At 34.6% G+C, this 72,089-nt stretch overlaps 3 protein-coding genes across 3 annotated transcripts; 1 reads left to right on the top strand and 2 right to left on the bottom strand.

Annotated features, from left to right (window-relative positions):
* The first annotated feature begins 33,385 nt into the window (after positions 1-33,385).
* Positions 33,386-34,633, top strand: LOC126972676 (zinc finger protein 239-like). Its single transcript, XM_050819565.1, has one exon. It carries the CDS (start codon positions 33,391-33,393, stop codon positions 34,534-34,536), a length of 1,146 nt encoding a protein of 381 aa, XP_050675522.1. The 5' UTR covers positions 33,386-33,390; the 3' UTR covers positions 34,537-34,633.
* A 15,314-nt stretch (positions 34,634-49,947) lies between these two features.
* LOC126974967 (zinc finger protein 239-like) lies at positions 49,948-52,065 on the bottom strand. The gene has a single exon (XM_050822738.1). It carries the CDS (start codon positions 51,859-51,861, stop codon positions 50,932-50,934), a length of 930 nt encoding a protein of 309 aa, XP_050678695.1. The 5' UTR covers positions 51,862-52,065; the 3' UTR covers positions 49,948-50,931.
* A 9,411-nt stretch (positions 52,066-61,476) lies between these two features.
* Positions 61,477-68,623, bottom strand: LOC126975244 (zinc finger protein 567-like). The gene has a single exon (XM_050823052.1). It carries the CDS (start codon positions 68,577-68,579, stop codon positions 67,182-67,184), a length of 1,398 nt encoding a protein of 465 aa, XP_050679009.1. The 5' UTR covers positions 68,580-68,623; the 3' UTR covers positions 61,477-67,181.
* Positions 68,624-72,089: the final 3,466 nt, after the last annotated feature.

Genomic DNA, 72,089 nt, shown 5'->3' with positions numbered 1-72,089 from the left:
TACAGTCTCCAATATATATACTTACCATTTTTACAGTACCCTATACCATTCATAACATTTCATTGCTAGTTCTCTACCAATTTTGTATGTAATAATTCCACATTTTTAAAAATAAACAGCACAAAACCTTATCACAAAAATTATGCATTTTTGTAATATTTTAGCTGTGCTGTTACCAAGTTATGGTTACTTTTATGTGTTTTAAATTATTTATATATTAATAATATTAAATTTCTTAGTATTAGTTCTTCTGCAGCACAATTAGAATTATAAATGCATGTGGCCTTTTCGTCTAAATTTGAATTAACATTTAGATTTACTTAAGAATAATATTAATTGTAATTAGTGTAAGAATAAGTGATAATTTTGATGGCTATGCTAATAAATAAAACAAATCATAAGTCTGTGACATGTGCCTGTTAGAAAAAGGTTTACGGGAAAAAACTGCACAAGGAAGCTGAAGTTCATTCTACAACTTTTTTGTATGTGGAAGAAAGTTTCTTGAAAACCGCACTGTGGAGGAATGCCACACATCCATCTCGTAAATACCAGTGGGAGTTACCACGATGGCTCCTATTTCTGCTGTGGAGCAGTAATGTGTGAACATTATTGTGTTTCGGTATGAATGGTGCCATAGCTAGTGAAATTACTGGGCAAATGAGACTTAACATCTTATGTCACAAGGAGATAAGTTCAATTATAGTGCCACTAAGAATCTTTGGGTTTTTCAAGAATCATGAGCTGCAGTGTAATGGGCAGGGCGTATCAATTACCATCAGTTGAATGTCCTGTTTGTCTCATCCCTTATTGTCATTTAAAACAATTATATTCTAATGTATAGTGTTTATATTACTATAAATTTAAAATTGGGAAAACTAGGATATTACTCAATTTTTTTTATTATAATAACTAGCTAGATCTTGATTGAGTTAAACAAATAAAAAACCTAGTAGAATGTTTAGAAATGTTATTAGTGCTGCCAAAATTATCTAAATTGTCACTGGACATATAATTATTATATCTGATCAGTTACAGATAATTAAAAGAAATGAATTGTAAATCATATCATTTGTGCCTTATTATTATGTATTTTATTAAATTACAGAGTTGAATAATATTTCAATACATACTGATGATGATGTGAGCTCCAACAAAGACCAAACTGAGCAGAACATCGAGCAGGAGTTTGTGGTGAAGATAGAAATTGAAGAAAATGAATTATCTGGTAATTTATTGTTTTAAATGGCTAATAGAAAATAAACTGAATACTTATAAGGTATTTCATGGAGTAAAATCTTGGAAGAGTGTAGGTATGGGGCCCCAAAATCCCTTAAACTATGTCACATGATATGTACGTGGTATTGGGAAAAAAAGGACCTACAGTCAGATTTGGAAAGCTTCTGTAGTGGAGTGTGTCACTATAATCATTTTGTCCATGAATGACTTTTGCCCCAGTTTGGCGGTCCTCCACAGTGCGGTTTTCAAGGAGCATTCTTCCACATACTACAAAACTGTGGAATGAGCTTTTTTGTGTGATGTTTCCGGGATAACACGGCTACACCTTGACCTTCCTTGAAGGATGGCAATGCTCCTATGATTCCTCTGGTGTTGGAAGAGAATGTGGGTGGCGGTGATCACTTAACACCAGGTGACCGTACACTTGATTGTCCTCCTTTTCCGTTAAAAAAAAGAAAGAAAAAAAATCGTAACTACAATTAGATTAATTACTTAGATTTTATTTTATACTTTTTAGTGTATCATATCTATTGTTTTTAAATAGTGTTTTTGAAGTCGGTTATTTTTTTGTTAATTTTATAATTTTTTGTGAATTTGAAGTAAACTAACTAACAATTCAATCATGGATTCCGTAATCAGAACCTAACCAAACTCTCACCAAACTATCTTTGAAGTATATTCTTTCCAATAAAAAAAGAATCATCGAAATCGGTTGGCGCAATATTGAGTTATTCGTAAATTTATCGTATTTATAGCAAAAAAAAAATTACGTATGTATAGCAAATTTAAGACTTTTATGGTTTTCTCATGGATGCCACAGTCAGATCTGGACCAAATTACTATGGGACCACACGGGAAGCACCAGCTTTCAAATAAGAAAAGAATTATCAACATCGGACCACTAAGTCGAAAGTTTTGAGCTAACAAACATACTGACGAATTGAGAATCACCTCTTTTTTTGAAGTAGGTTAAAAATCCATGCGTATCGATAGGGTTGTACCTTATTGTAAACAATGTCGATGTTAAGTAGGTGTACTTACCCTTTTGTAAATGGTTATAGATACACGAAATAGGTAAAAAAGGCAGGAAAAGCTTTACAGTCGCGCTGTCACTATAATAAAACAATCATACTTAAACCGTTTCATACCTTCATCGCTTGTTTTTTTTTTCTGTGGTTCATGTTTAGTGTGCGCCAGAAACGTAGCTACGATGAACAGTGTTATAATGCCGTTTTGTGCTATTATTACTTGTTAGACAAAAATTCAGACTTCGAGAATCGATCGAGGAGGTATATCTTTTCATCAGTAAGGCAAAAATATTAATTAATATTTCTTTTGTTTCAAAATACCAACGACAACGAAATTTTAAATACTTGTCAACTTTAAAAACATTAGATGGCATAACCTTTGATAGAGAAAACTGGAATGGTTTTAATGGATTTGCCGTAGATGTTGAACATATTCTGTAAAACATTAATGCCTTCTGAAGTTCTTATATTTATCCCATTTTACAAAGTAAATCAAGACACATGGCTTTGAATAGACGAGATTATAAGTTTAATGTCGCTATAGACAGATACAGACAGAGAATGGGGTACAATTATTGACAAGTATTCACATCCCTTTCTCTCCCGCTTATAAGAATGAGACAGATAAAAGGAAGCGCCAAGCATACAGCGAGAAATGAAAACTATAGAGTCGCTCTTTTTTTAAAAGCCCTGTGTACAATGATTAGCAATATTGTATTTTGTCTACGGAAAGTCATTGCCGATAGAGTCACTTTTTTTAAAGGCCCTTAGAACAATATTGTATTTTGTGCACAGAAAGTCATTGCCAGTGAATATGAACGGCTTACAAGAACGTGAACAATTGCAAACTAGTGCTATTTACATGGTATCACAGACGTATCAAAGAGAGTTGTCAAACTTGAAGGCATTGATAATAACGACAGCTCCGTCAGCAATACTCGTAACTCGTAGCGGACAAGTGTTTACTTCAGACGCTGTAGACCCGGGTTCGATACACCTTTTCATTAAAAATTCCATACACTGGTGTTTGGAATTTTTTGGGTTTTGTAAAGTTAATGGAAATTTATAGTAAGTTCAGGATCAAATCGCACAGCGAAATATGATGGAAAATGTATATGCACGATAAAAATTGTTAAAAGAAAATTTTAGCTCAATTTAAATTTAAAGATGGAATGGGAGAATAATTTTGAAAATAGAACAGATCCGATGTAAGCCGTACAAACTCGAAAGTGTAAAGTAAAAGGAAGGAAGAAAAGAAGTGAAAAGTGGAAAGTGATCAAGGAAAAGAAGAGGAAGATAGAAGAGAACTATTGTTCAGTGATGTTGAGGGTACAAATATACCGGACCGGTGAAGAGCAAGTTCAGAAAAGTGGACGCAAATAAAGACTCGTTCCTATAAGCATAGTATTAATTTCCAATCCCTGACCAGTGGGTCAGGGATTGGACTCTCGTGTCAATATGGTGGTGTCCGCTTACACTACAAATGTCAAAAAGATAACCTGCAAAAACCTAACCAAGGCTAACCAGAGCAGTCAGCTGTTAAAGTGTTAAACAAGTGTATAGTTCAGCTCATGTTAAGTGATCACCACCACTCACATTCTCTTGCAGCACCAGTTAATTAATTTTAGAAGTATTGTGAGCCTTTAAAAAGGTTTATGGGCAAAAACTGCACAAGGAAGCTGAAGTTCATTCTACAACTTTGTTGTATGTGGAAGAAAGTTTCTTGAAAACCGCACTGTGGAGAAATGCCACACATCCATCTGGTAAATACCAGTGGGAGTTACCACGATGGCTCCTATTTCTGCTGTGAAGCAGCAATGTGTGAGCATTATTGTGTTTCGGTATGAATGGTGCCATAGCTAGTGAAATTACTGGGCAAATGAGACTTAACATCTTATGTCACAAGGAGATAAGTGCAATTGTAGTGCCACTAAGAATCTTTGGGTTTTTCAAGAATCATGAGCTGCATTTTAATGGGCAGGGCATATCAATTACCATCAGTTGAATGTCCTGTTTGTCTCATCCCTTATTGTCATTTAAAACAATTATATTCTAATGTATAGTGTTTATATTACTATAAATTTAAAATTGGGAAAACTAGGATATTTCTCAATTTTTTTTATTATAATAACTAGCTAGATCTTGATTGAGTTAAACAAATAAAAAACCTAGTAGAATGTTTAGAAATGTTATTAGTGCTGCCGAAATTATCTAAATTGTCACTGGACATATAATTATTATATCTGGTCAGTTACAGATAATTAAAAGAAATGAATTGTAAATCATATCATTTGTGCCTTATTATAATGTATTTTATTAAATTACAGAGTTGAATAATATTTCAATACATACTGATGATGATGTGAGCTCCAACAAAGACCAAACTGAGCAGAACATCGAGCAGGAGTTTGTGGTGAAGATAGAAATTGAAGAAAATGAATTATCTGGTAATTTATTGTTTTAAATGGCTAATAGAAAATAAACTGAATACTTATAAGGTATTTCATGGAGTAAAATCTTGGAAGAGTGTAGGTATGGGGCCCAAAAATCCCTTAAACTATGTCACATGATATGTACGTGGTATTGGGAAAAAAAGGACCTACAGTCAGATTTGGAAAGCTTCTGTAGTGGAGTGTGTCACTATAATCATTTTGTCCATGAATGACTTTTGCCCCAGTTTGGCGGTCCTCCACAGTGCGGTTTTCAAGGAGCATTCTTCCACATACTACAAAACTGTGGAATGAGCTTTATTGTGTGGTGTTTCCGGGATAACACGGCTACACCTTGACCTTCCTTGAAGGCCGGCAACGCTCCTATGATTCCTCTGGTGTTGGAAGAGAATGTGGGTGGCGGTGATCACTTAACACCAGGTGACCCGTACACTCGATTGTCCTCCTTTTCCGTAAAAAAAAAGAAATGAATAAAAATCGTAACTACAATTAGATTAATTACTTAGATTTTATTTTATACTTTTTAGTGTATCTTATATCTATTGTTTAGAAATATTGTTTTTGAAGTCGGTTGCTTTTTTGTTAATTTTATAATTTTTAGTGAATTTGAAGTAAACTAACTAACAATTCAATCACGGATTCCGTAATCAGAACCTAACCAAACTCTCACCAAACTATCTTTGAAGTATATTCTTTCCAATAAAAAAAGAATCATCGAAATCGGTTGGCGCAATATTGAGTTATTCGTAAATTTATCGTATTTATAGCAAAAAAAAATTACCTATGTATAGCAAATTTAAGACTTTTATGGTTTTCTCATGGATGCCACAGTCAGATCTAGACCAAATTACAATGGGACCACACGGGAAGCACCAGCTTTCAAATAAGAAAAGAATTATCAACATCGGACCACTAAGTCGAAAGTTTTGAGGTAACAAACATACTGACGAATTGAGAATCACCTCCTTTTTTGAAGTCGGTTAAAAATCCATGCGTATCGATAGGGTTGTACCTTATTGTAAACAATGTCGATGTTAAGTAGGTGTACTTACCCTTTTGTAAATGGTTATAGATACACGAAATAGGTAAAAAAGGCAGGAAAAGCTTTACAGTCGCGCTGTCACTATAATAAAACAATCATACTTAAACTGTTTCATACCTTCATCGCTTGTAGTTTTTTTTTTCTGTGGTTCATGTTTAGTGTGCGCCAGGAACGTAGCTACGATGAATAGTGTTATAATGCCGTGTTGTGCTATTATTACTTGTTAGACAAAAATTCAGACTTCGAGAATCGAACGAGGAGGTATATCTTTTCATCAGTAAGGCAAAAATATTAATTGATATTTCTTTTGTTTCAAAATACCAACGACAACGAAATTTTTAAATACTTGTCAACTTTAAAAACATTAGATGGCATTACCTTTGATAGACAAAACTGGAATTATTGGTTTTAATGAATATGCCGTAGGTGTTGAACATATTCTGTAAAACATTAATGCCTTCTGAAGTTCTTATATTTATCCCATTTTACAAAGTAAATCAAGACACATGGCTTTGAATAGACGAGATTATAAGTTTAATGTCGCTATAGACAGATACAGACAGAGAATGAGGTACAATTATTGACAAGTATTCACATCCCTTTCTCTCCCGCTTATCAAAATGAGACAGATAAAAGGAAGCGCCAAGCATACAACGAGAAATGAAAACTATAGAGTCGCTCTTTTTTTAAAAGCCCTGTGAACAATAAGCAATATTGTATTTTGTCTACGGAAAGTCATTGCCGATAGAGTCACATTTTTTAAAGGCCCTTTTAACAATATTGTATTTTGTGCACAGAAAGTCATTGCCAGTGAATATGAACGGCTTACAAGAACGTGAACAATTGCAAACTAGTGCTATTTACATGGTATCACAGACGTATCAAAGAGAGTTGTCAAACTTGAAGGCATTGATAATAACGACAGCTCCGTCAGCAATACTCGTAACTCGTAGCGGACAAGTGTTTACTTCAGACGCTGTAGACCCGGGTTCGATACACCTTTTCATTAAAAATTCCATACACTGGTGTTTGGAATTTTTTGGGTTTTGTAAAGTTAATGGAAATTTATAGTAAGTTCAGGATCAAATCGCACAGCGAAATAGGATGGAAAATGTATATGCACGATAAAAATTGTTAAAAGAAAATTTTAGCTCAATTTAAATTTAAAGATGGAATGGGAGAATAATTTTGAAAATAGAACAGATCCGATGTAAGCCGTACAAACTCGAAAGTGTAAAGTAAAAGGAAGGAAGAAAAGAAGTGAAAAGTGGAAAGTGATCAAGGAAAAGAAGAGGAAGATAGAAGAGAACTATTGTTCAGTGAAGTTGAGGGTACAAATATACCGGACCGGTGAAGAGCAAGTTCAGAAAAGTGGACGCAAATAAAGACTCGTTCCTATAAGCATAGTATTAATTTCCAATCCCTGACCAGTGGGTCAGGGATTGGACTCTCGTGTCAATATGGTGGTGTCCGCTTACACTACAAATGTCAAAAAGATAACCTGCAAAAACCTAACCAAGGCTAACCAGAGCAGTCAGCTGTTAAAGTGTTAAACAAGTGTATAGTTCAGCTCATGTTAAGTGATCACCACCACTCACATTCTCTTGCAGCACCAGTTAATTAATTTTAGAAGTATTGTGAGCCTTTAAAAAGGTTTATGGGCAAAAACTGCACAAGGAAGCTGAAGTTCATTCTACAACTTTGTTGTATGTGGAAGAAAGTTTCTTGAAAACCGCACTGTGGAGGAATGCCACACATCCATCTGGTAAATACCAGTGGGAGTTACCACGATGGCTCCTATTTCTGCTGTGAAGCAGTAATGTGTGAGCATTATTGTGTTTCGGTATGAATGGTGCCATAGCTAGTGAAATTACTGGGCAAATGAGACTTAACATCTTATGTCACAAGGAGATAAGTTCAATTATAGTGCCACTAAGAATCTTTGGGTTTTTCAAGAATCATGAGCTGCATTGTAATGGGCAGGGCGTATCAATTACCATCAGTTGAATGTCCTGTTTGTCTCATCCCTTATTGTCATTTAAAACAATTATATTCTAATGTATAGTGTTTATATTACTATAAATTTAAAATTGGGAAAACTAGGATATTTCTCAATTTTTTTATTATAATAACTAGCTAGATCTTGATTGAGTTAAACAAATAGAAAACCTAGTAGAATGTTTAGAAATGTTATTAGTGCTGCCAAAATTATCTAAATTGTCACTGGACATATAATTATTATATCTGCTCAGTTACAGATAATTAAAAGAAATGAATTGTAAATCATTTGTGCCTTATTATTATGTATTTTATTAAATTACAGAGTTGAATAATATTTCAATACATACTGATGATGATGTGAGCTCCAACAAAGACCAAACTGAGCAGAACATCGAGCAGGAGTTTGTGGTGAATCTGATAGAAATTGAAGAAAATGAATTATCTGGTAATTTTTTGTTTTAAATGGCTACTAGAAAATAAACTGAATACTTATAAGGTATTTCATGGAGTAAAATCTTGGAAGAGTGTAGGTATGGGGCTCCAAAATCCCTTAAAATATGTCACATGATATGTATGTGGTATACACACATTGAGAAAAACAGTACCTACAGTCAGATTTGGAAAGCTTCTGTAGTGGAGTGTGTCACTATAATCATTTTGTCCATGAATGACTTTTGCCCCAGTTTGGCGGTCCTCCACAGTGCGGTTTTCAAGGAGCATTCTTCCACATACTACAAAACTGTGGAATGAGCTTTTTTATGTGGTGTTTCCGGGATAACACGGCTACACCTTGACCTTCCTTGAAGGCCGGCAACGCTCCTATGATTCCTCTGGTGTTGGAAGAGAATGTGGGTGGCGGTGATCACTTAACACCAGGTGACCCGTACACTCGATTGTCCTCCTTTTCCGTAAAAAAAAAGAAATGAATAAAAATCGTAACTACAATTAGATTAATTACTTAGATTTTATTTTATACTTTTTAGTGTATCTTATATCTATTGTTTAGAAATATTGTTTTTGAAGTCGGTTGCTTTTTTGTTAATTTTATAATTTTTAGTGAATTTGAAGTAAACTAACTAACAATTCAATCACGGATTCCGTAATCAGAACCTAACCAAACTCTCACCAAACTATCTTTGAAGTATATTCTTTCCAATAAAAAAAGAATCATCGAAATCGGTTGGCGCAATATTGAGTTATTCGTAAATTTATCGTATTTATAGCAAAAAAAAAATTACCTATGTATAGCAAATTTAAGACTTTTATGGTTTTCTCATGGATGCCACAGTCAGATCTAGACCAAATTACAATGGGACCACACGGGAAGCACCAGCTTTCAAATAAGAAAAGAATTAGCAACATCGGACCACTAAGTCGAAAGTTTTGAGGTAACAAACATACTGACGAATTGAGAATCACCTCCTTTTTTGAAGTCGGTTAAAAATCCATGCGTATCGATAGGGTTGTACCTTATTGTAAACAATGTCGATGTTAAGTAGGTGTACTTACCCTTTTGTAAATGGTTATAGATACACGAAATAGGTAAAAAAGGCAGGAAAAGCTTTACAGTCGCGCTGTCACTATAATAAAACAATCATACTTAAACCGTTTCATACCTTCATCGCTTGTAGTTTTTTTTTTCTGTGGTTCATGTTTAGTGTGCGCCAGGAACGTAGCTACGATGAATAGTGTTATAATGCCGTGTTGTGCTATTATTACTTGTTAGACAAAAATTCAGACTTCGAGAATCGAACGAGGAGGTATATCTTTTCATCAGTAAGGCAAAAATATTAATTGATATTTCTTTTGTTTCAAAATACCAACGACAACGAAATTTTTAAATACTTGTCAACTTTAAAAACATTAGATGGCATTACCTTTGATAGACAAAACTGGAATTATTGGTTTTAATGGATATGCCGAGGTGTTGAACATATTCTGTAAAACATTAATGCCTTCTGAAGTTCTTATATTTATCCCATTTTACAAAGTAAATCAAGACACATGGCTTTGAATAGACGAGATTATAAGTTTAATGTCGCTATAGACAGATACAGACAGAGAATGAGGTACAATTATTGACAAGTATTCACATCCCTTTCTCTCCCGCTTATCAAAATGAGACAGATAAAAGGAAGCGCCAAGCATACAACGAGAAATGAAAACTATAGAGTCGCTCTTTTTTTAAAAGCCCTGTGAACAATAAGCAATATTGTATTTTGTCTACGGAAAGTCATTGCCGATAGAGTCACTTTTTTTAAAGGCCCTTAGAACAATATTGTATTTTGTGCACAGAAAGTCATTGCCAGTGAATATGAACGGCTTACAAGAACGTGAACAATTACAAACTAGTGCTATTTACATGGTATCACAGACGTATCAAAGAGAAATGTCAAACTTGAAGGCATTGATAATAACGACAGCTCCTTCAGCAATACCCGTAACTCGTAGCGGACAAGTGTTTACTTCAGACGCTGTAGACCCGGGTTCGATACACGTTTTCGTTCAAAATTCCATACACTGGTGTTTAGAATTATTTGGGTTTTGTAAAGTTAATGGAAATTTCTAGTAAGTTCAGGATCAAATCGCACAGAGAAATAGGATGGAAAATGTATAAGCACGATATAAATTGTTAAAAGAAAATTTTAGCACAATTTAAATTTAAAGATGGAATGGGAGAATAATTTTGAAAATAGAACAGATCCGATGTAAGCCGTACAAACTCGAAAGTGTAAAGGAAAAGGAAGGAAGAAAAGAAGTGAAAAGTGGAAAGTGATCAAGGAAAAGAAGAGGAAGATAGAAGAGAACTATTGTTCAGTGAAGTTGAGGGTACAAATATACCGGACCGGCGAAGAGCAAGTTCAGAAAAGTGGACGCAAATAAAGACTCGTTCCTATAAGCATAGTATTAATTTCCAATCCCTGACCAGTGGGTCAGGGATTGGACTCTCGTGTCAATATGGTGGTGTCCGCTTACACTACAAATGTCAAAAAGATAACCTGCAAAAACCTAACCAAGGCTAACCAGAGCAGTCAGCTGTTAAAGTGTTAAACAAGTGTATAGTTCAGCTCATGTTAAGTGATCACCACCACTCACATTCTCTTGCAGCACCAGTTAATTAATTTTAGAAGTATTGTGAGCCTTTAAAAAGGTTTACGGGCAAAAACTGCACAAGGAAGCTGAAGTTCATTCTACAACTTTGTTGTATGTGGAAGAAAGTTTCATGAAAACCGCACTGTGGAGGAATGCCACACATCCATCTGGTAAATACCAGTGGGAGTTACCACGATGGCTCCTATTTCTGCTGTGAAGCAGTAATGTGTGAGCATTATTGTGTTTCGGTATGAATGGTGCCATAGCTAGTGAAATTACTGGGCAAATGAGACTTAACATCTTATGTCACAAGGAGATAAGTTCAATTATAGTGCCACTAAGAATCTTTGGGTTTTTCAAGAATCATGAGCTGCATTGTAATGGGCAGGGCGTATCAATTACCATCAGTTGAATGTCCTGTTTGTCTCATCCCTTATTGTCATTTAAAACAATTATATTCTAATGTATAGTGTTTATATTACTATAAATTTAAAATTGGGAAAACTAGGATATTTCTCAATTTTTTTATTATAATAACTAGCTAGATCTTGATTGAGTTAAACAAATAGAAAACCTAGTAGAATGTTTAGAAATGTTATTAGTGCTGCCAAAATTATCTAAATTGTCACTGGACATATAATTATTATATCTGCTCAGTTACAGATAATTAAAAGAAATGAATTGTAAATCATATCATTTGTGCCTTATTATTATGTATTTTATTAAATTACAGAGTTGAATAATATTTCAATACATACTGATGATGATGTGAGCTCCAACAAAGACCAAACTGAGCAGAACATCGAGCAGGAGTTTGTGGTGAATCTGATAGAAATTGAAGAAAATGAATTATCTGGTAATTTTTTGTTTTAAATGGCTACTAGAAAATAAACTGAATACTTATAAGGTATTTCATGGAGTAAAATCTTGGAAGAGTGTAGGTATGGGGCTCCAAAATCCCTTAAAATATGTCACATGATATGTATGTGGTATACACACATTGAGAAAAACAGTACCTACAGTCAGATTTGGAAAGCTTCTGTAGTGGAGTGTGTCACTATAATCATTTTGTCCATGAATGACTTTTGCCCCAGTTTGGCGGTCCTCCACAGTGCGGTTTTCAAGGAGCATTCTTCCACATACTACAAAACTGTGGAATGAGCTTTTTTGTGTGGTGTTTCCGGGATAACACGGCTACACCTTGACCTTCCTTGAAGGCCGGCAACGCTCCTATGATTCCTCTGGTGTTGGAAGAGAATGTGGGTGGCGGTGATCACTTAACACCAGGTGACCCGTACACTCGATTGTCCTCCTTTTCCGTAAAAAAAAAGAAATGAATAAAAATCGTAACTACAATTAGATTAATTACTTAGATTTTATTTTATACTTTTTAGTGTATCTTATATCTATTGTTTAGAAATATTGTTTTTGAAGTCGGTTGCTTTTTTGTTAATTTTATAATTTTTAGTGAATTTGAAGTAAACTAACTAACAATTCAATCACGGATTCCGTAATCAGAACCTAACCAAACTCTCACCAAACTATCTTTGAAGTATATTCTTTCCAATAAAAAAAGAATCATCGAAATCGGTTGGCGTAATATTGAGTTATTCGTAAATTTATCGTATTTATAGCAAAAAAAAAATTACCTATGTATAGCAAATTTAAGACTTTTATGGTTTTCTCATGGATGCCACAGTCAGATCTAGACCAAATTACAATGGGACCACACGGGAAGCACCAGCTTTCAAATAAGAAAAGAATTAGCAACATCGGACCACTAAGTCGAAAGTTTTGAGGTAACAAACATACTGACGAATTGAGAATCACCTCCTTTTTTGAAGTCGGTTAAAAATCCATGCGTATCGATAGGGTTGTACCTTATTGTAAACAATGTCGATGTTAAGTAGGTGTACTTACCCTTTTGTAAATGGTTATAGATACACGAAATAGGTAAAAAAGGCAGGAAAAGCTTTACAGTCGCGCTGTCACTATAATAAAACAATCATACTTAAACCGTTTCATACCTTCATCGCTTGTAGTTTTTTTTTTCTGTGGTTCATGTTTAGTGTGCGCCAGGAACGTAGCTACGATGAATAGTGTTATAATGCCGTGTTGTGCTATTATTACTTGTTAGACAAAAATTCAGACTTCGAGAATCGAACGAGGAGGTATATCTTTTCATCAGTAAGGCAAAAATATTAATTGATATTTCTTTTGTTTCAAAATACCAACGACAACGAAATTTTTAAATACTTGTCAACTTTAAAAACATTAGATGGCATTACCTTTGATAGACAAAACTGGAATTATTGGTTTTAATGGATATGCCGAGGTGTTGAACATATTCTGTAAAACATTAATGCCTTCTGAAGTTCTTATATTTATCCCATTTTACAAAGTAAATCAAGACACATGGCTTTGAATAGACGAGATTATAAGTTTAATGTCGCTATAGACAGATACAGACAGAGAATGAGGTACAATTATTGACAAGTATTCACATCCCTTTCTCTCCCGCTTATCAAAATGAGACAGATAAAAGGAAGCGCCAAGCATACAACGAGAAATGAAAACTATAGAGTCGCTCTTTTTTTAAAAGCCCTGTGAACAATAAGCAATATTGTATTTTGTCTACGGAAAGTCATTGCCGATAGAGTCACATTTTTTAAAGGCCCTTATAACAATATTGTATTTTGTGCACAGAAAGTCATTGCCAGTGAATATGAACGGCTTACAAGAACGTGAACAATTACAAACTAGTGCTATTTACATGGTATCACAGACGTATCAAAGAGAAATGTCAAACTTGAAGGCATTGATAATAACGACAGCTCCTTCAGCAATACCCGTAACTCGTAGCGGACAAGTGTTTACTTCAGACGCTGTAGACCCGGGTTCGATACACGTTTTCGTTCAAAATTCCATACACTGGTGTTTAGAATTATTTGGGTTTTGTAAAGTTAATGGAAATTTCTAGTAAGTTCAGGATCAAATCGCACAGAGAAATAGGATGGAAAATGTATAAGCACGATATAAATTGTTAAAAGAAAATTTTAGCACAATTTAAATTTAAAGATGGAATGGGAGAATAATTTTGAAAATAGAACAGATCCGATGTAAGCCGTACAAACTCGAAAGTGTAAAGGAAAAGGAAGGAAGAAAAGAAGTGAAAAGTGGAAAGTGATCAAGGAAAAGAAGAGGAAGATAGAAGAGAACTATTGTTCAGTGAAGTTGAGGGTACAAATATACCGGACCGGCGAAGAGCAAGTTCAGAAAAGTGGACGCAAATAAAGACTCGTTCCTATAAGCATAGTATTAATTTCCAATCCCTGACCAGTGGGTCAGGGATTGGACTCTCGTGTCAATATGGTGGTGTCCGCTTACACTACAAATGTCAAAAAGATAACCTGCAAAAACCTAACCAAGGCTAACCAGAGCAGTCAGCTGTTAAAGTGTTAAACAAGTGTATAGTTCAGCTCATGTTAAGTGATCACCACCACTCACATTCTCTTGCAGCACCAGTTAATTAATTTTAGAAGTATTGTGAGCCTTTAAAAAGGTTTATGGGCAAAAACTGCACAAGGAAGCTGAAGTTCATTCTACAACTTTGTTGTATGTGGAAGAAAGTTTCATGAAAACCGCACTGTGGAGGAATGCCACACATCCATCTGGTAAATACCAGTGGGAGTTACCACGATGGCTCCTATTTCTGCTGTGAAGCAGTAATGTGTGAGCATTATTGTGTTTCGGTATGAATGGTGCCATAGCTAGTGAAATTACTGGGCAAATGAGACTTAACATCTTATGTCACAAGGAGATAAGTTCAATTATAGTGCCACTAAGAATCTTTGGGTTTTTCAAGAATCATGAGCTGCATTGTAATGGGCAGGGCGTATCAATTACCATCAGTTGAATGTCCTGTTTGTCTCATCCCTTATTGTCATTTAAAACAATTATATTCTAATGTATAGTGTTTATATTACTATAAATTTAAAATTGGGAAAACTAGGATATTTCTCAATTTTTTTATTATAATAACTAGCTAGATCTTGATTGAGTTAAACAAATAGAAAACCTAGTAGAATGTTTAGAAATGTTATTAGTGCTGCCAAAATTATCTAAATTGTCACTGGACATATAATTATTATATCTGCTCAGTTACAGATAATTAAAAGAAATGAATTGTAAATCATATCATTTGTGCCTTATTATTATGTATTTTATTAAATTACAGAGTTGAATAATATTTCAATACATACTGATGATGATGTGAGCTCCAACAAAGACCAAACTGAGCAGAACATCGAGCAGGAGTTTGTGGTGAATCTGATAGAAATTGAAGAAAATGAATTATCTGGTAATTTTTTGTTTTAAATGGCTACTAGAAAATAAACTGAATACTTATAAGGTATTTCATGGAGTAAAATCTTGGAAGAGTGTAGGTATGGGGCTCCAAAATCCCTTAAAATATGTCACATGATATGTATGTGGTATACACACATTGAGAAAAACAGTACCTACAGTCAGATTTGGAAAGCTTCTGTAGTGGAGTGTGTCACTATAATCATTTTGTCCATGAATGACTTTTGCCCCAGTTTGGCGGTCCTCCACAGTGCGGTTTTCAAGGAGCATTCTTCCACATACTACAAAACTGTGGAATGAGCTTTTTTATGTGGTGTTTCCGGGATAACACGGCTACACCTTGACCTTCCTTGAAGGCCGGCAACGCTCCTATGATTCCTCTGGTGTTGGAAGAGAATGTGGGTGGCGGTGATCACTTAACACCAGGTGACCCGTACACTCGATTGTCCTCCTTTTCCGTAAAAAAAAAGAAATGAATAAAAATCGTAACTACAATTAGATTAATTACTTAGATTTTATTTTATACTTTTTAGTGTATCTTATATCTATTGTTTAGAAATATTGTTTTTGAAGTCGGTTGCTTTTTTGTTAATTTTATAATTTTTAGTGAATTTGAAGTAAACTAACTAACAATTCAATCACGGATTCCGTAATCAGAACCTAACCAAACTCTCACCAAACTATCTTTGAAGTATATTCTTTCCAATAAAAAAAGAATCATCGAAATCGGTTGGCGCAATATTGAGTTATTCGTAAATTTATCGTATTTATAGCAAAAAAAAAATTACCTATGTATAGCAAATTTAAGACTTTTATGGTTTTCTCATGGATGCCACAGTCAGATCTAGACCAAATTACAATGGGACCACACGGGAAGCACCAGCTTTCAAATAAGAAAAGAATTAGCAACATCGGACCACTAAGTCGAAAGTTTTGAGGTAACAAACATACTGACGAATTGAGAATCACCTCCTTTTTTGAAGTCGGTTAAAAATCCATGCGTATCGATAGGGTTGTACCTTATTGTAAACAATGTCGATGTTAAGTAGGTGTACTTACCCTTTTGTAAATGGTTATAGATACACGAAATAGGTAAAAAAGGCAGGAAAAGCTTTACAGTCGCGCTGTCACTATAATAAAACAATCATACTTAAACCGTTTCATACCTTCATCGCTTGTAGTTTTTTTTTTCTGTGGTTCATGTTTAGTGTGCGCCAGGAACGTAGCTACGATGAATAGTGTTATAATGCCGTGTTGTGCTATTATTACTTGTTAGACAAAAATTCAGACTTCGAGAATCGAACGAGGAGGTATATCTTTTCATCAGTAAGGCAAAAATATTAATTGATATTTCTTTTGTTTCAAAATACCAACGACAACGAAATTTTTAAATACTTGTCAACTTTAAAAACATTAGATGGCATTACCTTTGATAGACAAAACTGGAATTATTGGTTTTAATGGATATGCCGAGGTGTTGAACATATTCTGTAAAACATTAATGCCTTCTGAAGTTCTTATATTTATCCCATTTTACAAAGTAAATCAAGACACATGGCTTTGAATAGACGAGATTATAAGTTTAATGTCGCTATAGACAGATACAGACAGAGAATGAGGTACAATTATTGACAAGTATTCACATCCCTTTCTCTCCCGCTTATCAAAATGAGACAGATAAAAGGAAGCGCCAAGCATACAACGAGAAATGAAAACTATAGAGTCGCTCTTTTTTTAAAAGCCCTGTGAACAATAAGCAATATTGTATTTTGTCTACGGAAAGTCATTGCCGATAGAGTCACATTTTTTAAAGGCCCTTATAACAATATTGTATTTTGTGCACAGAAAGTCATTGCCAGTGAATATGAACGGCTTACAAGAACGTGAACAATTACAAACTAGTGCTATTTACATGGTATCACAGACGTATCAAAGAGAAATGTCAAACTTGAAGGCATTGATAATAACGACAGCTCCTTCAGCAATACTCGTAACTCGTAGCGGACAAGTGTTTACTTCAGACGCTGTAGACCCGGGTTCGATACACATTTTCGTTCAAAATTCCATACACTGGTGTTTAGAATTTTTTGGGTTTTGTAAAGTTAATGGAAATTTCTAGTAAGTTCAGGATCAAATCGCACAGAGAAATAGGATGGAAAATGTATAAGCATGATATAAATTGTTAAAAGAAAATTTTAGCACAATTTAAATTTAAAGATGGAATGGGAGAATAATTTTGAAAATAGAACAGATCCGATGTAAGCCGTACAAACTCGAAAGTGTAAAGGAAAAGGAAGGAAGAAAAGAAGTGAAAAGTGGAAAGTGATCAAGGAAAAGAAGAGGAAGATAGAAGAGAACTATTGTTCAGTGAAGTTGAGGGTACAAATATACCGGACCGGCGAAGAGCAAGTTCAGAAAAGTGGACGCAAATAAAGACTCGTTCCTATAAGCATAGTATTAATTTCCAATCCCTGACCAGTGGGTCAGGGATTGGACTCTCGTGTCAATATGGTGGTGTCCGCTTACACTACAAATGTCAAAAAGATAACCTGCAAAAACCTAACCAAGGCTAACCAGAGCAGTCAGCTGTTAAAGTGTTAAACAAGTGTATAGTTCAGCTCATGTTAAGTGATCACCACCACTCACATTCTCTTGCAGCACCAGTTAATTAATTTTAGAAGTATTGTGAGCCTTTAAAAAGGTTTACGGGCAAAAACTGCACCAGGAAGCTGAAGTTCATTCTACAACTTTGTTGTATGTGGAAGAAAGTTTCTTGAAAACCGCACTGTGGAGGAATGCCACACATCCATCTGGTAAATACCAGTGGGAGTTACCACGATGGCTCCTATTTCTGCTGTGAAGCAGTAATGTGTGAGCATTATTGTGTTTCGGTATGAATGGTGCCATAGCTAGTGAAATTACTGGGCAAATGAGACTTAACATCTTATGTCACAAGGAGATAAGTTCAATTATAGTGCCACTAAGAATCTTTGGGTTTTTCAAGAATCATGAGCTGCATTGTAATGGGCAGGGCGTATCAATTACCATCAGTTGAATGTCCTGTTTGTCTCATCCCTTATTGTCATTTAAAACAATTATATTCTAATGTATAGTGTTTATATTACTATAAATTTAAAATTGGGAAAACTAGGATATTTCTCAATTTTTTTATTATAATAACTAGCTAGATCTTGATTGAGTTAAACAAATAGAAAACCTAGTAGAATGTTTAGAAATGTTATTAGTGCTGCCAAAATTATCTAAATTGTCACTGGACATATAATTATTATATCTGCTCAGTTACAGATAATTAAAAGAAATGAATTGTAAATCATTTGTGCCTTATTATTATGTATTTTATTAAATTACAGAGTTGAATAATATTTCAATACATACTGATGATGATGTGAGCTCCAACAAAGACCAAACTGAGCAGAACATCGAGCAGGAGTTTGTGGTGAATCTGATAGAAATTGAAGAAAATGAATTATCTGGTAATTTTTTGTTTTAAATGGCTACTAGAAAATAAACTGAATACTTATAAGGTATTTCATGGAGTAAAATCTTGGAAGAGTGTAGGTATGGGGCTCCAAAATCCCTTAAAATATGTCACATGATATGTATGTGGTATACACACATTGAGAAAAACAGTACCTACAGTCAGATTTGGAAAGCTTCTGTAGTGGAGTGTGTCACTATAATCATTTTGTCCATGAATGACTTTTGCCCCAGTTTGGCGGTCCTCCACAGTGCGGTTTTCAAGGAGCATTCTTCCACATACTACAAAACTGTGGAATGAGCTTTTTTGTGTGGTGTTTCCAGGATAACACGGCTACACCTTGACCTTCCTTGAAGGCCGGCAACGCTCCTATGATTCCTCTGGTGTTGGAAGAGAATGTGGGTGGCGGTGATCACTTAACACCAGGTGACCCGTACACTCGATTGTCCTCCTTTTCCGTAAAAAAAAAGAAATGAATAAAAATCGTAACTACAATTAGATTAATTACTTAGATTTTATTTTATACTTTTTAGTGTATCTTATATCTATTGTTTAGAAATATTGTTTTTGAAGTCGGTTGCTTTTTTGTTAATTTTATAATTTTTAGTGAATTTGAAGTAAACTAACTAACAATTCAATCACGGATTCCGTAATCAGAACCTAACCAAACTCTCACCAAACTATCTTTGAAGTATATTCTTTCCAATAAAAAAAGAATCATCGAAATCGGTTGGCGCAATATTGAGTTATTCGTAAATTTATCGTATTTATAGCAAAAAAAAAATTACCTATGTATAGCAAATTTAAGACTTTTATGGTTTTCTCATGGATGCCACAGTCAGATCTAGACCAAATTACAATGGGACCACACGGGAAGCACCAGCTTTCAAATAAGAAAAGAATTAGCAACATCGGACCACTAAGTCGAAAGTTTTGAGGTAACAAACATACTGACGAATTGAGAATCACCTCCTTTTTTGAAGTCGGTTAAAAATCCATGCGTATCGATAGGGTTGTACCTTATTGTAAACAATGTCGATGTTAAGTAGGTGTACTTACCCTTTTGTAAATGGTTATAGATACACGAAATAGGTAAAAAAGGCAGGAAAAGCTTTACAGTCGCGCTGTCACTATAATAAAACAATCATACTTAAACCGTTTCATACCTTCATCGCTTGTAGTTTTTTTTTTCTGTGGTTCATGTTTAGTGTGCGCCAGGAACGTAGCTACGATGAATAGTGTTATAATGCCGTGTTGTGCTATTATTACTTGTTAGACAAAAATTCAGACTTCGAGAATCGAACGAGGAGGTATATCTTTTCATCAGTAAGGCAAAAATATTAATTGATATTTCTTTTGTTTCAAAATACCAACGACAACGAAATTTTTAAATACTTGTCAACTTTAAAAACATTAGATGGCATTACCTTTGATAGACAAAACTGGAATTATTGGTTTTAATGGATATGCCGAGGTGTTGAACATATTCTGTAAAACATTAATGCCTTCTGAAGTTCTTATATTTATCCCATTTTACAAAGTAAATCAAGACACATGGCTTTGAATAGACGAGATTATAAGTTTAATGTCGCTATAGACAGATACAGACAGAGAATGAGGTACAATTATTGACAAGTATTCACATCCCTTTCTCTCCCGCTTATCAAAATGAGACAGATAAAAGGAAGCGCCAAGCATACAACGAGAAATGAAAACTATAGAGTCGCTCTTTTTTTAAAAGCCCTGTGAACAATAAGCAATATTGTATTTTGTCTACGGAAAGTCATTGCCGATAGAGTCACATTTTTTAAAGGCCCTTATAACAATATTGTATTTTGTGCACAGAAAGTCATTGCCAGTGAATATGAACGGCTTACAAGAACGTGAACAATTACAAACTAGTGCTATTTACATGGTATCACAGACGTATCAAAGAGAAATGTCAAACTTGAAGGCATTGATAATAACGACAGCTCCTTCAGCAATACTCGTAACTCGTAGCGGACAAGTGTTTACTTCAGACGCTGTAGACCCGGGTTCGATACACATTTTCGTTCAAAATTCCATACACTGGTGTTTAGAATTTTTTGGGTTTTGTAAAGTTAATGGAAATTTCTAGTAAGTTCAGGATCAAATCGCACAGAGAAATAGGATGGAAAATGTATAAGCACGATATAAATTGTTAAAAGAAAATTTTAGCACAATTTAAATTTAAAGATGGAATGGGAGAATAATTTTGAAAATAGAACAGATCCGATGTAAGCCGTACAAACTCGAAAGTGTAAAGGAAAAGGAAGGAAGAAAAGAAGTGAAAAGTGGAAAGTGATCAAGGAAAAGAAGAGGAAGATAGAAGAGAACTATTGTTCAGTGAAGTTGAGGGTACAAATATACCGGACCGGCGAAGAGCAAGTTCAGAAAAGTGGACGCAAATAAAGACTCGTTCCTATAAGCATAGTATTAATTTCCAATCCCTGACCAGTGGGTCAGGGATTGGACTCTCGTGTCAATATGGTGGTGTCCGCTTACACTACAAATGTCAAAAAGATAACCTGCAAAAACCTAACCAAGGCTAACCAGAGCAGTCAGCTGTTAAAGTGTTAAACAAGTGTATAGTTCAGCTCATGTTAAGTGATCACCACCACTCACATTCTCTTGCAGCACCAGTTAATTAATTTTAGAAGTATTGTGAGCCTTTAAAAAGGTTTACGGGCAAAAACTGCACCAGGAAGCTGAAGTTCATTCTACAACTTTGTTGTATGTGGAAGAAAGTTTCTTGAAAACCGCACTGTGGAGGAATGCCACACATCCATCTGGTAAATACCAGTGGGAGTTACCACGATGGCTCCTATTTCTGCTGTGAAGCAGTAATGTGTGAGCATTATTGTGTTTCGGTATGAATGGTGCCATAGCTAGTGAAATTACTGGGCAAATGAGACTTAACATCTTATGTCACAAGGAGATAAGTTCAATTATAGTGCCACTAAGAATCTTTGGGTTTTTCAAGAATCATGAGCTGCATTGTAATGGGCAGGGCGTATCAATTACCATCAGTTGAATGTCCTGTTTGTCTCATCCCTTATTGTCATTTAAAACAATTATATTCTAATGTATAGTGTTTATATTACTATAAATTTAAAATTGGGAAAACTAGGATATTTCTCAATTTTTTTATTATAATAACTAGCTAGATCTTGATTGAGTTAAACAAATAGAAAACCTAGTAGAATGTTTAGAAATGTTATTAGTGCTGCCAAAATTATCTAAATTGTCACTGGACATATAATTATTATATCTGCTCAGTTACAGATAATTAAAAGAAATGAATTGTAAATCATATCATTTGTGCCTTATTATTATGTATTTTATTAAATTACAGAGTTGAATAATATTTCAATACATACTGATGATGATGTGAGCTCCAACAAAGACCAAACTGAGCAGAACATCGAGCAGGAGTTTGTGGTGAATCTGATAGAAATTGAAGAAAATGAATTATCTGGTAATTTTTTGTTTTAAATGGCTACTAGAAAATAAACTGAATACTTATAAGGTATTTCATGGAGTAAAATCTTGGAAGAGTGTAGGTATGGGGCTCCAAAATCCCTTAAAATATGTCACATGATATGTATGTGGTATACACACATTGAGAAAAACAGTACCTACAGTCAGATTTGGAAAGCTTCTGTAGTGGAGTGTGTCACTATAATCATTTTGTCCATGAATGACTTTTGCCCCAGTTTGGCGGTCCTCCACAGTGCGGTTTTCAAGGAGCATTCTTCCACATACTACAAAACTGTGGAATGAGCTTTTTTGTGTGGTGTTTCCGGGATAACACGGCTACACCTTGACCTTCCTTGAAGGCCGGCAACGCTCCTATGATTCCTCTGGTGTTGGAAGAGAATGTGGGTGGCGGTGATCACTTAACACCAGGTGACCCGTACACTCGATTGTCCTCCTTTTCCGTAAAAAAAAAGAAATGAATAAAAATCGTAACTACAATTAGATTAATTACTTAGATTTTATTTTATACTTTTTAGTGTATCTTATATCTATTGTTTAGAAATATTGTTTTTGAAGTCGGTTGCTTTTTTGTTAATTTTATAATTTTTAGTGAATTTGAAGTAAACTAACTAACAATTCAATCACGGATTCCGTAATCAGAACCTAACCAAACTCTCACCAAACTATCTTTGAAGTATATTCTTTCCAATAAAAAAAGAATCATCGAAATCGGTTGGCGCAATATTGAGTTATTCGTAAATTTATCGTATTTATAGCAAAAAAAAATTACCTATGTATAGCAAATTTAAGACTTTTATGGTTTTCTCATGGATGCCACAGTCAGATCTAGACCAAATTACAATGGGACCACACGGGAAGCACCAGCTTTCAAATAAGAAAAGAATTAGCAACATCGGACCACTAAGTCGAAAGTTTTGAGGTAACAAACATACTGACGAATTGAGAATCACCTCCTTTTTTGAAGTCGGTTAAAAATCCATGCGTATCGATAGGGTTGTACCTTATTGTAAACAATGTCGATGTTAAGTAGGTGTACTTACCCTTTTGTAAATGGTTATAGATACACGAAATAGGTAAAAAAGGCAGGAAAAGCTTTACAGTCGCGCTGTCACTATAATAAAACAATCATACTTAAACCGTTTCATACCTTCATCGCTTGTAGTTTTTTTTTTCTGTGGTTCATGTTTAGTGTGCGCCAGGAACGTAGCTATGATGAATAGTGTTATAATGCCGTGTTGTGCTATTATTACTTGTTAGACAAAAATTCAGACTTCGAGAATCGAACGAGGAGGTATATCTTTTCATCAGTAAGGCAAAAATATTAATTGATATTTCTTTTGTTTCAAAATACCAACGACAACGAAATTTTTAAATACTTGTCAACTTTAAAAACATTAGATGGCATTACCTTTGATAGACAAAACTGGAATTATTGGTTTTAATGGATATGCCGAGGTGTTGAACATATTCTGTAAAACATTAATGCCTTCTGAAGTTCTTATATTTATCCCATTTTACAAAGTAAATCAAGACACATGGCTTTGAATAGACGAGATTATAAGTTTAATGTCGCTATAGACAGATACAGACAGAGAATGAGGTACAATTATTGACAAGTATTCACATCCCTTTCTCTCCCGCTTATCAAAATGAGACAGATAAAAGGAAGCGCCAAGCATACAACGAGAAATGAAAACTATAGAGTCGCTCTTTTTTTAAAAGCCCTGTGAACAATAAGCAATATTGTATTTTGTCTACGGAAAGTCATTGCCGATAGAGTCACATTTTTTAAAGGCCCTTATAACAATATTGTATTTTGTGCACAGAAAGTCATTGCCAGTGAATATGAACGGCTTACAAGAACGTGAACAATTACAAACTAGTGCTATTTACATGGTATCACAGACGTATCAAAGAGAAATGTCAAACTTGAAGGCATTGATAATAACGACAGCTCCTTCAGCAATACCCGTAACTCGTAGCGGACAAGTGTTTACTTCAGACGCTGTAGACCCGGGTTCGATACACATTTTCGTTCAAAATTCCATACACTGGTGTTTAGAATTTTTTGGGTTTTGTAAAGTTAATGGAAATTTCTAGTAAGTTCAGGATCAAATCGCACAGAGAAATAGGATGGAAAATGTATAAGCATGATATAAATTGTTAAAAGAAAATTTTAGCACAATTTAAATTTAAAGATGGAATGGGAGAATAATTTTGAAAATAGAACAGATCCGATGTAAGCCGTACAAACTCGAATAGGATGGAAAATGTATAAGCATGATATAAATTGTTAAAAGAAAATTTTAGCACAATTTAAATTTAAAGATGGAATGGGAGAATAATTTTGAAAATAGAACAGATCCGATGTAAGCCGTACAAACTCGAAAGTGTAAAGGAAAAGGAAGGAAGAAAAGAAGTGAAAAGTGGAAAGTGATCAAGGAAAAGAAGAGGAAGATAGAAGAGAACTATTGTTCAGTGAAGTTGAGGGTACAAATATACCGGACCGGCGAAGAGCAAGTTCAGAAAAGTGGACGCAAATAAAGACTCGTTCCTATAAGCATAGTATTAATTTCCAATCCCTGACCAGTGGGTCAGGGATTGGACTCTCGTGTCAATATGGTGGTGTCCGCTTACACTACAAATGTCAAAAAGATAACCTGCAAAAACCTAACCAAGGCTAACCAGAGCAGTCAGCTGTTAAAGTGTTAAACAAGTGTATAGTTCAGCTCATGTTAAGTGATCACCACCACTCACATTCTCTTGCAGCACCAGTTAATTAATTTTAGAAGTATTGTGAGCCTTTAAAAAGGTTTACGGGCAAAAACTGCACCAGGAAGCTGAAGTTCATTCTACAACTTTGTTGTATGTGGAAGAAAGTTTCTTGAAAACCGCACTGTGGAGGAATGCCACACATCCATCTGGTAAATACCAGTGGGAGTTACCACGATGGCTCCTATTTCTGCTGTGAAGCAGTAATGTGTGAGCATTATTGTGTTTCGGTATGAATGGTGCCATAGCTAGTGAAATTACTGGGCAAATGAGACTTAACATCTTATGTCACAAGGAGATAAGTTCAATTATAGTGCCACTAAGAATCTTTGGGTTTTTCAAGAATCATGAGCTGCATTGTAATGGGCAGGGCGTATCAATTACCATCAGTTGAATGTCCTGTTTGTCTCATCCCTTATTGTCATTTAAAACAATTATATTCTAATGTATAGTGTTTATATTACTATAAATTTAAAATTGGGAAAACTAGGATATTTCTCAATTTTTTTATTATAATAACTAGCTAGATCTTGATTGAGTTAAACAAATAGAAAACCTAGTAGAATGTTTAGAAATGTTATTAGTGCTGCCAAAATTATCTAAATTGTCACTGGACATATAATTATTATATCTGCTCAGTTACAGATAATTAAAAGAAATGAATTGTAAATCATATCATTTGTGCCTTATTATTATGTATTTTATTAAATTACAGAGTTGAATAATATTTCAATACATACTGATGATGATGTGAGCTCCAACAAAGACCAAACTGAGCAGAACATCGAGCAGGAGTTTGTGGTGAATCTGATAGAAATTGAAGAAAATGAATTATCTGGTAATTTTTTGTTTTAAATGGCTACTAGAAAATAAACTGAATACTTATAAGGTATTTCATGGAGTAAAATCTTGGAAGAGTGTAGGTATGGGGCCCCAAAATCCCTTAAACTATGTCACATGGTATGTACAAGGTATACACACATTGAGAAAAACAGTACCTACAGTCAGATTTGGAAAGCTTCTGTAGTGGAGTGTGTCACTATAATCATTTTGTCCATGAATGACTTTTGCCCCAGTTTGGCGGTCCTCCACAGTGCGGTTTTCAAGGAGCATTCTTCCACATACTACAAAACTGTGGAATGAGCTTTTTTGTGTGGTGTTTCCGGGATAACACGGCTACACCTTGACCTTCCTTGAAGGCCGGCAACGCTCCTATGATTCCTCTGGTGTTGGAAGAGAATGTGGGTGGCGGTGATCACTTAACACCAGGTGACCCGTACACTCGATTGTCCTCCTTTTCCGTAAAAAAAAAGAAATGAATAAAAATCGTAACTACAATTACATTAATTACTTAGATTTTATTTTATACTTTTTAGTGTATCTTATATCTATTGTTTAGAAATAGTGTTTTTGAAGTCGGTTGTATTTTTGTTAATTTTATAATTTTTAGTGAATTTGAAGTAAACTAACTAACAATTCAATCATGGATTCCGTAATTAGAACCTAACCAAACTCTCACCAAACTATCTTTGAAGTATATTCTTTCCAATAAAAAAAGAATCATCGAAATCGGTTGGCGCAATATTGAGTTATTCGTAAATTTATCGTATTTATAGCAAAAAAAAATTACCTGTGTATAGCAAATTTAAGACTTTTATGGTTTTCTCATGGATGCCACAGTCAGATGTGGACCAAATTACAATGGGACCACACGGGAAGCACCAGCTTTCAAATAAGAAAAGAATTATCAACATCGGATCACTAAGTCGAAAGTTATGAGGTTACAAACATACTGACGAATTGAGAACCCTCTCCTTTTTTGAAGTCGGTTAAAAATCCATGCGTATCGATAGGGTTGTACCTTATTGTAAACAATGTCGATGTTAAGTAGGTGTACTTACCCTTTTGTAAATGGTTATAGATACACGAAATAGGTAAAAAAGGCAGGAAAAGCTTTACAGTCGCGCTGTCACTATAATAAAACAATCATACTTAAACCGTTTCATACCTTCATCGCTTGTAGTTTTTTTTTTCTGTGGTTCATGTTTAGTGTGCGCCAGGAACGTAGCTACGATGAATAGTGTTATAATGCCGTGTTGTGCTATTATTACTTGTTAGACAAAAATTCAGACTTCGAGAATCGAACGAGGAGGTATATCTTTTCATCAGTAAGGCAAAAATATTAATTGATATTTCTTTTGTTTCAAAATACCAACGACAACGAAATTTTTAAATACTTGTCAACTTTAAAAACATTAGATGGCGTTACCTTTGATAGACAAAACTGGAATTATTGGTTTTAATGGATATGCGGAGGTGTTGAACATATCCTGTAAAACATTAATGCCTTCTGAAGTTCTTATATTTATCCCATTTTACAAAGTAAATCAAGACACATGGCTTTGAATAGACGAGATTATAAGTTTAATGTCGCTATAGACAGATACAGACAGAGAATGAGGTACAATTATTGACAAGTATTCACATCCCTTTCTCTCCCGCTTATCAAAATGAGACAGATAAAAGGAAGCGCCAAGCATACAACGAGAAATGAAAACTATAGAGTCGCTCTTTTTTTAAAAGCCCTGTGAACAATAAGCAATATTGTATTTTGTCTACGGAAAGTCATTGCCGATAGAGTCACTTTTTTTAAAGGCCCTTAGAACAATATTGTATTTTGTGCACAGAAAGTCATTGCCAGTGAATATGAACGGCTTACAAGAACGTGAACAATTACAAACTAGTGCTATTTACATGGTATCACAGACGTATCAAAGAGAAATGTCAAACTTGAAGGCATTGATAATAACGACAGCTCCTTCAGCAATACTCGTAACTCGTAGCGGACAAGTGTTTACTTCAGACGCTGTAGACCCGGGTTCGATACACATTTTCGTTCAAAATTCCATACACTGGTGTTTAGAATTTTTTGGGTTTTGTAAAGTTAATGGAAATTTCTAGTAAGTTCAGGATCAAATCGCACAGAGAAATAGGATGGAAAATGTATAAGCACGATATAAATTGTTAAAAGAAAATTTTAGCACAATTTAAATTTAAAGATGGAATGGGAGAATAATTTTGAAAATAGAACAGATCCGATGTAAGCCGTACAAACTCGAAAGTGTAAAGGAAAAGGAAGGAAGAAAAGAAGTGAAAAGTGGAAAGTGATCAAGGAAAAGAAGAGGAAGATAGAAGAGAACTATTGTTCAGTGAAGTTGAGGGTACAAATATACCGGACCGGCGAAGAGCAAGTTCAGAAAAGTGGACGCAAATAAAGACTCGTTCCTATAAGCATAGTATTAATTTCCAATCCCTGACCAGTGGGTCAGGGATTGGACTCTCGTGTCAATATGGTGGTGTCCGCTTACACTACAAATGTCAAAAAGATGACCTGCAAAAGATTTTTATGTCTCAAAGACAAAATTTCACAAATAAAATTCATTTCTGGGAACATAACATTTTATAACCATTCTCCCGAATTGTATACATAAAATGTAAATAAAAATATTATATTTGAGTGTCTGTCTCTCTCTATATGGGTGTGATTTTTGATTAAAGTCGTAAAACATCTCCGACGGAACATATATTGATCAGAAAATAGAGACGGACTGACATACGTAAAACTTATAACAACCCTTCTTTTTTCGTCAGAGTTTAATAAATTACTTAACTGCTGCTCCACTGATGTCACTGTCCAAAACGGGTTCTAAGTTCAAAATATGCAGCTTAAACTGAAAAAGTGTTTATTGCTATATTAGTGCTGCCTATTGACCAAGAACATTTTAAACAACTGAAGTAAACTCAGAAATGTATAGACATAGCAGTCGAAGCTTAGCTTTATGACATGTGCCATATTTCGTATTTTATTTTATATGACGTGCATTGTCTATATATTGTATAGAACGTCATTGACTTCAGGTCTTTAGTTCATACAACTACCTTATGTTTTAAAACGTGTTGTAATACAAATTAATTATGAAAAATTTATAAACGGATAAATATGAGATACTTAATTATTTATTCAAGATCCGCCAACACAATACACATGTCAATTGATAAAATTATAATTTACACAAAGTCCAAAGTTTTTATCCTGCAATTGCAGGTGAACACATCATGCAAATAAACATACTAACAACTTAGTATATCCCTATTAATATTATAAATGTGAATGTAAGCTTGTTTGTTGCACTTTCACGCCTGAATTACTGAACCGATTTTGATGAAATTTAGTACAGAGATAGACTAGAGCTTGGGAAAGGACATACCTTTTATCGCGAATAAAAGGCTTGGCGGGGTTCAAGTACGTATGAAAGTTCATCAATATCGAAGATAACACCATGAAACTTTGTATTTAGACACATGATAGTAAATATATTTTTTTAAAATATTTAGACATGTGTGGGGATTATAAGCGGGATGATTTCTATAGTTAGTAGTTTATAAAAATGTATTAACCACTTCAGTTTGTATGAGTATTATTTGCATAGTGAGTAGACCAAAAACAAATGCTTTCCAAAGTAACATGCACGCGGACGAAGTCGCGGGTAAGAGCTAGTAATAATATAAAAGTAAACTGAATATAATGTATAGGACATACTCTAAACTGTCAAAACAATATAAAAATGTAATTAATTTCACAAATTATTTCAAGGTACAATACAGTCACTTCAATATAATCACTAATATACAATATATTTTGTTAATTGTAATTATTATGACGGGTACTCACGATATATATTTTATTAATTTGGATATCTTTGTGAGTGGCCTTTGTCCAGCAGTGTACGACTTCCAGCTGATATGATGATGATGGACTGTAAGTCGTTTCTCTTTAAGGTAACTACTCTTTAAATCTCAAATAAATATTACAATTTCTGGATGGATCACCAGCTTCCAATAAAAACATCACCTAAATATAATATAATATGTAATATAATATTGACACACTTTTTAAACAAATAATCTTGCCCCAAGTTAAGCATATATAGCCTGTGTTTTGGGTTACAAGACAATGATATATTTAATACAATTTTTTTTTATGGAATAGGAGGACAAACGAGCGTACGGGTCACCTGGTGTTAAGTGATCACCGCCGCACACACTCTCTTGCAACACCAGAGGAATCACAAGATCGTTGCCGGCCATTAAGGAAGGTGTACGCGCTTTTCTTGAAGGTGCCCATGTCGTATCGTCCCGGAAACACCGCATAAGGAAGCTCATTCCACAGCTTCGTAGTACGAGGAAGAAAGCTCCTTGAAAACCGCACTGTGGAGGACCGCCACACATCCAGATGGTGGGGATGATATCGTAACTTGTGGCGTGTCGTGCGAAGGTGAAATTCGGCGGAATCAGGAGCGGAGGAATCAGGTTGAACAGCTCTTCGGAACACTCCCCGTGATAAATGCGGTAGAAGACACACAATGAAGCGACGTCTCTACGCAACGCCAAGTAATCCAGTCGTTCACAGAGCGCTAGGTCCACGACAATTCGAGCTGCTCTGCGTTGCACGCGGTGAAATGGATAGAGGTGATACTGGCGTGCGCCAGACCAGAGATGACAGCAATACTTCATGTGAGGCCGGACCTGCGGTGTTTGAACCGCTAGAATGTGGGCCGGCTTGAAGTATTGCCGTGCTCTATTTAAGACGCCCAGTTTCTTCGAAGCCAATTTGGCTTTGCCCTCCAGATGGCCACGGAATTGGCAATCGCTCGAGATTTCTAGACCCAGTATTCGGATACTTGGCGAGGCTTTAAGGGAAGTGTTCTCGAAGAGCGGATAATACAATATACTTACTTAAACATACATAAATTCGTATAAACATACATAAATACATTTAAACATCCATGACTCGGAAACAAACATCCATATTCATCATATAAATGCTTGCACCTACCGGGATTCGAACCCGGGACCTCTAGCTTAGAAGGTAGAATCGCTAACCACTCGGCTATACAGGCTAAATAGGAGAGTTGAATAAATATATCATTATCTATAGGGCATGTGTTATCAGACAGATGGCTCAGCGGTAACAACCGTTGAGATAAGGGCATTGAAGACAAAATTACCAGAGGGGATATATTGAATCACGCATCGTCCAAAATTTACTACTTCTATCCCACATTCTCTGCCCGAATCTTCGGGAAGCCAATACTTTGTGTACGGATCGATCGTTTGGCATCGTGTAGAGACTTCGCTTCATTATGTTTGTATTGTGAAGTGATTGTGTTGTATTATCACCCAGACACAACATGGTTACCGTACATTCACCTAAAAGAACGGTTACATGTAATCCTCTGAAGTTAGAAGCAAAATAGTATAGATGGCGGTAATTACTTATAATCGGCAGCTGGACCACTCGTATGACCTTCTCATAGATAAAAAAAGGAATAACAGTAATAATGCCTTAAGAAACATGACCTTTAATTAGGTTCCAGTCAGCTCAGTGGCGGATTTACCAGCAGGCTGAGTAGGCTGGACCCTAGGGCGGCAAAATAAATTCATAAATTTTTTATTTCAATTTACAAATAGAAAAAATTTATACACACACACAATACGAATTTCTAAAATTGGAGAGAAATTAAAATATTTAACAAAAATTGGAATATAGTGATACAGTGCAAAATAATAAATATTTCAACATCTCTACTTAAATAAACAATTGCTTTTATTGTGAGGTCCACACAACGCTGGCAATAAATAATGACTGAAAATGGAAAAGGAAAAAGCGTTAAAAGGGTAAATCTCAAACGTTGGTCAGCTAGAGAGGATTCATGTAAAAGTTTGAAAGAATCTTGGCCCAAAGTTCTTAAAACTTTGGGCTCGATCAACGATTATTGTCCTGAAAAGCCTGCGCGCGGTAGCGCAAGTAGCAGCGGGAATACCTTTTAATTTAGAAAATATGAAGTATGTTTTTTGGAGAGAACAAACAAAGTGAATGTTCAAATTTAGACTTTTAACAAAGATTTTTATTATGTTTGCTGATCTTTACTACGAGAGAGAGAATTTCAAGTACTTCGAAGAAAAGGCTATCGAGTTAAGCCTAGCGAAAGAATCTACAAGAGAGATGAAAAAAATACAACCAAAAAGAAAAAAATATTTGATGAAACACCCGATGAAGATATTGGAATAGCTGCGAGTGGTTACTTCAGGGTTAAAACGATTCTCGTTTTCATAGATACTCATATCCGAGTTAGAAAAACGGCAAGAAAATGAGTGAGTTGTTACAATCAATTCTGACGGAAAAAGCCAGTTTTTTTTTGGCAAAAATGTATCCTAATGATTTAGAAACAGACTTAGTTAAGGAATGCGTACACTTTCAAAGCTACCTTTTGTCTGATAGGATTTAAATAAAACCAATTTCTGGATCATTAAAGAGTCTGTCTTCATTCCTAATCGAACAGAATCTAAGAAACATTTATCCAAACTTATAGTATGATATAGTAATTCGTATGGCTCTTTGTACACTATCACTTTGTACACGACAAATTGTTCAGGAGAAAGAAGCTTCTCCTGCTTGAAGAGAGTAAAGAACTACCTACAATCCACAGTGGATCATCCACTGAGTAATGAAAAGCTAAACGCTTTAGCTCTCTTGTGCATAGAGTCAGAGCTAATGAACAAGATTTCGTACGACGATATAATAAGTGTTTTTGCAAATTTAAAGTCTCGTAAAAAAGTATTGTAATGCTTTTATAATTTAACTTAAACTATAATACTAATAAATAATTAAGAAAATATATATCTATGGTATTGTTATTAAACTGTAAGAGTAATAATAAATCAACGTTCGTCAAATATATATTTTTTATGTAATCTTTATTCATATTATGTAAGTATTGTATAGTTTTAAGACATACCTTACCTTACTTTAAAAGTTCTAAATGAGTGAGATATTTTTTGCATAAAATAATGTTTTTTGATAATTCTTTACTGTAAAAATAATCAAGGATCTAACACGTTACCATAGTTCTCAATGATACTAACCATACGGGAAAAGTTGAGTTGATGTAACGCGGATGATGAAGCACAAATCATAAAGTTGGAATTTTATAAATAAAAAAATTATATGATTGTGGACTAAGATAAGATAACCTCCAAATTTTGAGGGGGCAAAAATTTAATAGCCTACGGGCGGCAAATCTGTATATCCGCCACTGAGTCAGCTGATGCAACCTCCAGGTACTTTTACAATGATTATCTGTCCCATCGTACATTAGTATGTTATTATTTTTACATACCAATCCAAATATTATTTGCAAATAACTAACTAAGTAGCCCATCCAAAGTAATTTACGTGACATAGGTGATAACAATATCGATAATATAATTTTGTACTTTACAGTTAAACGATTAGCAGCTGGTAATGAACAGTACGATGAAATGTACACAGAACTGACCAATCCATGTAATAAGAATGAAACTATGTTGAAGCAATCTGTTGATTTGAAGAAAACCAAGAAAATTATTCCAGTAAAAAAGTCGAATTCCAGCAATGTTGACGGACCAACGCACAATCAAACTATTGCTTCCAAGAGAACTAATAAAATACATTCAGAGTCAAATACCAGTATTATTGGTGAAACAACCAAACATAACACAATATATAGAGATAAAAAGTCTCAATCGGATAATACTACTAGAACAACACCCAACGAACCTGATGCTTCAAAGGAAGATTATACATGTGTAATGTCTGAATCCAGTAATGTTAGTGGAACGACGTCCAATCAATGCAGTTATTTAAAGCAACATACAGGTCAAAACACTGGTGAAAAACCTTACTCACGCGATGAATGTGGCCAGAGTATCACTGAAAATGGTAATTTGAACAACCATAAAGTAATACATACCGGTGATAAGCCTTACTCGTGTGATGTGTGTGGTAAGAGTTTCAAAGAATCTTATTATTTGAAGAGACATAGTAGAATACATACTGCTGATAAACCATATACATGCAATGTGTGTGGTACGAGTTTCAAAGTATCTAGTACTTTGAAGGTACACAGTAGAATACATACCGGTGATAAACCATATAAATGCAATGTGTGTGGTAAATGTTTCATTGAATCTGGTCGTTTGAAGACACATAGTAGAATACATACCGGCGATAAACCTTACTCATGCAATGTGTGTGGTAAGAGTTTCAATCAATCTTGTCATTTGAATGACCACAAAAGAATACATACCGGTGATAAACCTTACCCTTGCAATGTGTGTGGTAAAAGTTTCCGTGAATCTGGTCGTTTGAAGATACATAGTAGAATACATACCGGTGATAAACCTTACTCATGCAATGTGTGTGGTAAGAGTTTCAATCAATCTTGTCATTTGAAGATACATAGTAGAATACATACTGGTGATAAACCTTACCCGTGCAATGTATGTGGTAAGAGATTCAATGTGTCTAGTACTTTGAAGACACATAGTAGAATACATACCGGTGATAAACCATATAGATGCGACATTTGTCCGCAGAAATTTAAACGAAAACAATCTCTTGTTAAACATTTACAAAAACATATGTAATAATATCTTCCAACATCCCATTAATGATTTTATAGAAAAATGTCTGTTCATGGGTTTGCCTAAGATCATCCAAAGATATTATTTTATAATTTGCTATCTTGCTACTATAACTGTCGAGATGTCTCGTTTTTAGTTTTTTTTTTTTTTGTTTTTTTAGTTTTTCTAATAATTTTTATATTTTTTTTTGGATACTCTCAACGTGTTGTATAATATTTTTTTCAAGCGGCAAATCGCCCGTGCGAAATCGAAGCACGTCGTCAAAATTGGCGAGCAGCTTTCCAGCTACCCGACCGGGACACGCAAGTTCTGGTCGTTGTCGAAAGCTGCTCTTAGTAACTTTAACCAACCGTCCATGCCGCCGTTGCACATGAGGAATGACACCCTGGCCCATACGGCAAAAGAGAAAGCCGATCTCTTGTGCACTCTTTTTACAACTCTTTTTATAACTCGACTCTTGACTACAACGGAAAAACACCGCCGACCATCCCGCGATGTCAGAGCTCCATGCCTGAAGTACAGTTCCGACAGAAGACTGTTAGGCGAGCTCTTTTCGTTGGACGTCAGGAAGTCGAGCGGGCCGGATGGCATTTCTCCAATCGTGCTTAGAACGTGTGCCCCCTGAGTTGACGCCGGTGCTAACGCGTTTATTCCGGCACTCTTATTCAAAAGACGTAGTCCCTGATTCATGGAAGTCAGCCCTTGTCCATCCGATCCCAAAAAAAGGAGACAGTTCGGATCCGGCAAACTACAGGCCTATTGCTATAACCTCCCTACTCTCCAAAATCATGGAGAGCATAATTAACCGCCAGCTCTTGGTATACCTTGAGGGTCACCAGTTGATCAACGACCGGCAATACGGCTTTCGCCATGGTCGGTCGACTGGCGATCTTCTGGTATACCTAACACATAGATGGGCGGCGGCTATTGAAAGCAAGGGGGAAGGCCTGGCAGTTGGTCTGGATATAGCGAAGGCCTTTGATCGTGTATGGCACAAGGCGCTCCTCGCAAAACTTCCATCATTTGGGCTTCCCGAGAGCTTATGCAAGTGGACCTCCAGCTTCCTCACTGGGCGCAGCATACAGGTCGTTGTCGACGGTTATTGCTCGATTCCAAAGCCCGTGAACGCTGGAGTGCCCCAAGGCTGTGTGCTATCTCCCACGCTGTTTCCCTTCCCTTATGATAATAAATCCTTATGATAAATTAATATATTTATGTTTGTAGCTGTACCTACAACCAATAACATCAATTAATACAAATGTCTAATATCTAACTTGTAACGTAATACCTTCGTACCATTATAGATCGTAGAAATATTAATCGTGCATATTAACTGTAATAAGCGTATGCCGAAATATTCGTTCTCAAAAGAACATATTATTTTATATACTCTATAAGATAGATATAGCTCTTATAAGAACCATTTCATAATGCTGTACATCAAGTGAAAGATAATAACGCTCAGAACGATAGTTTCATTCATAGTTCCTGTCAATATAGAAGTAACATTATAATTAATGTGTCCAAAATAAAACGATTTTTAAATCGATTCAAATCGTATTCTGATAAATCGATTCATAAAAAAATCGAGGTCTAAAAAGTCGAATGTGTATTTACAATGTAAATATAAATCCATTTTATGAAAAACAAGAATGATACCATAATAAACAATATCTGGGATCTCTTATCAGTAAAATCAGGATTGTTTTAGTTCAGGGAATTCGATAATTAAAATTATTTTTATTACCATAACAAAATATCAGATCAGATATAAAAGAAGACATTTATTTTCTAAATGTATTTGTTACATTAAAAAGTTAAGAGAGTTTAAGGTGCTCATGACGTCATCACAGTTGTCCACTGACGATAGTCAATACGGAAAGTGATGTTTGACAACTAACTGATGTACACTTCCTCAAGTGATCATCACTATTACCTGTCAACTGAGATACGCAATTGGCCTGCAGGTTTCTTTCTGCTTAAACTGATTTCACTTAATTAAGGTAAAATTGGAGTAAAATCGGCAATTGATTAAAAAAAACGAGAGCTTTATTATTTTGTCTGTAAAGTATAAACAATTTGAGGTTATACAGATCAATGGACATAAAGTAATAGTAAAATATGAACACTTTATTAATTAAGCATTCCACATAGTTATTTCAATGCTCATAAGTGATAATTCATATGTAAACTAATTTAAATGGCTTACATACACGATTAGATTTAACAATAGCAACTAATAGAACAAACTTAAAAAAAATGCATCAAAGTAAAAAATTAAAAGCGTTTTACTTACTCTCTATTGATTATTATTCCGTAACAAACCTTTTAACTTTTTTCCGTAACAAAAATTTCCCTAATCACAGTATGTATATTACAACAATCAACCAATCAAGGCATATATATAAAAAAATGAATGAATAATAACAAGACAAAACAACGACGCACTATCAATCAACAAAGTCAAAGATTACCAACGTAACTTTTTTTTTACTAAAGAGAAGCGACGAAAACTAAGCACACCACCATCTCGCGAGTTTTTAAGTAATTAAACCTTTAACTGGCAAAGCCGTAATATTGTGAGTACATTCAGCCAATTCTAAATATTTGTTTTTTTACCAAAACAAAAATCTAAAGTCGATTTTCAAGGGTAAAATATCGATTCACTGAATCGATTCAGTACGACATATCAATTCTTCGATTAATCGATTTGAGATCGCCATCCCTAGTGCGTTTATAACTCGTTATTTTTACGAAAACACATAAGCAAACATTTTATTTGTAATTCAAAGAAACTATATTTATTTATATTACTATTAATATTAATAAGTATAAAAAAGGGCTTCATGGTTTATAATTCGCCCCAATTGCGCAATTTTAAAATGTATTTTTAGTATTTTCTACGCATTAAACCTCTAAAATCATTTCATTTTAGGTTTCGAAACGCAATTTTATTTCGTTCACTCTTCATAAGCGACCCAAACGCCATTCAGTAAAAGGCACTTCATGGTACGAATTTTATTGATTCAGTTTAGGTACCTAAACTGAACTGCATCGGATTCGCATCGCTTATTAAAAGTTGATGGTAGGCCATCTGAACGTCCCGAAATGTTACGCTATACATTTACCCGTAAGCCTAATTTTATTAAATTTCAATATTCACTTAATGGTCATCCACTCAAAATTGTAAATGAGATACGTGATCTAGGCGTAATTCACGACTCTTTCATATTATGATAAACACATCTAAAACATCGCTAATAGAGCTAACCATGTATGGGATTTATCAAGAGATCCTGTTCCCAATTCTCAAGTATCAATGTTATAAAAACGTTGTGTTGCACCTATGTTCGTAGCATACTCGTGTATTGTACACAAATTTGGAACCCTCAGTATTGTAACAGTAACAGATTAGAATCAATCCAACGCAGATTTGTTAAATACCTTGAATATAAGTGCAAGACATACGACAGTGATTATGAGTCAAGATGCAGGAGATATCATATATTACCACTCCATGAGAGACGCAAAATAGCTGATATTCTTTTCTTAATAAAAATAGCACAATGTCTTATTGACGCTCCACATCTTCTCCCGAACATAAATTTAAATATTCCCGGAATCTCCGCAAGACATCCTAAATATATACATATACCCCATTGCGCGACAAATTATAAACAAAACTCATTCTTCTCAAGAGCATCTCACTACATAAATAACCTTAAAGGCTTTCCTGAGTTTGACCTGTTTAATTCATCCACAAATTCTAGCAGATTAAAAATGACTAAAAACTGGTTTAATGTGTTTCCCTAACTGTGAATATAATCATAAACGAACGTAGTGTTTAAATTATCTTTGAACATAATAAATGTACCGTACCATAAACAAACCTATGTAATCTTCAACATATTTTATATAATACTAATACTAAAAAAAAAAGTTGTATATGTATAATGCTATGTGTTATTAGAATTAATATGCGAAAACTTTAACTTAAAATTAATATGTAAGTTTTCCAAATAAAATAAATTAAATTAAAATACGTTATCCCAGTACAGAAATCCTTCGATTTTTTATCTGATGATTATGATGATTCCTCAGGGAACCGTTTTAGGTCCTTTGTCGTTTATTATTTATATTCATGGCTTTGAAAAAATAACTCAACACCGTTGTTTTATGTTTGCTTATGATATATCGATACTCGTGTCCTCTTATACTGATAATTTTAATGAATATGAATCGAACATTAACTGTACTTTGAAATGAATTAGTTGTGAATTTATTGAAAACGAAATATATGCAATTTTGTGTAAAAGGACGTAGACAAACTGATCTAAATATTAATTATAATGGAATTAATATTGAAAAATTTGACAGTATTCTATTTTTAGGTGTTATCTTAGATAATGACCTTAATTTCTCTGAACACAGATAAAGTATTCTCTAAAATTTATAGATTTGTGTATGTCCTTAGAAGACTGAGGAGAATGACTTCTAATAAGTTATCTTTAATGGCGTACTATGGATATGTCGCTTCAGTACTCAGATACGGTCTTCTCATCTGGGGAAATGGCACAGGAGTACATCAAGCATTTGTTGCTCAAAAAAATTCGTTGTATATGTTGTCCGACCTATTCATGTAAAGACTTATTTAAAATATTTAAATATTTTGTGCAAATTGCCCCATATTTATATATTTGAAGCGTGTAAATTTGTAAAACACAATAGTCATTTATTTAGAAGGGCCATTGAATTGAATCCTCGTTCCACCAGATTTCCGGATACACTGGTTTATGGCCACTGTCCCAGAACAACATTATACATAAATAGTGTGTATAAAATTATTTAATCAATTACATCTAGAAATAAGAAACTTAAATACTGGACTCCTGTTTTAATGGTTAATTGACAAAATAAATTTATAGTGTTAAGGATTTTTTTTAATTTTAAGTAAATTTTTTGCATGTTCATTTAAATTAGCCCAATAGAAGACACTACAATAAATTTAAGATCTATAATGTATACTGTATCCGACACAATAAATAAATTTCATTTCATTTCAATAAAAGGCATTTATTTTCTCAAAATTGATTCCTTTAGAATCAGTATTTTTAATGTCATTTCTAATAACTACTAGATAGTACTACCGCTTCGGAAACAAATGGCGCTCTGAGAGAGAAGAAGCGGCGCAAGAAACTCTCCCATCATTCTTTTTTTGCGCTCTTTTCGATAAAAATATACAATATTGTACAGTCATTTCTATCGCTATAAAATAATCACAATCTAGTCCCAGGCTGTCCGATCATTTAGATATTCAGCAGTGGAGTAAAAGGATTTATGACAGAGCCATTTTTTTATAAAACATTTAAATTTATTTATGGATAATGCCTGCACAGTGGCTGGGACTTTATTATAAAAGTGTATACATTTACCCTTAAAGCTATTATGTATCTTATGAAACCCACTAGAATTAGTAGTAACATTACTGTTATAGTTATAAGTCATATGTAGTTGCGAATGCGCACCTAAATGTTTGTATGTGTATTCTATTAGCTATTTAGTCTATTACTAATAAATCCGTGTGCAACCGACTAGCGAGTTTGATTGACGTGCGTCCTACCTATAACTAATGTGCAAATACATAACACTTGGCGACGAGCGAACTAACGTATTTGTTTGAAATATGTCCACTGGAGCGACTTATGGTGTTCTTTCGACGTTTGACCACTTCACGTAAGAGTGGAATAACTTTAAGGCGACACTAAATGCCAGCGACCTTGAGCGATATGAGTTCACGGCTGCCGGCCCGCCATCTATGTAACAAAGCCAATATTTTCAAAATTCTTGCGTGGTAAACAGTTTATATGCTTACAATCCTCGTTATTCACTACTAATCTGAATAAATGAACCTACACAAAAAAGTACAAGCTATAAGAATAACTTTTCTGAGAGAAGTACCAAAAAAATGCGTCACGTCATGCCAAAAAACTTGTTTAACTTTAAAGAAAAGTGGTAGTTCAAAAAGGCTCGGCAGTGTTAACTATAACCAACAGCAAGCATTAGCAACCTACAAATAAGACTTAAGGATATGTGTAACAGGATTAAGTAGTGTTCATAGCTAGAAATGCTGTACTTTCACCACAAAACTTGTCTAAAAACACCATGTTTGCGTGCTTTCTGCTTACTCTTCGCCTTAAGTTGCGATTAGAGCAGTGGTTTATCGCTAACGACATTATCTGTGAAAATGCAAAACTCAGCGCTGGGCAATATTATTAACGTCATTATGTGAATCAAGTTTGAATAGCTTGCAAGTGATTTGGCGTTACCGAACAAGGTGGAGGAATTGAGTTATAAGGCTATTTCTTATTTGAATTTAACTGTTGGTAGCACCAATATAATATTATAATATTGACACACTTTTTACACAAATTATCTTGCCCCAAGTTAAGCATATATAGCCTGTGTTATGGGTTACAAGACAACGATATATTTAATACAATATACTTACTTAAACATACATAAATACATTTAAACATTCATGACTCGGAAACAAACATCCATATTCATCATAGGTAGGTAAGGTGTCTACCAATAGGTGTTTATGTTTTTTTTATTTGTTAGTAAATTTTATAGAATACTTAATTGTGATTGGCTAAGTAGTTTAATTTTGTATTATCCAAATTCAAATATTTTTATTCAAAATCACTTATTGAACGTAAATACTACCATCCATTCAATTCAATATAGACTGCCTCAGACCTGAGAAGAACGGGCGCAAGAAACCCAGCGGGCTTTTTTATATATAAAACATTAATAATTTAAGAGCCTGAGGGTGTTCGCTGCATTCCCAGTGTATGGTGTCATTAAGAAAATCATTTATGCTAACTAATGTATGTTATGTAAATGTAACCTTTCCCGAACAATCATTTTTTAACAATTCTTTTAAATTTCGTAACACATTTGTTTTGTACATTTTCTGGGATCATATTGTAGAAGCATATACATCGCCCAATAAAAGACTTACTAACTCGACTAAACCGAGTAGTAGGCATAACAAGTTTATGTTTGTTCCTCGTGTTAAGTGTTAAGAATTGAGAATAATATTATGTGTTCTATCTCGCTCTAAAACTAATGCTACCGCAGTAAACCGGCCAGCGAGCGCGGGCTTGTGTAAACTTGCGTCGAACCTCGATCATACGATGTCAATGAGCATTTAGCACCTACTCTGTCGCTCATTGATTAAAATTGCATGAATAGTGATCGACGCCCCGACGCGTCAGTCGAGTACGCTAACGCGGAGCATATGACTGATCACGTGAGTATATCTGCGGTCGTCGGGAGAACGTGACGATGCTTGTACTTCGATGGTGACTACTGGTGATCTGTATGATTCTATGAGTTGATGTACAGCATTATGAAATGGTTCTTATCAGAGCTTATATTACGTTATATAAAATAAAATGTTCTTTTCAGAACGAATCTTTCGGCATACGCTTATTACAGATATTATGCACGATTAATATTTCTACGATCTATAATGCTACGAAGGTATTACGTTACAAGTTAGATATTAGACATTTGTATTAATTGATATTATTGGTTGTAGGTACAGCTAAACTAGCATTGTTTTTACACAATTTCTCAATACACAGCATTTTAAAAATATTTAAATGTGATGTAAACTGATCCGTCACAGGCAATGGCAGATGTCATAATGGCGGCTGATCGGCTTATAATTGTGTAAGTGTGCGAGTGTCACTATGTATTTACATTTTACACGTTAACTGGCTTATTGTTGACACGGAGTCCTTATTATTTTACTCCTCCGTGTTTATTACCATTAATTATTATTTATGTGATTACGTCATACATAGTTATTACATAAATAATAATTAATTCTTAACATAAAGGTTTTAGTTACCAGGTCTTAAAATTCCAAAAAAAAATAGAAATAAATAAAATAGACTAGAAGACGTGTGTGACGTCAATGACTAGGTAATGATTTTATTCTCTTTGATAGTAGCATAAATAAAGTACCTAGCAGTAGATCCTAGAATATTAACTAATATAATAGATAGATAATATTATCTCTTTGCTATTATTCTAAGAGTAGATAGTAGATAGAGATCCATAGTCTAAGTTAAATATAAAGTCTTGAGTTTTCCTTTTCAGTATAAATGAACGTAGTGTATTCTGTTTGAGTATAAACTTCAATGTTTTCTTGCATTTAAAGTAAATAATATGTAATATTAACTACAATAATAATATAATGTTATTGAAACATAGTAGAGTGTCTCTAAAGCTTCGTGAATTATCCACCGTCCTTTAATTAAGCAAGAGTTATCTCCGTAGTCCTTACAACGTATTTATCATGGATATAGAAGAAATAATTATAAAGCCTGAAATTAATGTATTAGGTAATGAAGCAGAAATCAGCCAAGATGATATAAATCAAGAAACTGTTCAACAGAATCTTCAAGACTTCCGAAATAAAGATATGGTCGATAAAGTTTATGCAAATGGTAAGAAAAATCGACTCCCTTGCCCGAAATGTCAACGAACACTTAAAAATCGGGCAAACCTAAAACAACACCTTCGTACTGTACATTTAGAAGAATCAGAAAACATCGAATGTACACAATGTTTCAGAACTTTCAAATCAAAGGAGTATTTATGGAATCACAATCATGCAGTACATAGTAATACAAAAGAAATAACATGTAATGTTTGTGGTAAAACGTTTCTTAGCAAACGACGCCTTGACAATCACATATATTATACCCATACAGATGTAGCACCTGTTTTGTGTCCGCAGTGTGGCAAAAAGTGTAATGGAAAACGTAAGTTGAAATTACATGTAAGAAATGTGCATACTTTTGAAGAGAATATCAAATGCCCCCAGTGTGATAAAACATTTAAAATCGAGACATTGTTAAAGAAACATATAAACTATAGTCATGCTAGTGATGATGTAGAATACAAGTGTCCATGCAATAACATTTTCAATTCATATGTTAGATATAAAAAACATATGAATAATGTTCACCCGCTTTCTCGACCCAGATGTACATTATGTCACAAACCATATAAAACCCCGCAGATTGCAAAGAAGCATTTACGAATCTGTCACGGTTTAAAGGAAAACTTTGAAACTTATATTACATATAATAATATTCCGGAAGCAAATTTGAAAGTACAAGTTACTGAAATATCTTGTGAGATATGTTTTAAGGTATTTACGGATAAAATATTGCATCATAGGCACATGAAAGCCACACATCCACCCGTGGAACATGCTGAATCTTGTGATGTATGTAATAAGACATTTAAATCTTCTTTGCATGTTAAAGTGCACAAAACAGCTGTACATGCAACAGAGAATCTTTCATGTGATATTTGTGATAGAACATTTTCTTCAAAGAAGTATTTGTTGAGACATAAAGTTACACATAGTGATTTGAAAATTGAATGTAAAGTCTGTCTGAAGTATTATAAATCTGATGCATGTCTCAAAAGACATGTTAGTCGTGTTCATGGTAAAACCATATTTGGTATTTAGGGAATTTATTATCTGATTCATCTACAAGGATGGCAAATGAGTGTACCGGTGACACATTTAACACCACAACAATCATAAGAGTATTGCTGGCCTTTGAGGGGTATTTTATAATTATTATGATGGCATGATTATGGAGTTGTACATAACTTTTATGTTACTATAAAGTCATATACACCATATCCCTTGACAAAGGAAAGTAGAGAGCTAATACAATGCTCACAAAATACCATTATTTTTATTTTTACATCATATTTATTTGTGATGCTACAACTATACTACTCAATAACTCTTGTTCGGTTTTTATTCAAAACCAGCCGTTCCAGGCCACTTTGCTGGACAAATTTAAAAGGAAGGAACACTGGAATTCGAAAAATAAGTAGCTATAAACCATCTAGGATGAATTCTGCATCAAATGGCGGTAACTCTCGGCTCAACTCTGCAAAGTGGTGTTAAATTTAATAAGAAAAATAGTCATTTCTGTGACCTACTTACATAAATGAAGTGATTTTGATTTGATTAGAAATCTCAAATCTCCTATCATTGGACAGTCTCCACATTATGACTTACGAATACACATATTATCCTTTTTCTGCCATGAAGCATTACTGAGTTCCGGTCTGAAGGGTGCCATAGCTAGTGAAATTACTGGGCAAATGAGACTTAACATCTTACATTCTTGTCTCAAGGTGAAGAGCGCAGTTGTAGTGCCACTCAGTATTTTTGGGTCTTACAAGAATCCTGAGTGGCACTGCATTGTAATTAGCAGGGTATCAATTACCATCAGCTGAACATCTGGCTCGTCTTGTCCCTTATTTTCATTAAAAAAAAAACACATTATCCTACATTCAGTAAGGCCAGAGTACATTACATACCTATTTGTGATTTTCTTAGATAATCTGTATGTCTAGATAGGCTGTGAACACAAAAAAAATAGTGAGAAACTGCTAGCCACTATTTTCAGTAACACACACTAAAACAAAGTGACTAATTGTATCACATAAGTAATGCCCTGTGTTAACAGCAAGAGTCTATATGGACATACTTATAAATGATAGAAACTAATTTTATATGTTTTTTTTGTGCAATCTCGTTTATTATTGCTGATATTTATCACTTCCTTTTTTTTCTGTGCTTTATAAAATTGAATGTTCAATATGTTATGTTTTTAAAGTGATAACTCTCACTTCTAGGATTAACACACAAATAAAAATTTTATGAACGATGAGGCATTCGAACCCACAACCTCCTGCGTTCCGTGCCAGTGCTCTAACCAACTGAGGTAACCGAGTACCGAGAGCTGTACAAAGAAAACAAAATTTTATAACGAGGTGGTACTCGAACGGTTAGCTCAGTTGGTTAGAGCACCGGCACGGAACGGCGAAGGTCGTGGGTTCGAAACCCGCATCGTTCATAAAATTTTGTTTTTCACATTTTATTTGTGTTAGTTAAAGAAGTTATTTTTATTTGTGTATGTTCAATTTTAGATTTACTTATTATGAATAATATGAAAGAACTATAAACATGTTTACCCGAAATTATTTTTTTTTGGGGTTCATTGCATATTTATTTGTTTTCATTGAATGTTAACTAATAATAATTATTGTTAAAATCTTATAATTTCGAATGTTTCACATGTGTTAAAAAATAGAGTAATAAATTTATTAAATTATGACTTTAAAAGTCTACTTAGTCTTTGAGATCTTAAATAAAAATATTTACAAGTAATGGGTTTTCTTTTCAAAAAAGTCCTTTGCAGAACTTCTTCATAAATCTATACATGTATATGTATATAATAACATTTTTTACAATTTTTGTCAGTCTGTCTGTTTGTTCCGGCTAATCTCTGAAATGGCTGGACTGATTTTGACAGAGCTTTTATTGGCAGGTAGCTGATGTAATAAGGAGTAACTTAGACTACATTAATTTTAGAAATTCTTTTATTTTAGATAAATAAAGTAATGCTGCAGTGTCCAAGAAACGGTCTAATTCTAAAAATAATTTGCCGGGCCAGCTGGTAATAACTAATTATGTAAACAATAAATAATAAGTATAAAATCTATGTCAGTATAAGGCTGAAAGTAACTACTTAATACACCTGTTCTTTTTATTCATTTACATTTTTTGGCTTAGGTACTCATGTAAGTCGCGTAAAAATACTCAAACTTCATGTTTCCTTATTTTTTGATACTGTTTCACGTTAATAATGTAATTTTTAAATAAAGTACACGCATAACGATTCAAAATTAAAAGTACCAAAAGATTGCAGTAGTAAGAACAAAATATTCGTATTTTATAAAGTACAAAACCTGCACAGAGATGTCGCTGCTGGTTTAGTAAATCATGTGCTCTAAGGAAAATTCAAATTATTAAAATTAAAATGTCAGGTTTATGGCACAATTTACAAATGGCCGCCACCGTCTGTAATAATTGCCTTGAATTACGTTGTTTTGTATTTTTTTTTTTCACCTCTCCAGCACGAAAAGGGAGCTATTGCTACGTGAAAACTCGCAGCAAAAAGCGTTTTTGCTGCGAGCGTGAGGCAAAGTGATTTAAATTTGTGACCCCCCACGTGACCACACATCCGGGAATTACTCCGCGTTAAAAAAATAAACAATGCGATCCGGTGCGTTCCGAAACTCATTTTAGCCTTGCGTATTATCTCAGTGTCACAAAAATTTATTATCTTATTTATTTCTCTTACTATTATAACCTATAACACTTTTCTCGCTACTCGAGATGAAAAGTTGTATGTTTCACACGGGAGCAAATTTTTTTTTGGCTCGTGCCTTTAAATCACTCACTACCTCAGTCAGTCTTAATTAGAAATTCAATTCTAGATTACTTCGCCAATTCGTGATTTGAACAAATAGCTATTTCTTTAATAAAGAACAAAAACTGTGTGTTTTATTGTTTGTGCTTTACACCTATATCTGTTGAGTCATACATAATATAATCATTACACAGATCACAAACGATGATTTTTTTGTTATTGTTTGTGACAATGTGATTTGTTATTGTGCGTAAAATAACAAGGAGTCTAATAATTATGAGGATACATTTAAAGTGAATGGCAAAAATATTATTATAATTAATGATAAAAAAGGAAAAATAAATCAAATTCCAAATTTCTGTATTTGATAGTAAAATATATATACAAAATTACTTATAATCTACTTATTAAAGCAATTTATAATTAAGCCTTATATATGTAGGTTTCAGAAAACTTATTTCTACAACCCTATCTACGTGTGTGTGTACCAGTAATTTAACTAGCTACGGCGCCCTTCAGACCGAAACACAGTTTCACAATACTGCTTCACGGCAGAAATAGGCGCCGATGTGGTACCCATAATCTAGCCGGCATCCTGTGCAAAGGAGCCTCCCACTGGTATTGCCTCATGCCGTATTACCTTATTGCACATTAAACAAACATCTGCAGACTCCTTGAGACTCATAGACATATTCTGTAGCAAAATAATATAAAACACATAATAATAGACCAAGTATAGTAACTAGACTAATTGATAGCTTCCGTCTCACTCACACGAGAAAAAGAAAAACTTATGCGAGTCTTATGTAAAGAAATGAGATAGAGTGATTAGATTTTTTGTTTCGCCATGCGTGACGGTTTTTTCAAGGTCAGCACACCCGGTGTGCTAAACAAACTTGACAGCGCTGCACAGATATTTTGTGAAACGTGTGAAGTATCCACTATTTATTCAACATCAGTGACAATTTTTAAGTAGAATCGAAGGAAATATGGTGCGATGTTGTGTTTTACGATGTAAATATAAATTATCTAAGAAAATCGTATCGTGCCGTAGTCAGCGAAACTCTCTAAGAAATAAGCGATTCACTCGGGGTATGTTCCGATATGCACTGCGAGCACTGCACTGCGCTATCACTGTAGAAAAATTCGTTCAGTTATGGACTGCCAGTATACTGCCGCAGTACCCTAGGGAAATATATGACGTCATAAATCGCCGTCATATTCTACTGTGAGTACTGGCGGTTACGCGGTAAGGTACTCGCAGTACTTTGATCACGTGAGCAGTCTAAACCACTCGAGTGCCTAAAATATTTTTAATTTGACAGTACTCCAACAAAAGATTTTTTAATGAACTAGAAAAATTTTAATACACTCATTTGAATGCTGCGTCAAAAAAATGCGGCTGACAGTAAACGGAATAACGTTCCGATTTAAATAGTAACCAGTATAACTGGCTATAAAGGAACGGCTTCACAGTATACTACACTGTACAGTGGTCGCAGTGCATATCGGAACATACCATCGATTGTATGAAACGTGCAGTCATTGATAGATTGACAGGTGACGGCTATAATCTTGTAAAAAACGGAGATAGCCAAAATCCACTACGTATTAAGCAACTGTTCGCTTTCAAACTTAGCCGGATTATACTTCGTCGCCATAATATTGTTTCAAGCTATTTCAAGCTTATTTCAAGTCTTACTGCACGTTTCATACTAAACTAAATTTCAATTTTTACTTAGGCAGTCTCGCCTTTTATTATCTAGTGCTTACATCCTCTTTGACACGGCGCAGCGGACCCGGCAGACACCAGACGTGACGGAAAAGAGAATTTAAACAGTACGTTCACGTGACACTACCAACTATGAAATGGTTGATTCGGGATTATAGCATAAGTAACGTTATTGAAACTAAACGGTAACTCCACAATATTGTTACATTTAAGAATAAAAGATTAAACACAAAAGTAAAAGATTTACAGCCCGTTCTTAAAATTTGTTCCTATGTATGAGTTTCTTTATAATCTTATAATATATATAAATTACGTGACACGTTGTTTGTCCTCAATGGACTCCTAAACTAATGAACGGATTTTAATGGGGATTACTTCATGGAGTGCAGTTTGGTCCAACTTGAGAGATAGGATAGTTTTTATTTCGAATCGGGACCCATAATTATTTTTATTTTCAATAATTGTTTTTTTTTTTTTGAACCAATTTCATTATAACAACAGGGAGCATTCTTTACGAAATAATTCTTGATATTTTGAAATATTTTTGGCAAATTCCTATAAAACAGTATTTTTTTATTATCTACAGAACTACGTCAGTCGGGTCAGCTAGTACATATATAAATAACAAAACAGTACCTACAAACCGGGATAGCGAAGGGGTTTCCGAGCGGCATCATAACGTGTAGGTACTGTGCACTATCTGGCATAGTCGCGTTTTTGGAACATAGTAAAGTTCCACTGTTAGCTACTGGCTTAGTTGTTAACAAGCCACTTTTTTTCGTGTTCATCATGTATTTTTATCCAACGGTTTACTAACCCAGCGTTTTAGAATGAATGAGTTACAAATGACTGAATGCTGTAACATTACTGTGCAAAGATATACTACACTATATTCAGTTAATAATTGCTTTTAACCAAATGACATCCGAAAATGGAAGGGTAACATTATTATGCTGTAAAATGTAATGCTCGTTTCGTCAAAGTTATGACCATAGTGTGAACTACTTTTTATTTGAGCAACTTTCCTTCTCTCAATGTAATTGACATTGTTATTGTTGCCAAAGAAACAAGTAAACAGCAATTGCATGCACTAATAAAATTTGAAAACAAAATTTTACGAACGATGCGGGACTCGAACCCACGACCTCTCGCGTTCCGTGCGAGTGCTCTTCCAACTGAGCTAACCGTACGAGTGACGTCATAAAATCTTTAATGCTTTGCTTAACTCTCAGGTTGTGGCTTCACCTACAGGATCAACTTTACAGCTTAGGTTATTAATTATATTTTTTATATTTTATGTATATTAATGATAACTATGATAATGTAAGTAAAGGTTATTTATTAATAAAAGCCTTTATTGAATATAAAATATATTTTATTCATTGTTACAATTCTTGAAGATACAGATTAACATGGTTCACTCCAGCCTAGCGAACTTCTATAAGAACAAGAGTGTGTGTGTCAGCTCCGATGCACGACTGGAACACTCCTCAAGAACGATTGCCTTTGAACAGGCACTAAACAAAATCAAGTCCAATGGAGTCGGTTACAAACAGAAGCTAATAAAAGCGTATTAATGAAAATAATATACTAAAGCTTCAAAATACAAGAAAGTGAAAGGTGCACGAGAAATGATTCGCACACAAAACGTTACTATCCCATTTGATGAGTAGGTTTTACTCCCATATTCTAATACCGGGCGCCTTATATGAAAATCGATTCTTAAGTAGTAAACTCCAAAAAGCGTTTCACTCGATTGTATGAAACATATCATTGATAGATTGATGGTTATAATCTTGTAAAAAACAGAGATAGCCGAAATCGACGACGTTTTAAGCAACTGATCGCTTCGAAACTTAGCCGGATTATACTTCGTCGCCAATCACGATATATGTCAAATGACTGCACGTTTATACTAAATTAAATTTTAATTTCTACTTAGGCAGTCCGGACACTTATTACGTAGTATTTACATCCTCTTTTGGTCCACTCGATCGAATGCCTTCTCAAAGTATATAGATCACACCAATCTAAGAGCCACCATCCATATTTGACACAAAACAGTTCATGAATCAGCCTTAATTAATAGTTGTACAACGCCCGCTCATGAAACCATGTTGTTTCTCAGGAATAAATGCACTCAGCGCGGGATAAATACGTGTGTGGACAACAGTTTCCATTGCTGAGAATATTAAAAAATTGGACAGTAATTATCTATAAAAGGCATTTTTTTTTCCCAAAATTGATTCCTTCAGAATTTTTTTTGATGTCATTTCTAAAATACTAGACACTACTAAAGAAGGAGGCTACAATAGAAATCTATGCAAGTAATAATAATTATGTATTATTGTGTCTTTCTAAATGTTTGTCGAGACCTTTTTTCCATTTAAATTTCAGTGGACAAATGTTACATATATATGGATGTTCACCGGTATGTATTCTACTATGTGTCTTCAGATTATCATAGCGATTGAAATTCTTACCACACACATTGCACGAATAAGGCCTATCACCGGTATGTATTCTACTATGTGTCTTCAGATTATCCTCTCGATTGAAACTCTTACCACATACACCGCATGAGTAAGGTTTATCACCTGTATGTATTCTTTTGTGGTTTGTCAATGTTCTTAATTCATTGAATCTCTTACCACATGCATCACATGAATAGGGTTTATCACCGGTATGCAATCGTGTATGGTTCCTTAAAGTTCCATATTCAGTGAAACTCTTACCACACATGTGGCATGAGTAAGGTTTATCTCCGGTATGTATTCTATTATGCTTCTTCAATGAACCAGATTCATTGAAACTCTTACCACACACATCGCACGAGTAAGGCTTCTCACCGGTATGTATTCTTTTGTGGTTCTTAAAAGTAGTGGAATGATTGAAACTTTTGCCACAAACATCGCATGAATAAGGTCTAACACCGGTATGTATTTTTTTATGGTTTCTTAAAGTAGCAGATACAGTGAAACTCTTACCACACTCATCACATGAAAAAGGTTTATCACCGGTATGTACTCTTATATGGTTCTTCAAATGGCCAGAATGATTGAAACTCTTACCACATTCATTGCAAGAGTGAAGTTTTTCACCAGTGTGTTTTAAGTTCAAGTCAGATGTAGACATCCCACTCTTATTACATGGATTGATCAGTTCTGTGTACATTTCATCCAACAGTTCATTACTAGCTGCTAGTTTAACTGCAATGTAGAAAATTAATTTAAAAATAATCTTTTTTTCTCTTTGGCTAGGATACATAGTTTTTTGCAAATAATATTTGGTTTATACTAATTTACAATGGGACAGATAATCATGATTCAAATGATGATGAGGTTGCACAGTTAGTTAAAGAATATGTAGTGTTTTTTTAAAGTGATAACCCTCACTTCTAGGATTAATGCACAAATAAAATTTGAAAAACAAAATTATATGAACGATGCGGGATTCGAACCCACGACCTCCGGCGTTCCGTGCCGGTGCTCTAACCAACTGAGCTAACCGTTCGAGTACCGCCTGATGCACGGCCCTGATATGCATTGTTATATAAAATGGCAAATTATATATCTCATTCTAATGTATAAAAGCGATAACATATAAATGGTCTTGCGTAACATAAGATCTTACTAACTAATTCTAGTAGGCTTCATAAGATACATAATAGCTTTAAGGGTAAATGTATACACTTTTATAATAAAGTCCCAGCCACTGTTCAGGCATTATCTATAAATAAATTTAAATGTTTAATAAAAAAATGGCTCTGTCGTAAATCCTTTTACTTCACAGCTGCATATCTAAGTGATCGGACAGCCTGGGATTTGATTATGATTATATTACAGCTATAGAAATGACACAATATTGTATATTTTTATTGAAAAGAGCGCAAAACAAAGAGTTTCTTGCGCCGCTTCTTCTCTCTCAGAGCGCCATTTGTTTCCGAAGCGGCAGTAGAATCTAGTAGGTATATTAGAAATGACATCAAAAAGAATTCTAAAGGAATCCATTTTGAGAAAATAAATGCCTTTTCATGCCAAGTTGCCAGCAGTAAGTTTCCCAAACATAATAAAAAAAAGAACACAAATGCTTACCAGCAATTTCATGTTCCTCGTCTTCCATCTCCTCACAACAATCTTGCTTAATTAATAATTTTCTCTCCTGTTCCTCTGTGTTCTCTAAATCCTGATCCATATTTTTTTGTGAATCATCCAATTCTGAAATTTGAAACACACAATCAATTGCAGAAGATTTCCAAATCTGTCTATAGGTACTGTTTTTCTCCATATATGTTTACCATAAATTCAAATTCAAATATTTTTATTCAAAATAGGATGTGACATCTCTTATTGAAAGTCAAAAACTACCACCCATTCCAAAATGAATGCCTCAGACCTGAGAAGAATAGGCGCAACAAACTCAGCAGGCTTTCTTTTTTTCATTGAATAAATATGTTTACAAAGTAATATTGTACAATTAAACTTATTATTTAACATACATCACACTCTTCCCCAATTTTACTCAATTAAAAACCTTATAAGTAATCAGTTTACTTTCTAGAAGCCGTTAAACACAATAACTTACCAGATAATTCATTTTCTTCAACTTCTATCTTCACCGTAAAGTCCTGCTTTATGTTCTGTTCAGTTTGGTGTTTGTTGAAGCTCATGTTGTCATTAGTATGTACTGAAACATTATTAACTTTATTATTAATAAACTGCATAATAATCATAAATTTAATATGTATAAATTAAAAACCAAAGCAAAACTCTGCCTACATAGACGTTAGGCAGAGTTTTCGTTCATAGACTTTGAACATTACTGGCCCAAAATAAGGTGCTAATTTGAATAAATGATTTAATGTTCTCTGTATAAGTTAATGTGAGTTTTCGTTCATAAAATTTGAACTTGAACAGCCACAAAATAAGGTGTTAATTTGAATTAATGTTTTAATTAAAACATCTAGGTGTTGGATTTGTGATCTTTTTACTAGGTGATTTGTATTCTATCTGTTTATAGTATGTCAATGGTTATACAGATCATTTTTTCCACTTAACCTTTCCGTTCTGGAAAACTCTGATCAGATGTGGTATGCCTCAACATTCTGTCAATGCATATTATTTTATGTGTATTAATAGATTGCTAATAATTAGGAGGATTTAAATGAATTTATCTCAAAGCTATTGAAACTAGAGGTGAAACGGATATCCGGGACCTATCCGGTATCTGGCCCCTCCGGCCCTGTTTTATACAGATAATATTGACACACTTTTTACACAAATTATCTTGCCCCAAGTTAAGCATATATAGCCTGTGTTATGGGTTACAAGACAACAATATATTTAATACAATATACTTACTTAAATATACATATATTCATATAAACATACATAAATACATTTAAACATCCATGACTCGGACACAAACATCTATATTCATCATATTAATGCTTGCACCTACCGGGATTCGAACCCGGGACCTCTAGCTTAGTAGGTAGGATCGCTAACCACTCGGCTATACAGGTTGTCAGGCTTACAATTAGGAGGATTTAAATGAATGTATCTCAAAGCTATTGAAACTAGAGGTGAAATGGATATCCGGTATCTGGCCTCTCCTGCCCTGTTTTATACAGATACCGGATAGTACCGGCCGGATGCCGCATGGATATTAATATTCCAGAAATTCTTATTATTTTACATGTAGAAAATGATACCACACTACATTATGGACACATTTATTTTAAAAGTCACTCAACAAAAATGTTCGTTTTATTATTAATAGCTTAATTAATACTCAAAATTAACAAATGGCAAATTATGGTGAATGAATACCAAATTTTCTGCATTTGTTCGTAAGAGGTGACTGTTTGGCTTCCTAAACCACACCAGCTTCTGAAAATAGCCTTTCGTGGTTTACCTCGAAACTGCTACTGCCCACCATTTCAAATCAAACTGGTCGCGTCATGTAACACGATAAAGGCCTTGTAGCTTGCCAAATATCTTGTATCGGGCTATACTACTATATACTATCCATTTCATCTTTTTATGGAATAGGAGGACAAACGAGCGTACGGGTCACCTGTTGATCACCGCCGCCCACAATCTCTTGCAACACCAGAGGAATCACAGGAGCGTTGCCGGCCTTTAAGGAAGGTGTACGCGCTTTTTTTGAAGGTACCCATGTCGTATCGTCCCGGAAACACTGCACTAGGAAGTTCATTCCACAGCTTTGTAGTACGTGTAAGAAAGGTCCTTGGAAACCGCACTGTGGAGGACCGCCACACATCCAGATGGTGGGGATGATATCCTAACTTGTGGCGTGTCGTGCGAAGGTGGAATTCGGCGGCAGGAATCAGGTTAAACAACTCTTCGGAACACTCCCTGTGATAAATGCGGTAGAAGACACACAATGAAGCGCCGTCTCTACGCAACACCAAGTGATCCAGCCATTCACAGAGCAATGGGTCCCCGACAATTCGAGCTGCTCTGCGTTGATCTCTAATTGAAACAAGCTATAAGACCATGCAAAATAAACCATCATATAAACGAAATAAGAATCAGAGCTTGGTGAGGGAGTAGGGTGCCCCACAGCACTATTGGTTTTCCTGTATCTGAAAAATCCACTGCCGATATTGGAAAGTTAATAAATTACCGGATAATTCATTTTCTTCAACTTCTATCTCCACCATAACCTCCTGCTTTATATTCTGTTCAGTTTGGTGTTTATCTGAGCTCACATCGTCATCAGTATTAACTGAAATATTATTGACGTTGTCATATATACAAATATTTACATATACAAAGGAGATCGATACGCTTCCATACTTTCGTGGGCCCAGGTGATAAGAAGATGAATGTAGCACCATTTAAAAGACAACATTTAAATTATCCATAATTGAAAATTTTGCAAGATTTGTCAATCTAGGAGCTGAGTAATCGAAGATATAAAAATGAGGTTATGCCTTAAACTATACGTTGACAGCTACTACTATAGAGTATTATTATTATTATGTAATAAACCATATACGGTTTATTAAATGCCTAATTGCTAACGATTAGATTAGATGGGTACCAACCTTATTTTTTTTTTAGATAAAAAATACCGACCTATCTATGTATACCCATCTACTACTGTAACAACATTTTTTTGGCATTATAATATAAGACAATTGGTAATTAGATATAGTATAGCATACCTAAATTAAAAGATAGTTTTATTTGCTCAGATAACAATAAGAATAATATACTCATTAGCTCATACATGAACTGTAATACAGACTGCTAGAGACAACTAGGAATTCCATTGGGTAGGTAATTAACAAGTCGGTAACTCAACGAATACAACAAGAAACAAAGTGAGAATGACGAAGAAATGATCTGTCAGACTGTCATTGTCAAAGTGAAGTAAGTGTTGAGGAACATGGATTTCACAAGTATTGATTTTTTATGTAAATCGATTTATTGATAATAAAATAATTGCTCAGTTCTGTTTTTTCCTGAGGAAATAATATATTTTATTCAAAATAATATGGTCATTCGAACATAAACTATGCACCTAATTAATTTTATTGAAATAAAACAACTGGATCTTAATGTTATTTTAATCAATTAAATATTGATTCGATTACAATTTAATCGAATTTTCTTTACGTTAATGTTTTTTCGGTTTGTAGATTCGAAAATGAGCTAGTGTTTTGTATTTTACATCAGAAAAATATACCCTTTTTTTAAAAGTATATTTCAACTTGTTAATCATCAGGCCCAAAAGTCCCATTCTCCTTTATTCAAGCAAAACAAATCTCATAACTATATTTACAACAATATGATTACATTAAATTAAAATTATCATTATGGGGAAGCATACCAAGATTACTTAAATATACATATGTCAACTTATTTATTTTTAAAACAAAATAAGAATTATAAATTGTCACAACTTTTATTTTTCTTTTAGTTGACATTTAACATTATTTATGAGCATCCAACAGTCCTGGCATACTTGGTATGTGATTCGCTGTTTAAGTGATAAACTGTATCCATGCATATCATTTAACAAGTTGCTTATTGGTTGAGAACTAGCAATAAATAGTTAAGATTTAAAAATAGCATATACTGTACTGTAATATTATTCGTAGTACAAATAAAGTACACATTTTTAGGAACAATAAATATTACTTTACAATACAGTTGTTTCTGAAATTACCTGGGCTTTCCAGTTCTGTGTCCTCGTATTTATCAATAATCTCTTGTTTAAAATGATAATTTTCCATCTTGACAACCAATAATTTAATCTCCTGCACCTTCAATAAACTAATTTAAATTGGCAATAGGGACACCAAATATATTATTATCCACTTAACATAACTCATATAGTTACTTATCTTATTGGAGTTAACATTAGTCATTAATTTCTTTTACGTAGCAATCTTAAAAACAAACCAATTTAATTTTTAAGTAAATAAGTATTGATAATTCCCCGTGGATAATTCCCTAGAATATTTTATATTATTAGATCTATGACACTTTGAATTACGACTTTTCTTTCTTTCACTCATTATATCTTAGAGCCCGGAGATTTTGGCCCGCACGTCAAAAATATTTAAAAAGATTCATGAAAAATATTATTTACAAGCAAAATCAATAACGCTTATTTACAACTAAATATTATTGCTATAAATATACTATTCAGATAGTATGCCATACTGAAGTAATGCCATAATATGCTAATTTGAAGTAGTAGAAACTTTGTATCCATAGATTTTACTTCTGTCAAAATACTTAGTGTTGTACGAAAATGAATAAACATATCGATAAGTTAGTGAAAACTAGAACGTCGTGAGCTAAAATAATAAAATGGCCACTATTTTTCTTAGGTATAGTTTTATTTAAAAGGAAGGACAATATTTAACTCAATTCAAATAAATTCAAGACAGCATACTCGAATGGTGTGTGGCGCGTGTGGAAAGAAAATTTCCAAATCAATATAAGTACTATTGAAGTATTACTAATCTTGATAGTCTTATGATATTTTACAATGATGGCAAACATTCCCAGAATTCATGGTTTTCAATTCATTTTTTCCAATTCTATGACGTATTTCCTCTACTCCATGATATGATTAGGTTTATCTTCGACTCCACCACGACTCAACCTTATCGTCGGAACCTCAATATGTGCCAAATATTTTTTTTTTCTATATTTAAAAATGAACGGTTATTTAGATCAACTGGAATCTTAACATATTTGGTAATTAATAATTAGCTGTACCTGCGAGACAATTAAAACCATTAATTGGAATTCATCGTAGTCTCTCTTGTACACAATTACTACAACTATATTATTACACTTTGCTTACTTACACCCACGCATGATGCATGGAAAATAGCAATACTTGAATACAATTTATAAAGATAGAATTTATTTCAATAAAATTATATCGATATGTACAGGCATGCACTTGTTGTGAATCAAGATATTTTAATTGTTTATATTTATTATTCTAACATAAGTTACATCGATTAAACGTAAATGAACCATACGTCGTAATATTATGGTTAATATTATTATTTATGCATCTGACTGCAAAAAACAGGCGTATCGAACTTGGGTTGCGGCGCTGGGCACAAAGGATTCGAACTGCAAAGTTCTTAAGAGGAAATATAACCGTGCCTCCAGATTATTTAAGCGACAAATCATCCGTGCGAAGTCTAAGCACGTCGTCAAAATCGGCGAGCAGCTTTCCAGTTACCCAACCGGAACACGCAAGTTCTGGTCGTTGTCGAAAGCTGCTCTTGGGTTACCAAGTTGAAGTTATTCAACCAGCCGTCCATGCCACCGTTGCACATGAGGAATGACACCCTGCCCCATACGGCAAAAGAGAAAGCCGAGCTTCTGTGCGCTCTTTTCGCCTCCAACTCGACTCTTGACGACAACAAAAAAACACCGCCAACCATCCCGCGGTGTCAGAGTACAGTTGCCTGATATGCCTGAAGTACAGTTCAGACAGAGAACTGTTAGGCGAGCTCTGTTTTCGTTGGACGTCAGAAAGTCGAGCGGGCCGGATGGCATTTCTCCAATCGTGCTCAGAACGTGTGCCCCTGAGTTGACGCCGGTGCTAACGCGTTTATTCCGGCACTCTTATTCCAAAGGCGTAGTCCCTGACTCATGGAAGTTAGCCCTTGTCCATCCGTTCCAAAAAAGGAGACAGTTTGGATCTGGCGAACTACAGGCCTATTGCTATCACCTCCCTGCTCTCCAAAATCATGGAGAGCATAATTAGCCGCCAGCTTTTAGTATACCTAGAGAGTCACCAGTTGATCAACGACCGACAGTACGGCTTTCGCCATGGACGGTCGGCAGGTGATCTTCTGGTGTACCTAACAAATAGATGGGCGGCGGCTATTGAAAGCAAGGGGGAAGGCCTGGCAGTTAGTGTGGATATAGCGAAGGCCTTTGAGCGTGTATGGCTCAAGGCGCTCCTCTCAAAACTTCCATCATTTGGGCTTCCCGAGAGATTATGCAAGTGGAACTCCAGCTTCCTCACTGGGCGCAGCATACAAGTCGTTGTCGACGGTTTCCTAATCGGTCTTCGAATCCTAAGCCCGTGAACGCTGGAGTGCCCCAAGGCTGTGTGCTATCTCCCACGCTGTTTCTTCTGCATTTCAATGATATGTTGGACACCTACAACATACATTGCTATGCAGACGACAGCACTGGTGATACCGTATACACGTGCCATCTCGGGAAAAGGAGAAGGTCGAGAAATGGGGTAAATTGAACCTTGTCCAATTTAACCCCCAGACGACTCAAGTTTGCGCGTTTACCAAAATAAAAAAACACATTTGTAGTATCACCGCTCTTCGATAACACTTCCCTTAAAGCCTCGCCTAGTCGGAATACTGGATCTCGAAATCTCGAGCGATTGCCAATTCCGTGGCCATCTGGAGGGTAAAGCCAAATTGGCTTCGAAGAAGCTGGGCGTCATCAATAGAGCACGGCAATACTTCAGGCCTGCCCACATTCTAGCGGTCTACAAAGCGCAGGTCTGGCCACACACGGAGTATTGTTGTAATCTCTGGTCTGGCGCACCCCAGTATCAGTTCGATCCATTTGACCGCGTGCAACGCAGAGCAGCTCGAATTGTCGGGGACCCAGTGCTCTGTGAACGCCTGGATCACTTGGCGTTGCATAGAGACGTCGCTTCATTGTGTGTCTTATACCGCATTTATCACGGGGAGTGTTCCCAAGAGCTGTTTAACCTGATTCCTGCCGCCGAATTCCACCTTCGCACGACACGCCACAAGTTAGGCTATCATCCCCACCATTTGGATGTGTGGCGGTCCTCCACAGTGCGGTTTTCAAGAAGCTTTCTTCCACGTACTACAAAGCTGTGGAATAAGCTTCCTTGTGCGGTGTTTCCGGGACGATACGACATGGGTACCTTCAAAAAAAGTACGTACACCTTAGTTAAAGGCCGGCAACGCTCTTGTGATTCCTCTGGTGTTGCAAGAGAATGTGGGCGGCGGTGATCACTTAACACCAGGTGACCCGTACGCTCGTTTGTCCTCCTATTCCATGAAAAAAAAACGAATAGGGCTAGATTTCATGGCTCCCAATATTATGCGTAAGCATTTACAATTTCTCATTTACAGCAAAATTAACAAGTGTTTTTTTTTAAGTTGGTCTTGATCGAAATTTTATATAAGTATTATCGTTAGTAATATTGTTTATTGTTGAAAAAATTTTTAAACGCTTTCGTTATGTCGTACTTTTTTGGAAATAAAAAAAACTCATAAAGGCTGTGTTAAAAAATAAATAAAAGTATTGATGAAGGTACAAACATTGACTATTTTTTTTATATTCCACATTAAAAAAGATATATATATATATAATTTCATTTAATAATTCGAAAGTATGAACAAATTAATATACCACTTTATTTATACATCAGTGAGGTGGCTAACTCTATGAATATTTTTTCTCAACACTGAACTCAGCGCACTCTGTTGGTGCATTTGAAAACTAATTTACGTTCCAATTAAGCATCAACACAATTAGGCATTGAGCGCCACTGAGTCGCTTTATGTTTGTAATAATTGGAAAGCTACCTTAGTTTTCTTTTTTTGTCGATCTGTTACATACTCATTGTATATGACAGTGAGACCTTTGCTGTCATGTCAGCATCCAATATAGTTTTCAATAGAAATCAGAGTGGTTCTCAAAGAGAATGTGAACACTACGTACTACGTTTGGTGGTTCTGACTTCTGAGTCAGTTCATTTCCATGAGCCACGGAAATTACATTTTGTTACACCCTAATAGGTATATTATACTACATGCGTAAGCTATCACGCAGTATACTGTGTATGCTAGCTACACACAAGTGTGTATACACACACACACAACTAAAAAGTGAAAGGTGCGCGAGAAATGATGCGCACCAAAAACGTTACTAACCTATTTGATGAGTAGGTTTTACTCTCCATATTTTTCTCATACCGGGCGCCTTATATGAAAATCGATACTTAAGGAGTAAACTCCAATAAATATAACTACCATTACACGAGTTTTTACAAATATACATACGCCAAGTAAAGCATCGTTTCTTTAAAATAAACTGAAAATTTTTAAAAATATAGGAGATAAATAGGTAAGTAGTTGTCAGAAGGAGATAAAATTATACCAAATAAAAAAGGATTCTGTACTGAAGTGATCAGTTAATTATAAACCTTATTAGAATTTATCACATATATACAATGTTAAGTGCAGTGTATATTAATAAGTCCATACTGTAAATAGTTGGCTTCCATTCTTTGGAAAAGGGGTAGAATGACGTGTAGTGTATGTATTAACGTACAATAAACTCTAAATAATAATAAAACAAGTTCAAATAACCATTTAATTCCACAATAATAAAACTCTTTAGCTATATACAAGATTCTGAAATACTCCTACTCCATAAACTAAATCCACTAATTTAAATATAGGAAATATGCAAAACTATCTCAATACAAATAACAATTATTAGGCTCAGCGCCGAATTCTTATCTAAATGACACTTCGTGAAGCTAAAGTGATAATTTTTTCCTCTAAAACTAAAAAAAAACTTTATTTTATCGACATTAAAACGCCCCACCACTACGGTTCCCATACAGTTTCCAGCGAGACCGGGTGCACAATTGCCAATACCATTCCCACATTTAAATAATAAGTCTAAAATTAAAAGCAGTGCACAAATATTTATTTAATTCGAGAAATTAATCATTTAAATATAATTAGAATTTATGTGCACCCAGACCGATATAAATAGTATCTACCCATGAAAAAATATAACAAAATTAAAAACAAAACCTAGCGTCTTGCCAAAACATCAATTAACTTTAATCCCCGCACGTTGACTATGCGATAGGCCACGGACGAGTAAAAAAAAGACTCCGTGTCACCTTACATAACAGTGAAGCACCAAAACAAGCCGGTAATTGTGTAAATACCTATGTATGGGGCTATCCCCACGCAGACACTTACACTAATACAAGCCGATCGGCCGCCATTATTAGATTTGTCATCGTGTGACAGATCAGTTTGCGTCGCCATAAAATATTTTAAAAATGCCGTTGTGCGTTGTGAAAAAGTGTAAATCCAATACTATTAAAGTATTTGTGGCCATGTATGATTATTTAAGGGAGAAAAAATTGTGTAACTGGAATACCCCGTAACCGCACACACACTAGCATAAAGGTGCTTCACTTGTTAATATCACGACGCGGAGTCCTTCTTTTTTTACTCGTCCGTGGCGATAGGCATAGAATAAAAAATTTGCTTCTATGTATAATGACGTCACGCAATATGACGCGCGGGGTTACATACTTGTGCTTAAAGTTAAGAATTATTATGAATATAAATTACAGCTATTTGATGTCACATTAATATAGTTACATAGTAGTGAGTTAATACTTAGGCATTCATAATTTAACTAAAATTATAAACGGAAGAAACACAATTTGATAGGTATATTGAGGTAAAACCTCTTTATACTCGACTTGAGGGTACATCAGAAAGTCAATTGAAACATATAAATTAAACGTGAAAAAAAAATTTTTTTTGATAATTTCCAAGTGTATTTGTTTATATAATACGATAAATATATATTTTAAGAAATTTTCTGACATTTCACATGCGTTAATTTGTTTTTGGTTTCTTCGTCCATTATTAGGATAGTCAAAGGGTTCGAGCCCATACAGCCAAATACAATAATTCAATAAAAACATCTTAATGATATGTGCTAACAATAATCTAAACTTCAATTCTCATTTTTTTTTGAGGAGTGAGAATTTTAAAATATGCAAGTAATGATTTATAAATAGAATATAAAATGAAAATAATAATCAGTTTAATGAAATGGCGGAATCCCAGGAACATTATAATCTTTCATCAATAAATAAGAATAAAAGAGAAAATCAAGAACCTGATAATGACTTGACATGTAAAAAGTGTTCATTTGCCAATGAATAATATCAACATAACATTATATCATTATTTGTAAAACATATAAAATCTCACTTGTTAAAATAATATATTATTAATTTTTTTCATGGAGAGATAATGCCAACTTTCCTCAAAAGTAGAGGTTATATCGTCAGCGTTTCCGAAAAAAAAATAGCAGTACAATCTAACAATGCTTCTAGCTCTTCGGCAAAACGTGAGAGCATAGTAACACGGTTTTAATAAACGTATATTTAATGTAATATTTTTATGTATCTGTTAATTATTCCTAAAGTTAATTATTATTATAATTAAGGTTTACTTCAATCGTGCGTAAAAATTACACGCACACACTTTTTTGTGTGCAAACTTACGTAATTGTGCTCTAGTTTTAATAAAGATGTTATATACCATAACTCGCAGAAGTAATTAAGTTACATTTCTATTAAATTTTATCTAACCAGTGATCGGAGAAGTGTCCTTTTTGCTAATCGGTAACTATTGATCTATGCACTATATATATTTACAATAACAATTAAAATCTTAAAACGATTTTTGCACGTCCGAAATACTATAGTTTAATTCAACAGAGACGGTTTGACCCTGATGATTATGATGCAATATTAAATGAGCCTGTAATTTGTACTAAAACAGCGCCTCTAGCGGTCACTTGTGCAACAAATCTTCGTATACAACTTTTGTGTGATAGCCAAAACCGTGATAAAAGTACTAAAGTATTCAATTACTTTGAGATAACTATACTATTTTAACCAACTATGAACCCAGAACTACCTCTGTACGCTGAGAGTTGATGATAATAAAATAAAATTAGGGGTAGCATTACATATAACGGCCCGCTTTGCGCTTGACAACACCTGCGCCCCTCGTACCACTGTACTCAATACAGATTGCGACAGTAAAGCGACAATCGTCAACTCTCCCCGAACAGATTGTAGAAACGTGTGAAAAGGAAGTGTTTTTTTTTAAACTTAGCGTAAGAAGTTTTATTATATATATATATATATATATATATATATATATATATATATATATATATATATATATATATGTCTATGATTATTATATATACATATAATCTATTCGCTCCATCTCGGATCTTGAGCGCTTTACAAATATTGCACGGTTGTTTATTTTACTTTTAAAAGCATTTAATTCTGTCACATTATTGTTGTTATTTTTATGACGTATCTATTGTTCATATTCTATCTACGATAGTACCATATTACTTTTTTAAGATATATCAATTGCCAGACTCGGAGCGGTTAGAAAGTGACAGTGACAACTGACATACACACTACCGCCATATTTAAATCGTTTCAAATGTCGCCTTCATTCATTTGTGTGTTTTAAAATATTTTCTCGGTGTATCTTAGTGGAGTTTTGGGTCTTTTATCCTCAAATCGAAGCTGATCTTGCTAGACCCGGTGTACAAAGTCATGGCCCAGAGCCGATAGCTTATGAAACAACTCTTTGTACAACATTTTGCATCTATTTATACATCAAGGTTGTAACTATTGCTGCTAGACAACCGATGAAATCATTTCAGGTTTATTACTCTAGTGTGCGTTACGAGCTACGCCATACACTCGCGATTTGTATATCACTTGGTGTTAGAGTGCGTGCTCAAATAAGAGGTTGACAGCCAACGTCATTTTTTTCGACGTTTACACAGCTGTCACTATCTATTTAGGCGTTATAAATGATCTATGGTTTGTACCATTTGTGAATAATTGCTTGGACTCGAGCAATAAAAATATACATACCACCATTAAAATATAAACCTACCCACAATGCATGTTTTAGTTGCGTGAAAATAAAAATAAAATACTTTAACTATACTAAATTTAGCCTAATTAATATTCGCATTTCACACTATAATATTGTATTTATTTCAAATAAATATAGTTTTAAAAATTAATATTTGAATATTTTTGTTTATAGAAAGATCATTTGCAACTTGCAGATGAAATAAATTCATTAATCATATCAATAACGATCGTACGATCATAGTATAATAATACTCTCCGCCTGGTATTCTCTTTCCACGATGGCCCTTAGACCACAAGACTACGTCAATAAGTGCTACCATTGACATTTGACAGTTATCATTGAGTCAATGAAAATTAAATACATTAAAAATATAATAAATTAAACATTTTAATTTATTTATTTATTAAATAACTGCTTAAGTTAAAAAACAAATTTTGCTCGGGTAATTCAATCACACACAGTGGCAACACATCGCATTGACAAGTGACATAGTGACAGCTCGCCTGTTGTGTCGCTCACATCTATAGCGTTGTTTCACTCAAAAATAGTTTGAGATCTGCATCGCAACTGATGACGTATTCTCAGGCGTGACACGTGACCCAGCTGTCAAGGGAAGAGAATACCTGGCGGAGTACATTAATATACCATAACCTTAATCAAATATGTACTGGTTTACAGGTAAAGGATTTAAAAACGGCAAAAAATATAAGGGCAAAAAATATGCGTCCCTATTGGTGTTTTGTAAGGTTCAGCCAAAATAAATTGTCGTTTGGTCAATATTTAAAGAATGATTAATATTATCGCCAAAAATTGACCTCATATCGAGGACATAACATTAATAAAATTTGTAACTAAAATTTATGGACGATGCGGTACTCGAAACGGCGTCTCTCGGGTTCATTCCGTCCGCGTACTCTTACCAACTGTGAACTGAGCTTCCCCGAGGCGCATAATTTTATATTTCCCAGTATGGTAGTGGAAGGGCTATTGATAATTATCCTTCGCTGTATAGGTTATGTACTGGTCTGCGTATTTGTTTACAATTCCGGAAAAGCTAATATTTCATAAATTCAAGGAATTCTTCCTTAGGCCAGTCTATATATTCTTATATAGTCTTAGGTACCTACTTGAAAACTTTTGACTTGCAAATTTTAAATGTTATGCTGTTATAAAAGATCTTTCATTATCTTTTTGCCAAATTTTTTTTTCCAACATATGCGTCAGTCACTAGAAAACTAATTACAGCCGTACTGAATCAGGTTAAATTTTTAAAGAAATTATAACAAAAAACTTAAATTTACTGATATATATGACATGTGTCAAAGAAATGTTAGTCGCCATTCGAAGTTGTATTTTGGTGCTGTATTTTAATGCGTATGAATAAATCCATATATAAAACGCAATGTTTCATTTGAATACAGTTAAGAATAAATTATCATAATAAAATATACAATACGCAAAGATCTAGCCAAACGCCCATAGATTTCTTAAACATAGAACAAATTCTACTTCAATATTCAAATAATCGTTCTCTGCAGTCATTCAAAAAACTGCACGCCACAAACAAACTATAGAGTAATATTCACTCAAATGAAGCATTAGTAATTTATAACTACCCTCAAATTTAGAAACATTATTTAAAGTTGATTAACATGCTATTCTTTAAAGAGCTGAGCTATAAAATGCATTCAAAACAAATTCTCATACTCAAAATTATAATTTTGACTCTCTCTCTCTCTCTCTCTCATTGCTGGTCTGGTTCATTTAAGGTATCAAGTTCGAAACACTTGACTAGCGTGCAGTGCGGAGCACCTCCCGCGGTATTCGTGTGCCTTAACAAAAGCTGTGTACCCACATAATTCCCGCGCATTGACACGGGGAACTCTTAGTGACTTCAAGTACAGGCAACAACTTCGAAAATTATCAATGAAAAGTAACATTTGTTTACTTTGACGTACAATTAACAAGCTAGACTCACAATCACGCTCAAATATGCCTGGAGCAAAAATCTGTCTACGCGTCTATTAGGAAGTTTTCGTTCAGTTGTGTTTCGACCGCACTTTGGATACAACGCCACGCAAGACAGTGTTCAGTGATAACCTATCCTAATACCAGCATATGCAAACTAAAAAAACGATGGTGTCGTATTTCAGATAGGTGGCAAATAAATTTTTGCATACTATCTTAATAGCAGATGTAAATACAAAATGTATATAATGGCATTAAGTTTTTGAATGCGTCCCATAACCTTTGCATACTCAAAGACATAATTTTATTAACTACAAAAAGTGCAACTACCCCCATATAAGAAATAAAATTACTCCGAGTCAGACTCGCTAGATGACTCACTCTCTTCCGTAGAAGTGACGGGTTCACACTTCACAAACTCAATCTCTTTTCTGGACTTCCTTGGCCGCCGGGGCTTCTTGGGTTTCTGTGCTTTCTGCCCTTCATCCATCACAGTTTTCACCATTTGGGAGATACGCTTCAGATGCTGCTGTTCATGTCTCTGCAAGTGATTGTTCAAATATCTGCGGATCTTGAATTTCTTTCCGCATTGGTCGCACTCGTGTTGACTGCTCTCGTTCAGGTCCACATGAACAGAGTTATTATGGCGTTTCAAGTAATGCGCGTGCGCAAATTCTTTATCGCATTTTTCACAGCGAATCTTGGGCTTATCGGGATGAACAATCTTCTTGTGCTTCTTCAAACGGATGGCTGAATGAAAGAATTTATCGCACAAATCGCATTTCACTTTCGTGTCCAATGACGAATGTACCTGCATATGTTCCTTCAAATACTGGTCATTCTTGAATTCTTTCAAGCATTCGGGGCACTGGACTTTGGACTCCAGTGGTGGGTGGATGTTCAGGATATGACGTTTCATATGATGTCGCGACTTGAATGTCATCGAGCAAAACACGCACGGATGACGCTCAACTTGAGAATGTTGGAAGTGCAAATGGCGATTCAGATTGAGAAGACTTTTGTACATCTTCTCACAGATATGACACTTGTATTTCTCCTTATCCGGACGATGGACAGCTTCAATATGGTACCTCAACTTGTATGGAACGCTAAACTCTTTTCCGCATTCCTGGCACTTTATTTCCGGCAAAGTATTAGGGTGGACCCTCTTAACATGCATATGAAGAGCTCGACGAGTGCGGAACTCTTGCAGACAAAACTGGCAGAAACACTTTTCCGACTCCGAATAATGTTTATTCATTCTATGCATATATAAATAGTGTTTATTCTTGAATGACTTGTCGCAGATATCGCACAGTACTGCTGAATCTTCTGTAGAATGTACCCTGGTTGTATGCAGGTATAAGTTCTGGTAGTTTTTGAACTCTTTATTGCATTTATCGCAGATGTAGCGTTTGTTTTGCTTCGGGAACATCACTGGTTTCCAGGTGGCCAGAACTGATTCGTACATGGCTCTTTGCTCATCTGTCAATTGTGAGCTGTTCACGCTAATGAATCTGATGGGTTTCCCCGGCTCACTTTGGAGTTTCGGCTCTTGGTTGGATGTTTCTCCTTCCATTTTGGGTAGAGCGTAGTCTTGCGGTTCCATGGTGGACGCGAAGCTCTGTGGATCCATAGGGTTGGCGAAGTGCTGTTCTTCCAGTTTCAGATCAGAATATGGGACGTCGTACTTCGGGTCGTATGACGTCCCCTGCATCTGGTGATACATTTGCATCTGGTCCTCCATCTGAAATAGGTTTTTGAAGCTTTTGTTAGTTTTTAGACGAAAAGACCAGGAAACAGATTGGCACTAGTCCCACAGCGACTAACTACCATATATTTTCTCGCTCATGAAACATAATCATTCATCATAATCCCGTGTGAATAAAACAGAAACCCATAGTAACGGATGACTCTTTGCACTAGTTAGTAGCAACGACAAGAGCTATCAAAATAGTATAACACAACATTTACTGCTAAATGAGGAATTGCGCAAGGCTCCCATCTGGGTACCATACTGTTGTTAGTTTTCATTAATAATATTACCACTTGCAACAACACAGTAAGTTTTTATGATAATGTTGACGATGTTGAGGTTTATAAAACAAAAACTCATACGACGTAATCCTCCTTGAAGAAGATTTAAACGCAGTTTGTGATTGGGAAGCCCCAAAATTTATTGTTTTTTATTTTTTATATTTTTATGTGAAAATCTTAATGTGGTTCACAGAATACATCTACTTACTAAGTTTTAACAGAATAGTTCTCATAGTTTCGGAAAAAAATGGCTGTGAATTACGGATGGACAGACAGCTAGACATGCCGAAACTATAAGGGTTCCGTTTTTTGCCATTTGGCTACGGAACCCTAAAATGCAAGCACATAATATATCAATAATTATTGATGTTGTGTGACATAAAATCTGTTCTACATCAGGATTCAATATGAACTACTATTATATATCAACACACACAATAGCTGTGAATTAACATTCCCTCTCTGGAAAACTCTCAGACCTTGAGATCGGCGTGATTTTGGCGCTCGCACAGCGTTCTGTCAATGCATTTGATGATTATTTAAGTCAAAAGAAAACTGATCTGAAAGCTATTTAAAGAAGCTATAAGAATATGTAAAATAAACCATTTTATAAACAATTTACAGGTCAGAACTTGGTGAGGGAATAGTATGCACTCTCAATTTTGGTGTATCTGAAAAATCTGAATACTCTGGGACATTGCCGATTTCGGTAGGTTAAGACGATATAATCACATTATCAAATGAAAATCCACAAAACAGTATATATTAGACAGTGGAATCTTGATAACTTGAAATATCAAGATGAATGATAGTTATTTGCAAATAATGAGTTTTCAAGTTAGAAAAGTAAGAATTTATTGAATTTAAGAGTTAAAGTGACATGAAGGAGATGGAAATTTGCGGGCCAAAATGTAATAAGTTGTGATATGATGTTAAAAAGATGTCATATTTTTTTATCTTACAATATCAAAAATCAGCTTGATTCTCAATCTGTGCCAATTTTTCAAGTTCACAATTCTCATTCACAATGGCAAAGATTTGTCATTCAGTCACGAATAACTAAACATCATTATTTGAAAACTCTGTACAAATATAATTGAACACAGATTTACGGTAATTTCAATGTGACTTAAAAAATTACACTAGGCGTTTGCCATAGTATGGTTACAAGTTATTCTTCACGACATATAATAAACATTAGTGTTTAAAGAACATCTTTTGCACCAACTCAACTGTCAGTTAACACATTAAGTGCTCTTTACTACGAGTTACGAGTGGGGTGGGGCCATAGTAGCGGTGCCGCTTACACGGATCCGAGCAAGCGTCCCGATAAATTTGTAGTAGTCAGTAAATTGCCAGAGGTTGAGGCGAGTCAATGTTGTTTTGTGCTGCACTTACGAAAACGAGTATACATTTATCCAAATTTTCAAACATTTGCACCAAAAAATGTAATCAAAATTCGCCTTAAGTAGGTTCCCAGCTATTATTATTATTAATTTTGTTGGCATTAAATGTATTAAAAATGTATCATAACCTTATTTTTAATGAAACTAATAACTCGCCTCTCACATTGTCAAAACTTTAAATTTTCAGCGAGGGACTGACAAGTCTCAATTTATTAATGCACATCAATTTCATCTCATTACATTTGGGCCCAAGCAAGGAATATATAATAGTAGAAGTATGGAAGACTCACTCCGCAAAATCAATTAAAGAAATAGGGACTCTTGCAGTCATACAATAAGGTGTGATTCAGATCGCAGCGCTACTAAGCTACATTTTTATTCACTTATAAGTTGCCTCTCTTTCTATCGCGTGACACTTACCTCTTCTGACGACATTAGGGTTGACTTCTTTACCTAAAACTGTACCTACCTAGTATAAGGTCATCTTATAAAAATAGCTCAGTTTTTTCTATGATATGAATAGATATGTAATCGTAATTCTAAAGCAATATTATTTCATTGTCAAACCTATATAAGCTGCAGATAGTAATCTAATATATAAAATCCTCATGTCGCGGTGTTTGTAGTTAAACTCCTTCGAAGCGGCTTGACCGATTCTCATGAAATTTTGAGTGCATATTGGGTAGGTCTGAGAATCAGACAACATCTATTTTTCATCCCCCTAAATGTCAGGGGTGGTTCACGCCAAATTTTTTTGACATTTTTTTTTTTAATTTAAAAATACATACAACTTCAAATTTTCACCCATCTAAGATCAACAGTTACTTTTGTATCGCGATTTTAATATCGGCAATACAACGTTTGCTGGGTCAGCTAGTTTCATTATAATACTAATCACTTTAATCAAAATCAGTTTATTCACGTAGGTCACGGAAATGACACTAAAAAAAAATATATATTTTTCTTATTGAATCTACCGCTACTTCGTAAAGGGTTGAGCTAATGAGAAGAAGTAGCAAGAAACTCATCGCCACTCTTTTATATCAAGATTTACAGATCATTTCAATTTCAATATAATATGTAAAATGATGCAACAAACACACTCAAACGTCAAATAGTCAATGTCTTACAAGAGTAAGTCAAAAAAGTAAATGTAAATTAATACAAAAGTTATTGAGTACAGTAGCTGCATCATCCACATACACCACAAATAAATAAAGGTATTCTGTGAGCATTTTATAAGCGATTATAAATAAATAAGTATGTATATATAGACGACCTGTATAGCCGAGTGGTTAGCGATCCTACCTATTAAGCTAGAGGTCCCGGGTTCGAATCCCGGTAGGTGCAAGCATTTATATGATGAATATGGATATTTGTTTCCGAGTCATGGATGTTTAAATGTATTTTGTATGTTTATATGAATTTATGTATGTTTAAGTAAGTTTATTGTATTAAATATATAATTGTCTTGTAAACCATAACACAGGCTATATATGCTTAACTTGGGGCAAGATGTGTAAAAAGTGTGTCAATATTATTATATATATATATCTATAGTGGACACCTCACATACTTAATATTTCAATATACACGGGGAGTGAGACAAGCCTGGCCCAAGTTAGTATGTAATCATCTCCATCTCCATAGATTGAGCTTTCTTTAAGCCAATTTATATATTATGCCTTATGCATTAATATATATTACTAGCTGACTCGACAGACGTTGTTCTGTACATAATAAATAAAATACTGTTTTTTTTATGTATTATCAATAATATTTCATAACATCAAGAATAATTTCCCAAAATATGC

This window comes from Leptidea sinapis, chromosome 2 (assembly GCF_905404315.1).
Source record: "Leptidea sinapis chromosome 2, ilLepSina1.1, whole genome shotgun sequence".
Classification (NCBI taxonomy): Eukaryota; Metazoa; Arthropoda; class Insecta; order Lepidoptera; family Pieridae; genus Leptidea; species Leptidea sinapis.
Note: the sequence above shows the minus strand (reverse complement) of the source record. Positions and strands in the feature narration are given on the sequence as shown.

Excerpts from the sequence above, each read along its gene's own strand:
- LOC126972676 (XM_050819565.1), top strand. The coding sequence starts at position 33,391 with ATGTACACAGAACTGACCAATCCATGTAATAAGAATGAAACTATGTTG.
- LOC126974967 (XM_050822738.1), bottom strand. The coding sequence starts at position 51,861 with ATGTATCCTAGCCAAAGAGAAAAAAAGATTATTTTTAAATTAATTTTC.
- LOC126975244 (XM_050823052.1), bottom strand. The coding sequence starts at position 68,579 with ATGGAGGACCAGATGCAAATGTATCACCAGATGCAGGGGACGTCATAC.